The 72,089-nt window shown below is 40.3% G+C and overlaps 1 protein-coding gene and 1 pseudogene across 1 annotated transcript; one reads left to right on the top strand and one right to left on the bottom strand.

Annotated features, from left to right (window-relative positions):
- The first annotated feature begins 37,958 nt into the window (after window positions 1-37,958).
- LOC131899630 (protein SSX3-like) lies at window positions 37,959-53,574 on the top strand. The gene is made up of 5 exons (XM_059251132.1): window positions 37,959-38,027; window positions 38,462-38,576; window positions 38,897-38,995; window positions 40,650-40,769; window positions 53,366-53,574. The coding sequence occupies exons 1-5, from the start codon at window positions 37,959-37,961 to the stop codon at window positions 53,572-53,574; spliced, it is 612 nt and encodes a 203-aa protein (XP_059107115.1).
- Window positions 53,575-60,072: 6,498 nt separating this feature from the next.
- LOC131899254 (small ribosomal subunit protein uS5-like) lies at window positions 60,073-60,947 on the bottom strand (annotated as a pseudogene).
- Between the last annotated feature and the right edge of the window lie 11,142 nt (window positions 60,948-72,089).

Raw genomic sequence — 72,089 nt, 5'->3', positions numbered from 1 at the left:
ACAGCAATGGGTCTGCCACCCCTGATTTACATCAACCAATACCTAGGCTTCCTCTAGGACCTACCCTGCTTAACCACAACTCGCAGTCCCCTAGCAGAGCACATTTAACTTTTCCACCCAGCCAGATCTACCCCTAAAGGGTACACATTATACACTGGACCCCTCCATCCACCTGACTTCTTTATCAAACTTCTAAGCTCAACTCACCCACATATACCTTCTTCTGCCACAATTTGCTCCATCCATATCTGACACAGAACTAAAAACAGAATCCACATGTCCAGAGTTTATCACAAAAGTACAGACAATATGCAAGTACTAAGCCAGCATCTCCCCTCCACAACTTAACAGTCCTGTAGAAGTGTTTGCCAATGAGAATTACTCAGATGAACCTCAGGACACAGAATTTAAAAGAACAATCATAAACTTTATCATTACTTTATCAAAGAATTCTAGAAGTTTAGAGAAAATACAAATAGACAGCTCAATGAAAGTCAGCAGAAAGCATTTAAGGAAACTGAATATCAGAACTCAAAGATAAAGTAGAGAATATAGACTAAATAAACAAGGAACATGAAAAAATTAAAACCACATACACAGAGAGAAAAGTATCATACAAGAAATGTGGAACAGCATGAAAAATATCAAACTTTCAAAGCATAGGCATAGATGAGGGAAAATAATCTCAAGTCAATGATGTAGACCAGATGTTCAACAAGTTCATAGAAGAAAACTCCCCCAATGAGGAAAAGATGCAGTGTTAAGAGGGAAGTTCATAGCACTAAATGCCCACATAAAGAAGTTGGAAAAATCTCACACTAATGACTTAACAGCACACCTGAAAGCTCTAGAACAAGAAGAAGCAAAGTCACCCAGGAGGAACAGACACTAGGAAATATTCAAATTGAGAGCTGAAATCAATAAAATAGAAAAAAATAGAACAATACAAAGAATCAATGAAACAAAGAGCTGGTTCTTTGAGAAAATCAACAAGATAGACAAGCCCTTATCCAACCTAACCAAAAGGCAGAGAGAGAGAGAGAGCATCCAAATTAGCAAAATCAGAAATGAAAAGGGAGACATAACAACTAACACTGAGGAAATCCAGAGAATCATCAGGTCATACTTTCAAAACCTGTACTCCACAAAACTGGAAAATCTAAAAGAAATGAATAATTTTCTGGATAGGTACCACATACCTAAGTTAAATTAAGACCAGATAAACTATTTAAATAGTCCAATAACCCCTAAGGAAATAGAATCAGTCACTAAATTCTCCCAACCAAAAAAAAAACAAACCCAGGACCAGATGGTTTCAATGCAGAATTCTACCAGATCTTCAAAGAAGAGTTAATACCAATATTGTTCCACACAATAGAAACAGAAGGAACATTACCAAACTCCTTTTTATGAGGCTACAATTACATTGATTTCCAAGCCAAACAAAGATGCAACAAAGAAAGATAACTACTGACCAATCTCCCTCGCAAACACTGATCCAAAAATACTCAATAAAATACTGGCAAACAGACTCCAAGAACACATCAAAACAATTATCCACCATGATCAAGTAGGTTTCATCCCAGGGATGCAAGGGTGGTTTAATATATGAAAGTCTGTCAATGTAATACATCATATAAACAAACTGAAAGAAAAAAAACACATGATTATCTCACTAGATGCAGAAAAGGCCTTTGGAAAAATCCAACACCCCTTCATGATAAAGGTCTTGGAGCGATCAGGAATACAGGGAACATACCTAAACATAATAAAGGCAATTTGCAGCAAGCCAACAGCCAACATTAAATTAAATGGAGAGAAATTCAAAGCGATTCCACTAAAATCAGGAACAAGACAAGGCTGTCTGCTCTCCCCATACTTATTCAATATAATACCTGAAGTTCTAGCCAGAGCAATAAGACAATGTAAGGAGATCAATGGGATACAAATTAGAAAGGTCAAGCTTTCCCTATTTGCAGATGACATGATAGTATACATAAGTGACCCCAAAAATTCAACCAAGGAACTCATGCAGCTTATAAACACCTTCAGCAATGTAGCAGGATAGAAGATTAACTCAAAAAAATCAGTAGCCCTTCTTTATTCAATTGACAAACAGGTTGAGAAGGAAATCAGGGATACATCACCCTTTACGATAGCCACAAATGATATAAAATACCTTGGGGTAACTCTAACTAAGCAAGTGAAGGACCTGTATGACAAGAACTTTAAGTCCCTGAAAAAAGAAATTGAAGAATATGTCAGAAAATGGAAAGATCTCCCATGCTCATGGATAGGTAGGATTAACATAGTAAAAATGACAATCTTACCAAAAGCAATCTACAGATTCAATGCAATCCCCATCAAAATTCCAATACAATTCTTCACAGACCTTGAAAGAATAATATTCTTCTTCATATGGAAAAAAAATCCAGGATAGCCAAAAGAACCCTGTACAATAAAACAACCTCTGGAGGTATCACAATCCCTGACTTCAAGTGCTACATTAGAGCTACAGCTGGGTACTGGCATAAAAACTGACATGTGGGCCACTGCAATCTAACTGAAGACCCTGACAATAATCCACACACCTATGAACATATAATTTTGACAAAGAAACCAAAACTGTACAATAGAAAGAAGAAAGCATCATCAACAAATGGTGCTGGCATGACTGGATGTCAACATGTAGAAGACTACAAAGAGATCTATATCTGTCACCATGCATAAGACTTAAGTCCAAGTGGATCAAAGACCTCAACATAAATCCAGTTACTCTGAACCTGCTAGAAGAGAAAGTAGGAAGTAGTCTTGAATGCATTGTCACCCGAGATCACTTCCTAAATATATCACCAGTAGCACAGACACTGAGAGAAACAATTAATAAATGGGACCTCTTGAGACTGAGGAGCTTTTGTAGAGCAAAGGACATGGTCAACAAGACAAAGTGACAGGCTACAGAATGGGAAAAAATCTTCACCAATCCCACATCTGACAGAGGGCTGATATCCAGAATATATAAAGAACTCAAGAAATTAGACATCAAAATGCCCAACAGTCAATTTAAGAAATGGGCTATAGAGCTAAACAGAATTCTCAACAGAGGAAGCTCAAATGGCTGGGAGACCTTTAAGGAATTGCTCAACATCCCTAATCGTCAGTGAAATGCAAATCAAAATGGCTCTGAGATACCATCTTACACCTGTCAGAATGGCCAAGATCAAAAATACTAAAGATAGCTTATGCTAGAGAGGATGTGGAGCAAGGGGAACACTCCTACACTGTTGGTGGGAAACTTGTACAGCCATTTTGGAAATCAATATGGCACTTTCTTAGAAAATTGCGAATCAATCACCCCCAAGACCCAGCTATACCACTCTTGGGCATATACCCAAGGAATGTTCAATCATACCACAAGGGCACTTGCTCAGCTATGTTCATATCAGCATTGTTTGTAATAGCCAGAACCTGGAAACCACCTAGATGCCCTTCAACTGAAGAATGGATAAAGAAAATGCGTTACATAAACACAATGGAGTACTACTCAGCAGAGAAAAACGATGACATCATGAGGTTTACAGGCAAATGGATGGATCTAGAAAAAATCATCCTGAGTGAGGTAACGAGACTCAGAAAGACAAACATGGTATGTACTCACTCATAGGTGGATACTAGATGTAAAGCAAAGGATGACTAGACTGCTACTCACAACTCCAGGGAGTCTACCTAGTAAAGAGGACCCTAAGAAAGACATAAGTTTTGCCCAACGACAGAGAAATGCATGAGATCTACATGAGCCAACTGCACGTGGGGGGTGGTAATTGAAAGGTTTACACAACAAGCCCCCACGGTCAGGCATGTTTGCATATGCCTGGCGGACACTTCTGCCCAGCCAGGTCCAGGTCAGGATAACCATTTCCGGGTCAGGGCATCTCGCGTGACCAAGATCCGTGACGTTCCACTAGCCACGTAGGCATGCAACGTGGCCATGTGATCTACACGCTTGCGTGTAGTAGTGACGCTGATCTGTCCACGCCCAGCCTTTAAAATCTGGCACCATGTTCCCGGTTCCTTCTTCTCCACACACGTGTTTCCCGCAGGCCTGTTCACTCTCTGTCCCTTTACCTTTAATAAAACTCTTGTTAGCGGATTCTGTCGTGTTTCATGGCATTTCCTTGCAGGGTAAGAACACAACGCAGCCAAAAAACTAACAGTAATGAAGGGCCAGGGTCAGGGGAAAGAGAGCTTAGAGGAGTGGGAGATCCCAGCTGGATCAAGAACAGAGAGGGAGAACAAGGAAAGAGATACCATGATAAATGAAGACCCCATGGGAATAGGAAGAAGCAGAGAGCTAGAGAGGTCCCTAGAAATCCACAAAGATACCTCCACAATAGACTACTGGCAATGGTAGAGAGAAAGTCCGAGCTGACCTACAATGGTGAACGGATGGCCAAACACCCTCATTGTTGTGATAGAACTCTCATTCCATTATCCCATAATGTCTCCCTCTATCAAGACATCAATCTTAATGATTTTTTCTCAAAGAACCAACTCTTTCCTCCATTGATTCTTTCTGCTGTTTTGTTGGTGGTGGTGGCAATGGATGACTTTTATTCTATTTTATTGATTTTAGCCCTGAGTTTGGTTATTTTTTCCTCTATGTTCCTTTGGCATGTGTATTGTGGACCAAGAGAGACCAGCTCCCACAATCTGTTCAGGGTAATGGAAGGAATGCTTCAGAGTATTTAGGAATAGGAAACTTTTTTATATGAGGATAATTAGGAACAAATTTTAGTCTATCTATCACACTTTGTTCACTCTTTTCTCACCCATTCATTTCCTCACACTTCTCTCATGCTTCTTCTTCATCTCTCACCCAACACACACACACACACACACACACACACACACACACACACTTCACTGACATTCTGCAGCAGATCTTGTCATGAAGTGTCACAGCACAGGTGTGTGGGTTCACACGGATCTGTGGAAAGAAGACTCAAAGGCACCTTAAGAATGAATTTAGCCTTTGAGGCTGCAGGGGGATCCAGCCTCTAAGGACTGAAGGCTCTAAGGACTGACCTCTTTCCCTTCACCCAGTCCATTTTTATTTTCCTCAATTTACAGTTTAGCCAGTTGATTACCATATGCTCAAAACAACCTGAAAGGAGCTACCAAAACACAATGCCAAGTGAAAATTTCTTGATTTAACAGGTGCCATGATTTGCAGGTTTCCTGAACCAAGTTTTGCATAGGCCTTTATAACCTTGGGAGACTCTGAGACAAGATTCACAAAGGATGACAAAAGAAACAAAAGGTATTGGTTAAACAATCGATGTATTAGGGCTAGGTGCTACTCTCTGGAGCCAGGCCAGGTGTAGCTCAGCAGGAATGCAGCCACATCATTCTACACATCCAGTAAACAATTGTTTTAACCTTGAGCAGTCAGGGTACATGCATAAAGGGAGCTACTACTAGGACTATATCTTGATGTTACCAGCCTGGCCTTGATTTAGCAGTAAACAGCAACTGGGAATTAGTCTTTGCATCTATTCTGTAGAGGCAGCTAGTCTATATTGGACTTGTTCTAAGGTCTTTGCAAAATGTATGAAATGCTATCTTTGAGATTGAGAATACTGCTACTTTCCTTTGTCAGTAAAGAAGAATATTCAGGTAATATTTCTGTTCATCAGAATTATACAGCTTAAACAGAAATCCACTGAAAGGCACCTCCCCCACCAAAGGCCCAGACACAGTTCCCCCAGAAACCCAAAAGAGCTGAGGAAAGAGATATCTTAAAATAAACAGAACCGAGTTAGTTCCTTCTTCCTGGAGAGGGTGAAGTCAGGTGTTTTCAAAAGAAAAAAGTCAGGATGTCTGGTGGTGACTGATAATCACGAGATGCCCCTATTTGGAGATAACATGACCAGACCCTGGAGATGGGTTGTAAAACTCCTGACAGGGCAAACAGATAAGCTAAAATAAGACAAAGTCCAGGCCCGGGAAAAACTGGACCAATCAAGGATGGACCTGTACTAACCCCCTCCCCTCTAAGGAATTTTGTGTTTTTTTCCTATAAAATCTAACTTCCCCAAGAAAGAGGAACTCTCCTCCCTGCCTCGCTGTGTCAGGCAGGCATGGTGGACGAGAGTTCCTTGCTAGCTTGAACTGTGCACATGCACTGAATCAAATAAACCTTGCTATTGCATTCTGGACATCTTCAGTCTCCAGTGGTCTCTTTGGGGGTCCTAATCTGGGCAGAACATCCACAGCTAAATGTATGCCAGAGATGTAAAACACACTACCAAAGGGCTGTGGAAAGCACCCCACAGAAGTTCTTATAGGGAGGTATAATGGTGGCACATGAGAAAGTTACAGACAGAAAACAACCAGTTTCCACAGCCAGTGACCCTATGGCTTTGTGAGGTAGGGCTCCCCATCAGGGAGATATACATCTGGTTGGTCGACTTGTTAACATCAGTTGTCACCTGCTATATACTCCCACAGCCCTCAACACATGATTGTCTTCTGTTTTTCTTCTAGAATTTTCAGGTGTGCTATTAAATGACTAGTATGAAATCTCTTCAATTTTTTTATTTGCTAGTGCAATGAACTTGCCTCAGAATATCTTTCATTGTGTCCCATGAATTTGGGTATATTGTGTATTTATTTCTATTCAATTCTCAAAAGTCATTCATTTCTTAATGACTTAATTTCTTAATTTTTGTCTTGACCCATTTTTCATTCAGTAGAGTTGTTAAGTTTCTAAGAATTTGTAAGCTTTCTGTTGTTTCTGTTGTTGGTATCCACCTTTAATTTGTGGTGGTCTGAGAGGATTCAGGATATTATTTCAATATTCTTGTATATTCTTGAGACTTGCCTTATTTCTGAGTATGTGGTCAATTTTGGAGAAAGTGCTATGAGGTGCTAAGAGAAAGGTATATTCTTTTGTGTTTGGGTGAAATGTTTTGTAAATATCTGTTAGGTCCATTTGGTTTATAGTATCAGTTACTTCTAGCATCTCTCTGTTTAGTTTTTGTCTGGCGACCTACCTGTCTATTGGCAATAGTTGAGTATTTGAGTCTCCCATGATCTGTACATGAGTGTCCTCCATATGTACATTAAGCTGTAGTTGTGTTTCTTTAACAAACTTAGGTGCCCTTGCCTTTGATGCATAGATGTTAAGAATTTCTATGTCCTCTTGGTGGATTTTTTCATTGACAATTATTTAGTGTCCTAACCTATCTCTTCTGATTAGTTTTGTTTTCAGGTCTGTTTTATCAGATATTAAAATGGCTATATCAGCTTGCTTCTTAAGGCTATTTGCTTGGAATATCTTTTTCCATTCTTTTTTCCTGAAGTAGTATATATCCTTGATGTTAAGGTGTTTTTTTTGGATGCAGTAGAAGGATGGGTCCTGTTTTTGCATCCATTTTGTTGATCTGTATTGGGGAATTGAGATCATTGGTGTTGAGAGATATGAAAGAGCAGTGTTCATTGATTGCTGTAATTTTGTTGTTTGTGGGTGGGTAGGGGTGGTGTGTGTGTGTGTGTGTGTGTGTGTGTGTGTGTGTGTGTGTGCTTCCCCTCCTTTGGTATGCTGGTCTGAGGTTATTTATTCCCTGTGTTTCTAAAAGTTAAACTCCTTAGGTTAGAGTTTATTTTACTTTAGGGATAGAGTTATAGATATATATTGCTTAAATTTGGTTTTACCATGGAATGCCTTATCTTTTCTATCTATTGTGATTATAAGTTTTGCTGGGTATAGTAGTCTGGGCTGGCATCTGTGTTCTCTTAGAGTGTACATCACATCTGTCCAGATCCTTTTGGCCTTTATAGTCTCCATTGAGAAGTCAGGTACAATTTTAATAAATCTGCTTTTAAATGTTACTTGACCTTTTCCCCTTTCAGCTTTTAATATTCTCTGTTCTGTACATTTAGTAATTTGATTATTATGTGTTATGAGGGGGATTCTTTTCTGATCCAGTCTATTCAGTATTCTGTATGCTTCTTCAACGTTGACAGACATCTTCTTTAGGCTAGGGAAATTTTCTTCTATGATTTTGTCAAAAGTATTTTCTGTGCCTTTGACTTGTGTTTCTTCTCCTTCCTCTATTTATGTTACTATTAGATTTGGTCTTTTCATATTATCCCAGATTCCCTGGATGTGTTGTACCTGTTTGTTTTTCTATTGAGCATTTTCTTTGACTGAGGCATCAGTTTTTTCTATCATGCTGTCAATGTCTGAAATTCTATCTTTCATGTCTTATATTCTGTTGATTGTGCTTGCCTTTGAGCTTCCTATTCAAGTTCCTTAATTTTTCATTTCCGAGTTTCCCCTAGTTTTGATTTCCTTTATTAATTCTATTTCCACATGCAAACTTTGAACTGCTTTGTTCATTTTCTTCTACTGTCTGTCTGTATTTTCATAGATTTCTTTAAGGTATTTATTCATGTCCTCTGTAATAACCTCTATCATATTCACAAAGGCTAGTTTAAGGTCTTTTCCTTGTGCTTCAGCTATGTGGGAATACTCAGGGCCTGCTGTGGTAGGATTGCATGACTCTACTGGAGATCTATTGTCATGGCTGTTATTGTGATTTTGTACTTATGTCTTAGCACCTGGGATTGGGTGGATTGTAATTCTAAGTGCCTCTATCTGGTCTTTTTTTAGGTATGTGTTTTCTTTCTTGGTTTCTGCTTCTTCTCTATATCTTAGGAGAGTATAGTGACTGTGTGTTGCTTGGTAGGAAATTTTTCTGGAGTCCTGATAGATGTGGGTACTCAGGATTTCAGGGAAAATGTGTTTTGGGGGTGTTGGGAGCTGGCATTTAGGAATGGGGATGGACTGAAACCAGGGCTGAGAGGATAAGGAAGAATTGCCAAATTAGGGCTGTTTCAGAAGAAAAGTGTTCATCTCCATTGTATCAGAGAAGCAGAAGGCTCTTCTTACCCACATGACTATTAGCCTTCTCCATGTTCTATTGTGATATCCTGGCTTATAAAGGCTTACTTTAGAAAAGCACCAATACAGAGGCCATTTTAACTTTGAGCTTCTGCCCCACACATTGTCAGGTATATATTTGTATCTTTTCTCCTAATAGTACATTTTCCTATAAATATTCTCTTTAGCATGTTTTGTGAAGGAGCTGTTGTATGTAAGACACTAAGAAGAACAAACACATTTCAAGTTATCTTGCGAAGGTAATTATGTGAGAAACTCTCAGGTTGTGAGGCCATTTGAATTTACTGGAAATCCTTAAAGAGTTTATTAATGGTGACACTTTAATTACATCCTTTGGAGTAATGATGTGAAACTCACAGTATGTAGAAGACTTGCTCTGTACCACATGGTTTTTTGATGAAGGGCAAATTAGAATATGATTGTTAAATTTTGTTCTAACCTCGGAGATGTGCTAGTAGCTTTTTACATCCTGTGTAAAGCCTATGACGCACACTCAGATCAGAACAGAATCAGGAAAGCCAGTGGGTATTTCCCCATTGGGTTCTCTCATATGTTGCCATCTCACTGTGTCTCTGAGACACACTTGCTTTCCCTTGGGTGTGCAGCCATCTCTGAGCCCTTACTGGGTTGCATGCCTCTGGAATGCTCTTGGAAATATTTCCTTCTCATGTGCCTCCTTCCAAATATTTAAATGTTAAGGCCATGCATAAATGTTATCAATAATGTTTCTTTAATTCTTAGAGGTTACAAAGCATCTTCTCATTAATTTCCCTTTTTTCTAATTTTTAGCATATATTATTTGTACTTAATTTCCAATTTCAGTATGCCATCTTCATATGTGTATACAATATATCTTTAGCACATTCACTCTACAGTACCTCTCTTGACTGCCTCTCACTCATGGTGATGCATTTTTCCTCAAAACCAGTCTGCTTTCTACTTTCATGTTTATTTATTTTGGAATTATATAATGAGTTTTTTGTTTGTTTGTTTGTTTCTTTGTTTTATTCTTGTTTTGGTCTGTTTGTTTGCTTGCTCATTTTGTTTTGCTTTGGTTTGATTTTTTAAAGTTTTCTTTTAGGGGTTGTGCAGGGGTGAGGGGAGGATATGGGGAGACTGGGATGTGAACAGAATTGGGGTACATGATTATGAAATTCCCAAAGAATCAATAAAGAAATTATGTTTTAAAACAATGAGTTTAATTGGGGTGACTTAGAAGCATGTGGTTGAAGAGTTATTTACATTGCATGTCCAATTGCTATTAGTTACAAAGGTAAATCAAATGTGTTTTTACTCCCTGGGTAAGCCATTAAGTGACCACAGCTACTTAGAAAGGAGAAGAATATATTTTTCCTCCCTCTAGAAACTGGTAACTGACTATAAATCTTCTTGTGGGATAGAGCTAGGCAAGCCCCTCTGTTCAAAGTTGAAGGGGACATTATGTGCAGATCTTGTTTATACACTTTCTTAATGCACTTCTTCCCATCTAAAAGATTATCTCATTGTTCTTCCTAAATGAAGAAAACCCTAGAATTTAAGAAAGTCAAAGAATAGACTAAATAAATCATGTTTCCATGACTAATATATCTGTCTTTATTTTTTTTTTGAAACTGAGACTCACAAAAATTGAAAATATGTTCATGTAACTGGGAGTGTGATAAAAAAAGAAATGATGTGGTGAAGAAAAGCAGTGGAGGGATCCACAGGGTCTCTGAAGGGCAAGGATTCTATGAAAAATAAGGCTTCACACAAAGGCTTGTAGAATATTATGTAAGTAGTAAGTAAAATATTAGGGAAAGAAAATATTGCTACACCAGGATGGTGTGGAGAAGTAAATATAGGTAAAGGACAAGAAATGAACCATACTGATTTAGGCATTAAAGAATGTGATACTGGGACAGTATCACAATAAATCCTTTAGAGACCTCTGAATGGGTGATTATAGACACAGAGGCATCTGTAACACTTTTACATAGATCAAGCGGTATCATTAGCTGCTAATCTTGAGCTGTCTTTCATTAAGCCTCCTTAATCATGGATTAGAAAAATCATGAACAATTTGTTGAAAGAAAGCAGTTTCTGGCTTGTAAATACTCTTTACTCCTTTTGTTTCCTATTTGATTTTGGACTTAAGATAAGGTCTCTCTAAGTTGACCTTATAAAGGTCTCTGTGTTATGATCCTACACAGCCTTAAGAATGCAGTTATGCCCCAACAGTGGGAAATGAAAACAGGGGAAACAGTGTAATGATAAAATTGTATAATTTCCCTTCCTTCTTTGAATTGAATCCTAAATTTTTTCCTCACTCACCTCACAAACCCCAGATCCCATAAAAAGCCTCTGGGGTAGATTCAATGGTGGAAACTTCCATTTTATAAATACTCAGGTGCCTCTGAGGGTTCCTCTAGACAGGGACTGTGGATGAAAGAGTTTTCAGATATAGATTATGTCTTGGAGGAGATCACAGTGAGAGGAGGGGTCCATAATGAGAGCACTATTATTACCAGTAATGAGAGTGCTCCACTCTCAGAGCAGAGACCAACTGCTGCTTCCAGCTTGGAAAGTAGATGTCAGAATGGACCTATTAAGAATCTCTTTGGGACAATACCCAAGGGGCTCTTCAGACACCATGAAGACATAAGTATATTTCAGTAGTCTGTCCTATGGATTAGATTGACAGTGGAACTGTTGCTCTGGCCAATAAATAATTCAGCAGGTTTGTGCAGAACAGCATCATCCCCATTATTATCAGCAAACCATTAACATAAACTCATTATTATTTGAAGAAAATAGTGTACACATTTTTCTTCTATAGTTTTTTTCTCAAGGGTTAATTTCCAAGAATATTATTATGTAATGATACACACCACTGTCCTTGGTCCAGGACCTTGGTCATGCTATGCAAGCACTCTAAAACTGGACAATGACCTGGGACCTGCAAATAATATGCCAATTAATGCTGTATTGACTATGAGAGTCATTGATGAATAGTATTATCCTATATATGCTAAATCAGACATTGTGAAAAAAAAGGGCAGGAAGACTAGTGGGAAGTTTCCATAATGATAGAACACTTTATCAGGTGTGTGAAGCCCTTTGATACATTTGCTGTACAGTAAAAAAGTAAAAATAAAAATAAACAAAGAAACAACAAAGGAAGTAGTAAGGGTAAGGAACAGAGAATATAAAAGAATACAAAGAAAAGAAAAGAAAACAAAGGACTGAGCAGAGAGATGGTATGGAGGCTGGGGCATTTTAGTTATTCCGTCCTAACCAATGAGTACATGAGTGGAGATATAAATATGGTAGAGTCCTGTAGAAGTTGGAGATATTTACCTTCAGGTGTTTCTTCTCAGCCATGCCAAAAATCCCTCAGGAAGTTCATTTATAAGATGGTGACAAGTCAGATTTTACTTGTTTGTAAATATTCCCAAAGTCCAGGGTCTCACAGCTTTAGAGAATTCTAGAGGAGGGGGTATAGTGTGATTTCTCTTCTTTGATAATGATTGAGGCATCATCTACAGCTTTATTTCAGAAGTATCCTTCTGATTGTTTATGAAACACGGGCTAAGCTTCATCATTGCCCTAACCTCATCAATATCCCAGGACATGCCCTACCCCAGCATTATGCTGATTATACAAAATTGTAACAACCTGTACTTACAAATGTGTAATAAAGAAAAACAATTGACTTTGAATGTGTGAGTCTTTGGGTGTTACGTGTGTCAGGGATGGTGGATGATTTATCCCACTGTTACTAGTGTCTTTGCAGAAGGGCATTCTCCTTGAATATGAAAAAAAAAACAATGTGGAAATCCCAGAGCTAGTATTGGATTTTAAGTATAGTGCTTATGGACAGTTGTGCAATCTGGCCTGCTTTCCTGGTGATCAAAGGGAGACTTAGCACTTACAGACTACAGAGAAATTTTTGCTAAAGCAGAATAGAGACCAAACACATCTTGTCTCCTATATCCTGATTACACATGTTCCTAAAATCTGCAAGGATCTGAACTCTTAAATCTCTTATCTTTTTCCTCTATGGTGTCTATTACCTGATATATAGATGCAATATCTCTCTCTCTTCCCCCCTTACCCACCCTTCTGTGTGCATGTTTTATATTATTTCTGTGACATGTACAAATTTCAGTGTCTGCTTGTGTGTATTTGTGTACATAGGGTGGTGTGTATCAGTTTGTGTGTAGGATGGAATACAGAACAGTGTACATTATAGGTAAAGATGATTTACATTATCATTGTTTGATTGTACATAATAACGTACATTGTGTTTTAATGTTTGAGAATTATATGTGACAAGCTCTTCTCAATAATCTTCTGAATAAACTCTTTCAAACTCACACCTGACCTGAGAAAAGGAGAGATGTGTGTGACATTCCCAGGAATTTGACTAAGAAGATCCTCCACAGTCCCTCCTGCCCACTCAACTTTCACTCTGGTGCCACTACCTTTATTAGATTCCTTTACCTGGGCTTCTATGACCTGTTTCCTGCCATGAATACTAAAACTTGTTGGTTGTCTGTGATCCCTATGAGGAAAGAAAATGTCTTCTCCTTAAAAGAGAACACAGGATAAGGAATGTGAAGAGTGCCCCAGGATGCAGTCTAAAGAAGAGAAAAAGTCTGCAGAAGAGAAAAGGACATAGTGCAGGTCTGAGTCCTATGGTAGCTGGTCTCTGTCTGACCATAGGCCTGCATAAGAGAGAAATGAGCAGTATGATCAGTGACTGCCTTGCCATTTGTCCATGAAGAAAAAGAACATAGGGAAGCTACAAACTCAGAAGTCATAACATTAAAGTGACTGGGGAACCACCAAGACTATTGGAAACAAGAACTTCCTGTTATCCAAGCCCCTCATTCTGATGGAGTTTCTTTCCGTATACACATAAGCAACAAGAGCACTAGCCTCTTCCCAAGCACACTATGGTGCTCAATACTGGTTGCTAGGTCCTTTCTCCCTTGGGGCAATGGTGGCTCAGAGTTTGTGGGAGTGGCCAACCAATGACTGGTCTAACTTCTTGAGACCTATGCCATGAGAAGGAGCCTATGCCTGACACTGTCTGGATTGCCAGTATCCAGAAGTTGGATGGCTCAGAGACCTGGGGTAGAACCAAACATGAAAAAAGTCAATGAAGTGATTTCCAATGACATTCTATACTCATATACTCAATCATGATCACTGAGGCTTCCTCCGGCAGCTGATGGGGACAGATGCAGAGACCTACAGCCAAATATTAGGTGGAGCTCAGGGAACTCTGCAGAAGAGGAAAAAGGATTGTTGAAGCCAGAGGGGTGGAGGACACAAGGAGAACATAGCCCACAGAATCAACTAAGCAGGGCTCATAAGGGTTCACAGAGACAGAAGAGGCAACCACTGAGCCTGCATGGGTCTGTACAAGGCCTTCCGCATACATGCTGTAGTTATTTAGCTTGGGTTTTTGTTGGACTCCTTACAGTGAGAGTGGGGGAGTTTCTGACTCTTTTGCCTGATCGTGGGGCCTTTTTCCTCCTACTAGGTTGCCTTGTACAGCCTTGATATGACAGTTTATGCCTAGTCTTATTGCATCTTGTTTATGCTATGTTTGATCATTGGGGGGCTTTCTCTTGTCTGAAAGGAAATGGAGGAGCAGTAGATTTGGGGGAAGGGGGTACAGGGCACTGGGAGGAGGAAGGGGAGGCAGGCTTCAATCTGATGTATTATATGAAAGAATACATTTTTAAAAATTAAAATAATATAAGGGGCTAAGGGTCACAAAAGGATCTTAGTTCCAGATAACCAATATGATCTCTTCAGGATGTTATATCAGGTCATGCTGAGAGGGAATGTTTGGAGAGAGATCCTGAAACTTCTCATCTCCTATGGAGACCCTATTCCTTGGCTTCTGTGATTCTGCTCCCACTTTCCAAGGAATCTTTCTAAATTAGTGTTCTTTATTGAGCTGCCTATGCCCGAACCCTGTCATGTCACCTCACTTTGAACATTTCTATTTTATTAATATATTCCCCAAGGTTTTTGGACAGAAGCAATCAGTCTTTATGGCATGGAAAACAGTGTGATGTGGAAGATCACAACCTGACTTCAGGTATAAGACCAAATGTCCAATGGAGGAAGATAGCAAAGAGGGACAGTAACAAACATTAGGTACCTGGAATGGCATTGTGCTCCGCTTCACCCTGGTATTTCCTGTCCCACTGGAGGGCTCAAGGGTTAGGCATGAGATGGAGTCTATCACCAGCATGTATGAAGTGACTTCCTGAGATGGATTAGTAATAAGTGATTTTTAAATAACAATAGTTCTGAGTACTTCTCCCAAAGTGTATCTTAACATGAAAAGAAAAGAGCACATTGTTGGATTTGGTAGACACAGATATCACATGTGTTTATTTTAATGTGGAAAGTGAAAATTGATTTCACAGATGATAAGAATGAAACTGATGTCACTAGATGTTGGCAGTGGGAATCTCAGTAGAGGAAGGTAGAATGTTAAGTACCAAGTACATTTACAGATTAGGGATATAACTTCTAGGTGTTTTATTTAATCTTTGACTGACTAATTATTATTCATGGGAATAGTGTGTGTGTGTGTATATGTGAGAGAGAGAGAGTGTGTGTGTGTAGGTGTGTGCATGTGCACATGCATGTATACACAGGTGTGTGTGTCATAGTGCATACTGAATAAAGATGGAAAACTATGAAGTCAGTTTTCTCCTTCCACCTGCAAGAAATAAAATTTGATGTTTCATTTTCAATGTTCTCAAGTCATCTTAGATTCAGCTATAGATGAACAGAAAATAGTAACCCTGCTAATGTCTCCTAGTATACTTCTTCCCACTTGATCAAACTCTGTTAAGTATTGACCCACTCAAACTACAAGTTTAGAGTAAAAAATTAACTGCCCCTCCTCCCTTCACCCAGGCTGAGCAAACCAGGCTGAGCTGAATCCCCAGGGGAGTCCTTGCCCTGGAGGAGATAGGAATGGGGGTTGGGCTGGAGGGAGGGAGGGGGTGGGGGGGAGGGAGGAGGGAAGACAGGGGAATCTGTGGCTGATATGTAAAATTAAATTAAATTATAAAATAAAAAATAAAGTATATCAATTTAAAAAATAAGTAAACAAATAAAAATATTTACACCAAAAAAAATTAACTACCAAGCTTGTCTGCAAAGTCATATCTGATGAGCTTTAAAAGAATAATGTACAAAGCATGTAGATGAAACCACACCTTTTGTTTCTTTGTTTTTGTTTTGTTTTGTCTCTTTTTGAGAAAAAGATAACCAAGTGATAGAGGGAAGGATAAGAAGTCCTAGATTGTGTGTGACTCTACTGATTACTCCATAAGATGAAGGGGAGGAAACCTCAGGCACAGTGTTTGTAACTGTTCTCTGCAATCAGCATGCCTGCCCGCTTTTCTGGGCTGATATCCAACTTCTCAAAAGAAGCACTTTGACTACTCAGAGTCTCTACTACATTCACTATGAAATGAGAATCACTGTTTCTCACACATCTTTACTTGGGCACTGTGGACCCAACTCACATTGCCATGCTTGGCCAGAAATCACCTCTAACCAATGAGTCATTTCAATGGCTCCAGTTCTGTTCCTTCACAGTACAACTGAGAACTATAGTTTATAACAACTTGTGAAGAATTTTGTGAAGTAGTAGAAAGGATACCTAGTATAGTATTTCAAGTTTGTAATCTGAGGTAATCTTGAGGCTAAGGCAGAATCATGACAGATTAAAGGGCTGCATAGGATACATCTTGAGATCAAAGTCAGTCTAGACTTCGTAGTGAGAAAAATAAAGACAGAAAGTATGGACAAGAGAGAAAGAAAGAAAGAAAGAAAAGATCTAAGCTCTGGGTACAGTAGAGATGACACTAAGAGAAGTCAGAGTAGGAACTCAAGGTAGAAACCAGAAGGCCAGAAGTGAAGAAGAAATCACAGAGGAGTTCTGTTTACTGGCTTGCTTCCCATGACTTGCTCAGGTTCCTTTCCTACACAACCAAGGACTGTCTGCCCAAGGGTGGTTCCACTCACAGTGAGCTGGGCTCACCAAACAAAACCCCAACACAAGGCATGAAAATACCTCTTCCAAGTTGTTGGTCAAGGTTGTCCAAGCAATATTACAGGCTATTGCTGTTGTCCTTGCTTGCCTCCAAGAGATGAAAGATAAGTCTCTATTGCTGAAGGCTCCATACACTTCATACACAGGACCTAGAGTCTCCTGAACTGTAACTAACCTCAAAGCTTCCTACTGAACACTAGCTTTCATCATACCAGACAGAAGACACCATGTAAGCTTCAAAGAATGGAAGCAACCAACAGTTCTACCCAGCTCTGATACCTAATGAACCACAACAATGACCAACATGATATGATAACACTAATGGTGCAGGAGTTGCATGAATACCTTGGCATAAACCAACACCTCTTTAATTGGAATTAAGGCTCTCTTAACAAGAGAGAAACCATGCCCAGTACTGGAACCTTAGCTACCTAACCCAGGACTAGTGAAGTTATGGATCTTGGAGGAGAACCTACAATCACAGCCTTGCTAAATTTGTAATCTAAAACTACATTCTAAATATTTGTCCTTATATCCACAGATAAGTGTAGTCTTCAGATGGAGATCATTACAGAAAATACTTTAAAAGTTCAGTCTCAAAGCACTCCCTCACCTAAAGCTCATCAAACAATGTGGAACAGGGGGGAAAGATTATAATTTTAAGAGGATCAGGGAGTTTACTGTGAGATTGTGTCTCCTAGGAATTTCAGAAACTACACCCATAAAATCTCACCAACATGACTACCCTAACATGAGCTGAATAAGAATACCAAGAGACATATTAATGTAGGTAGGGAAAAGCCCATGAGGCCACAACAGTTCACAAGGTACTGTAGGCAACTCAGGAAAACTTAGAGGTGGAGAGATAGTTTTCCTTGGGGAAAAGGATGCTGTGGATATCGTTCTGTATAAATAAAATGCTGATTGGCCAGTAGCCAGGCAGGAAGTATAGGCGGGACAAGCAGAGAAGAGAATTCTGGGAACAAGAAGGCTGAGTCAGGAGGCGCTGCCAGCCGCTGCCACGAGTACCAACCTGGAAGATACTGGTAAGACACGAGCCACCTGGCAAGGTATAGATTTATAGAAATAGCTTAATTTAAGATTTAAGAACTAGATAGGTAGAAGCCTGAACCATTAGACCAAATAGTTTAAATAATATAAGAGTCCGTGTGTTTATTTTATAAGTGGGCTCCAGGACTGGCAGGGCTTGGTGGGAGCTGGAGAGAAACTCCAATGGCTCGAGTTTCCACCTTAAACCTGAGAATATTTAATAAGCAATTCAAAATGGAAATAAAAACAGCTTCCTAGTTGTCTCTTTCAAGTTAGTGGCAGCCTGAGGGTTTTGAGCTACTATGGGAGGTTCCTGGCATGTGCGTTTGACCTGCAGTATGGCAGGAATGAGGCATCTACAAGCAGCACATTATGCTGTATGGTGGATTTAGCCTTTGCTAGTACAAAATAAAAGCAGTTTCTGGGCTACATGCTGCTTTGATAGAACTGCTTCTGACAGTTGATGGTACACATGGCTCCAGACACAGAGCTGGCGGTAAACTGTACCACCGCCATGTTGGGAAGCTGACAGGGGCAGAGCCAGCAGCCACAGTGCTGTTTCAGTCTTAGAATGCTGCAGTTTAAAGCAATAGGTTCACAATAAGACAGAGTCAGATAAAATAGTTTACAATGTGTGTAAAATATACGTAGGCTTGAAAGAGAAAAAAAGTGATATATACAGTTATATAAAGAAATACATAGTTTTAAAAAATAAAGTCTTTAAAGAGACAGTAAAAGTAGTATAAAAAATAAGCCACATAAAGATGAATATCACAAAGAAAATCTGGATTGTGTTGTCTTTGGGATTTTTAACTGCAGAAAAACATTTCATTGTAAAAGCTGTTGAGGTAAACAAATATGTATATTTTAAAGGTACCTTGACTTCAAAATTTGGATCTAAGGATATGTTGCTTTGGAAAGGAGGCTCTGCTTTTGTTTCCACTGAAAATCCGAGGCTATGGATTTGTTCTAGATTAAGATACATCGGGTTTGACCAGCCGAGACCCCCTAAAAAGTCTCCAGTGACACCATGGCCCAGATGATCCAACATCCAGAACAGTTTCAAGGCAACTGGCTCAGACAATACAGCCTCACAGACTACCGCATAAGCCTAAAATTTTTCTTTGTGTCCCCATAAGATACAGTGCCCCCCTCCAGCAGGAAGTAATAAGAGAAGCTACGTCCAAATTCCCAAATATACCAAGCTGGCTTTGGAGATGGAATTGGCTCACTCCTTCTCTAAACCCAAGCATATTGATAAAAAAAAAGTTAAGAGATTCTTGTGTCCTATATCAGAAGAGACCTCTAGTGTGGGACAGAGAAAAACCAGTATTTTTATTTAAATCAGGTTGATTATAAATGTGATCTCTTTCTAAAGGAAAAAAAGGAGATATAGTATAGATATGATAGGAAAAAAGGATAGATTAATGAACTTGCATTTAACGAGCAACAACTTGTTTGAAATGTTTTACATTGCTATGGATTTTAGTTTATTGATACAAATTTAAAGTTAATTTTGTTATACTTTATGTATATTTCTATTCTCATTTGAGGTATTATGTTTATGTAACTTATTTAGATTTTAATGCATAATTAAGAAATACAGATTAATAATTAGTCTTCTATGATAGTCATACTTGTAGCCATGTTAGTCAAGTTTTCTAGGTATACATAGATAGGTAATCTTCAAATACTTCAAAGACCTACAGAATATGGCATTCAAAATGTTTTTAAAAATTTAGACTTTCTGGACAGTAAGACATGTCTGCTCCTGGCAGCACTAATTTACCTCAGAGAGGAGGATGGGCATTGAAGAAACTCTATATGGAGTTTATCTTCTTCTTGGAAAAAATAGGCATTTGGGCAAGAAACTGTTCTTGCCTGGACTGCTTGATAGACTGGACATGCAGGACCCATAGGAAGGTGACCACTGAACTTGGCTTGGCAAAATGGTCCTTCAGGTTCCTGCTTTGCAGAGGACACTGCCAGACATTCTACAGGACACAGAGAGAAGTGACTGTGAGACTCTAGGCCTGTGGGCTGAAGACAGATGTCCCAACTTTACAGAGGACCTTTAGATGACTGTGCAGGCTGCCAGCTGTCTCTGTCTACTCTTGCAATACTCTCGAAAGTTGCTTGCATTCTTCTCCCATTTCTCAGGTAATATTATATCCTTCTGAGGTCTTTGATGTAGTTGAAGACTAGATAATTATAATTTCCTTAGTTATGATAAAAGATAAGTTATATGTGAAACCTTAGACTCACAAATATAGGATAGGATATCTTCTTTAATTTTTTAATTTGCCAAATACAAATAGACTAGATATTATAACTATAATTCTTGCTTGATAACTGTTTTGTTATATATAATTTTACTATGTTAAAGTTAAAACCTTTTTTGAAAAAAAAAAGAAAGAGGAAGTTCTGGGGATGTCTTTTTGTATGCTGTGAATGTTGCTCTGATTGATTGATAAATATAACGCTGATAGGCCAATAGTCAGGCAGAGAAGTATAGTATAGGCTGGATAAGGAGAGAATTCTGGGAACAGGAAGGCTGAGTAGGGAGTTGCCAGCCAGACTCAGAGGAAGTGAGATATAAAAGTACTGGTAAGCCACAAGCCATGTTGCAACTTATAGATTAATAAAAATGGGTTAATTTAAGGTAAAAGAACTAGATATCAAGAAGTCTGAGCCAGGGCCATACAGTTTATAAATAATATAAGTCTCTGTGTGTTTACTTGGGTGAGAGCTGCTGTGGGCCCGAGCAGGACTGGAGAAAACTCCAACTACAGTGACCAGCCCATGTATATGCCATTTTATAAAATGTAAAATAGTAATTAGTGGCCCACATATATGCCATTTTATAAAATACAAATTAATATTAATTAATTAAAATGCAAATTGGTGGTAGAGCAGATTAGTGGTTTCTTGAAAGTAAGAGAACAGAGAGTAGAAAAGAGAAAATGGTGGCTGTGTTGACTATCCTGATTATCGCCACATCAATTGCATGCTATCAATATGGGAAATTATCAATTATATCTCTATAAAACTGCTTTTACCTAGTCAAAAAGTTATGGAGTTATGGCTGTGGCTGAGTAGGTCATAGACTCAATGGGTGAAACTACTGCTCCTGTTTTGCTAAATGGACATGCTCTGACCACCACCTTAATACACAACTATGTTCATGATTATACCTGTTTACTGTAGTCAGCTTTGGACAGAGAAGCTTCTTTTTGCAGTGGGCTGCAGTTTCTTCAGAGACTCAGAACTGGCCAGAGTGCTCAGAAAAAAGTGACTGTCGCATATTCGGCCATAAATGAGACATTGGTAGTACTCTCTCTAAGACTCAGGGAACATCATAATAGAAGGGAATATAAGAATGCAAGAAGTGCAGATAGGGGTGGAGTCCTGTGGAGTTTTTTTTTTTTTTGGTTGGGAAGGACTGAGATGTTGAACTCTTGAATGCTCAGGAGCTATGATTGCCTTCACGAGACCTTCTCAAGGCATGACCCATCAACATTCTATCAAAGAGTGGAGAAGAGTTCATTAAGTCCTTTCTTTCCCCAAGGATTTAGAGGTGGTTTTTTTTTCTGGGGAGGAGGGGAACATGAAGCCTGAGAACACTTTCCTGAGAATCTACAGGAAGCTAATACTTGCTGTGGGAGGGAGAGTAATTTTCCTCAGTTGTATAACTACTGGTAAGTTGTTCATGCTCCTGTAAATAACCCTAATTAATCTCATTGTTCCACCTTGGAAAAAAGGCATGGATATAGAAAGGGACTATTTGTAAGAAAAAAGTATCAGTGGGAGTGGGATGGGGATAAAGAATGGAGGAAAATAGGATTAAAATTCATTATATACATGTAGTGAAATCCATCATTACATAAGACTAATGTGTTTGTGTGTGTGTATGTGTATGTGCACCATGTACACGTGTATACAGTTGCTAACAGAGGCATTTGATCCCTTGAAGTTAGAGTTACAGGTAGTTGTAAGCTGCCTGATGTGTATGTGGTGCTGAGAACTGAAGTTGGGTCCTCTATAAGAGAATAAAGTACTATTAATTGCTGAGCCATCTCTCCAGCCCTTACATGTAAACAGACATTTTCTGTCCCGACTGCTGGTCCCAAATAACCAACTCAGAGGCTAAGTATGAATTATAAATGCTCTGCTGATAACTCAGGCTTATTACTAGCTAACTCTAACACTTAAATTAACCCATATTCCTTATTTCCACTCTGCCACATGGTGGTACCTTTATTAGCATGGCATGTTCACTTGCTCCCTCTGCATCTGTCTTGTGTGTCCTCAGACTCTGCCCTTCTTCTTCCTCAAATTCTCTCTGTGTCAGGCTGTCGTACGCAATCTCTTCCTGCCCAGTTATAGGACAATAAGCTTTTTATTAACAAGGAGAGCAATGCAAATTTACAGAGTACAAAGATTGTTCCAGAGCACTTATATGCCTTTATTAAAAATTTTTGGGCCCAAGGGCTTTGAATAATTTCCCATAGTGGAGACTAGCTTAGTGATGAAGGATCATCTAGGATAAGGCTTCAGTCCTCCTTCTAGGATTTGTTGACTGATTTTAGACAAATTAAGAACCCTTCCTTGTCCACCTGTCATATGTGATACAAAGGCCCTCAAACTATACCATGTTTCTAGGAAGAAAGTGTCATTGGAAAGGATAAGGGTGAAACTCAGTAGTACAGAGTTAGTCTAGATTCTACAAAGCCCAGGGTTTTATCTATAGAACTTCCTGAGGAGCAAAGAGTTTCCATAAAAATTAAAACAATAGAGGTATAGAAAATGACATTATTATTTTTGTCATATTTATTGCTTAACAAGACATAATAAAAGCTAACATGTGTTCATCATTTATTATGTGCTCTGGCCTTGTGCTAAGCATTTTACGAAAGTAAATTATAACAGACCTACAAGAAATGTGCACTGATTATCTTGTTTCACAGAAGAGGAAATGAAAATTCTGGGAAGCTAGAGGTCTGGCTTATGTATGGAGTATGAGGGTGTAGGGTCTGGGAAATGAACTCAAGTCTGTCTAATATCCCATATCCCCCAACCTTGTTGCACTGACTCTCACACCTATGGACTCAAATGACCCTATTTTCCCAAAACCAGTTGTCGTGGTTTGAAAGAAAATGGTCCCATAGGTTCATAGGGAGTGGCGCTATTATGAGTCATGGCCATCTTGGAGTAAGTGTGGTATTGTTGGAGGAAGTGTGTCACTGGGGGCAGGATTGGAGGTCTCAGAAGCTCAAGCTATGGCCCAGAATTGCATTCTCTCCCTGCTTCCTGCTGATCTGGATATAGACCTCTCAACTCCTCTAGCCATATGTCTGCCTGCATTTTGCCATGCTTCCTGCCATGATGATAATGGACTAAACCTCTGAAACCATAAGCCAGTCCAAGTTAAATGTTTTTCTTTATAAGAGTTGCCATGATCATGGTGTCTCTACATAGCAATAGAAACCCTAATACACTAGTAAACCCATAACTTCACACCAAGGCTTTCTATTTACCCTTCCTAGCTTAATGATCCCTAAAAATATTACTTCATAATCCGTGGAATTTGTAAATGTTAACTTTCTTGAAAAATGGGCTTTGCTGTTATAATTAAAAAGATTATAGGCATCGACCACCTAAGCCTTAACTTCAATCAGAAGTATATTTATCAGAGGGAATCAGAGATAGATTTCATAGACAAATGAGAAGAAAACGCTGTGACCATAAATGTACATACTGGAATGACTCAGCCACAGGTCAGATTATGTTGTTTTATGCTACAAAATTTATGGTAATTTGTTACGTAGAGTGAATCGGGGTGACTGCGATTATGAGAATGACATTTTGTCTTGAAGTTTTAAACTGTATTCACTGACTCAGGTGACCAACAATTGGGTGAAGCAATATAGAAGTACAACTAACAGCCAACTGTGGATTCAGTTCACCTTGAGGTTGAGATTCAGAGGAGTCACCTGCTGCCTGTGTTACTTGAAGTAACTTAATTCTCTGAACCACAATCACAGCATCTTCACAATGGGTATGATAACAATACTTAACTCAAGATATTGTGAAAATTTAAGAAGATGCACAGAAAGGTCTTTGTGCTGGGTCCAAGGGTCATGGGTCTTCTCCCTGTAGTGAGAGATTTCTCTGTCATTCTGAGAAGAGCAGTTTAGGTCAGAGCTGTGGCTGGAAAGTCCAGAGAGTATTGAGGAAGCATGGAAGACACTGGTTATGTGGACATTAGTGACTCATATAGGAAGTAATTTAGGAGCTCCCAAGGAAACATGACCAGCTTTATCTCTAGAGCAGTGGTTCTCAACCTTCCTAATGTGGTGATCCTTTAATACTAATAATAGTTCCTCAAATTGTGGTGACCCCCAAATATAAAATTATTTCTGTTGCTACTTCATAACTGTAATTTTGATACTGTCATGAATCACAATGTAAATATTTGTGTTTTCCAATGGTCTTGGTGACCCTTGTGAAGAGATCATTTGACCCCCAAGGGGACACAACCCACATGTTGCAAACCACTGATCTAGATGCTTTATAGTACCTTTTCTATAAACATTAAGTAATAAATTTGCTTCTAGTTCTTAGGTCTTTGAGGGAAATTCATATGCAGAAAATTTTGAAATCTTAATAATTGCTTTATATTTGTTTATTTATTTTGAGGGGAAAGCTATGTTCTTCCAGTTGGAAGTCACAGGACAAACTTTGGGAGGTTCTCTTCATCCACTCTGTGGGCTCTGAAGATTAAACTCAGGTTTCCAGGTGTGGTGGTGAGCACTTTTACTCACTGAGCAATCCAAATAGCCCCAAATTTTCTTTTTATAAACTTAAGGGTTTTTAAAGTTATGCTGAAGATCCTATGATGAGAAGGATTTGAGGAGGTGGTCTGCATCATATAAACTATTTCATAAAGGTGGTTACAGCTCACCAGAGGGTTGGAAGATGGGGTCAGAATTCAAAAGGAAATCCTGAAGCCCAGTGTGATGGTGCATTTCTGTCCTTAATCCAGCACTCCAGAGGCCAAATCAGGAGACAAATCCTGAGTTCAATGGCCCAAAACAATCCTGTAGCATGAATCTTAAAGAGTCTTTATTAATAAAACAAACCCGGAGCCAAGTATTGGTGTGAACATTGGAAGATCAGAGAGACAGAACAAGCCACAGCTAACCTCACCTGGCAAACTTCTCAGCTGATCTTGTTTCCTCAGACTGGAAGCCTCTGTGTCCTCATATCCGAATGGGTCTCAGCTGAACTGTGCTGCTCAAAGCCTAGAAGCTTAACCAGCCAAATGCTTCTAGTTTCTGGTCTTCATGCCTTATATATCTTTCTGCCTTTTACCATCACTCCCTGGGATGAAAGGCTCGCTTCTTAGGATTAAAGGCGTGTGTCACCATGCCTGGCTGTTTCCAATGTGGTCTTGAACTCACAGAGATCCAGAGGGATTTCTACCTCTGGAATGCTAGGATTAAAGGTGTGAGTGCTGAGTGCCCTAGCTTGCCCTGGACCCCATCCCTGGGCACCAGCCACTCTGGGGAAGACCTGCCCAACTTGGCCCCAGGTTCTGGTCCCTGGGCAGGTTCCCTTCTAGCCCCACCTGGAAGGATCCCCTTCTCCAAGACCCCTGGCAGACCCTGCAGTCTCCATGCCCTGCCCCCACGCCCATCCGCCTGAGCCCCAAGCGTCTTCCTGAGACTTAGAGGCCGGCCCCCCAGCTCCCATCTTGCCCGGACTTCCCTTCTGCCCCGGACTTCCCTTCTGAAGCACAGGTGAGTGCCCTAGCTTGCCCCGGACCCCATCCCTGGGCACCAGCCACTCCGGGGAAGACCTGCCCAACTTAGCCCCAGGTTCTGGTCCCCGGGCAGGTTCCCTTCTAGCCCCACCAGGAAGGATCCCCTTCTCCAAGACCCCTGGCAGACCCTGCAGTCTCCACGCCCTGCCCCCACGCCCATCCGCCTGAGCCCCAAGCCTCTTCCTGAGACTTAGAGGCCGGCCCCCCAGCTCCCATCTTGCCCAGGACTTCCCTTCTGAAGCACAGGTGAGTGCCCTAGCTTGCCCCGGACCCCATCCCTGGGCACCAGCCACTCTGGGGAAGACCTGCCCAACTTGGCCCCAGGTTCTGGTCCCTGGGCAGGTTCCCTTCTAGCCCCACCGGGAAGGATCCCCTTCTCCAAGACCCCTGGCAGACCCTGCAGTCTCCACGCCCTGCCCCCACGCCCATCCGCCCGAGCCCCAAGCCTCTTCTTGAGACTTAGAGGCTGGCCCCCAGCTCCCATCTTGCCCTGGATTTCCCATCTGGAGGAGAGAGAGAGAGAGAGAGAGAGAGAGAGAGAGAGAGAGAAGAGCACCCATCCTCCCCCGGACTTCCCTTCTGAACAAGAGCTCCCATCCTGCCCCGGACTTCCAATTTGGACAAGAGAGCTCCCATCTGGACAAGAGAGAGAGACTTCCTGAATCTGTCAGCTCTGTCTGAACCAAGTGTGCGGATAAGGCCAAGAACGAACCACAAGGAGATGGGCAGACGTCAAGGCAGAAACACATACAACAAAATGAATAGCAATACACCATCACCAGGACCTAGCCCTCCTCCAACACCTAGACCTGAACATCAGAAATTGGAAGAAGCAGAAGAAAATAGCCTTATGAATGTCATCATGAAGAAGCTAGAGGCTCGTGTAGAGGAAAAGACAAAAAAATGTGAAGAACACTGTAAACAACTAGAGGAAAGGGCAAACAAATTAGAAGAAATCAAAAAAGTCCTGGAAGAGAACAATAAAATACTGAAAGAAAATCAAGAAAAATCAATGAAACAAATGAAGGAAACAGTCCAAGACCTGAAAAGGGAAATAGAAAAAATGAAGAAGACACAAACAGAGGGAATGCTGGAAATAGAAAATCTGAGAAAACGATTGGGAACTTCAGATGCAAGTATAATCAACAGAATGCAAGAGATGGAAGAGAGGATCTCTAGCGTTGAAGATACAATAGAAGAAATAGATTCATCAGTCAAAGAAAACACTAAAGTCAACAAAGTCATGAACCAAAATGTCCAAGAAATTTGGAACACCATGAAAAGACCAAACCTACGAATAATAGGGGTAGAAGAAGGAGAAGAATACCAACTCAAGGGCACAGAAAACATATTCAACAAGATCATAGAAGAAAACTTTCCCAACTTAAAGAAGGAAATGCTTATGAAGATACAGGAAGCCTATAGAACACCAAACAGACTAGACCCCCCAAAAAAGTCCCCTCGCCACATAATAATTAAACAATTAAACGTACAGAATAAAGAAAGAATATTAAGAGCAGCAAAGGAAAAAGGCCAAGTGACATATAAAGGCAAACCTATCAGAATAACACCCGATTTCTCAATGGAGACTTTGAAAGCCAGAAGGTCCTGGACAGATGTAATGCAGACACTAAGAGACCATGGATGTCAGCCTAGACTAATATACCCAGCAAAACTTTCAATCATCATAGATGGAGTGAAGAAGACATTCCATGACAAAGCCAGATTTAAACAATATTTATCCACAAACCCAGCCCTACAGAAAGCACTCGAAGGAAAATTCCAACCTAAGGAAGTCAGATACAACCTCGAAAACACAGGCAATAGATAAAGCCACAGCAGTAGACCCCAACGAAGAAAAGTACACACACATCACCACCAAAAAATAACAGGAATGAACAATCACTGGACATTAATATCCCTCAATATCAATGGACTTAATTCATCTATAAAAAGACATAGGCTTACAGAATGGATATGAAAGCAGGACCCATCTTTCTGCTGCATACAAGAAACACATCTCAAATTCAAAGATAGACACTACCTAAAAATAAAAGGCTGGGAAAAGACTTTCCAATCAAACGGTCTTAAGAAACAAGTGGGTGTAGCCATCCTGATATCCAGCAAAATAGACTTCAAACTAAAATCAATCAAAAGAGATCAAGAAGGGCATTACATACTCATCACAGGAAAGATCCACCAAGATGAAGTCTCAATTCTGAACATTTATGCCCCAAACACAAGGGCACCCACATATGTAAAAGAAACATTATTAAAGCTTAAATCACATATAAAACCCCACACATTAATAGTGGGAGACCTCAACACCCCACTTTCACCACTGGACAGATCCCCCAAATCGAAACTTAACAGAGAAATAAAGGACTTAATTGATGTCATGACTCAAATGGACTTAATCAACATCTACAGAACATTCCATCCTAACAAAAAAGAATATACCTCCTTCTCAGCACCCCATGGAACCTTCTCTAAAATCGACCACATACTTGGTCACAAAACAAATCTAAACAGATACAAAACAATTGGAATAACCTCCTGTGTTCTATCAGACCACCATGGTCTAAAGTTGGATTTCAACAACAACAAAAACTATAGAAAACCTACAATCTCATGGAAACTGAACAATACCCACCTGAATCACCAATGGGTTAAGGAAGAAATAAAGAAAGAAATTAAAGACTTCCTAGAGATCAACGAAAATGAAGACACCACATATCCAAACCTATGGGACACTATGAAAGCAGTACTAAGAGGGAAATTCATAGCACTAAATGCCCACATAAATAAGCTGGAGAAATCTCACACTAGTGACTTAACAGCACACCTGAAAGTTCTAGAACAGGAAGAAGCAAAGTCTCCCAGGAAAAATAGATGCCAGGAAATTATCAAAGTGAGAGCTGAAATCAATAAAATAGAAACAAAGAGAACAATACAAAAAATTAATGAAACAAAGAGTTGGTTCTTTGAGAAAATCAACAAGATAGACAAGCCCTTATCCAAACTAACCAAAAGACAGAGAGAGAGCATCCAAATCAACAAAATCAGAAATGAAAAGGGGGACATAACAACAGACATTGTGGAAATCCAAAGAATCATCAGGTCATACTTCAAAAACCTCTGTTCCACAAAACTGGAAAACCTAAAAGAAATGGATAATTTTCTGGATAGGTACCATATACCTAAATTAAATCAAGACCAGATAAACTATTTAAATAGTCCAATAACCCCTAACGAAATAGAAACAGTCATTAAAAGTCTCCCAACCAAAAAAAGCCCAGGACCAGATGGTTTCAGTGCAGAATTCTACCAGATCTTCAAAGAAGAGTTAATACCAATACTCTCTAAATTGTTCCATACAATAGAAACAGAAGGAACATTACCAAACTCCTTCTATGAGGCTACAATTACCCTGATTCCCAAACCAAACAAGAATACAACAAAGAAAGAGAACTACAGACCGATCTCCCTCATGAACATTGATGCAAAAATACTCAATAAAATACTGGCAAACAGACTCCAAGACCACATCAAAACAATTATCCACCATGATCAAGTAGGATTCATTCCAGGAACGCAAGGATGTTTCAACATACGAAAGTCTGTCAAAGTGATACACCATATAAACAAACTCAAAGAAAAAAACCACATGATCATCTCACTAGATGCTGAAAAGGCATTTGACAAAATCCAACACCCCTTCATGATAAAGGTCTTGGAGCGATCAGGAATACAGGGAACATATCTAAACATAATAAAGGCAATTTACAGCAAGCCAACAGCCAACATCAAATTAAATGGAGAGAAACTCAAAGCAATTCCACTAAAATCAGGAACGAGGCAAGGCTGTCCTCTCTCCCCATACTTATTCAATATAGTACTTGAAGTTCTAGCCAGAGCAATAAGACAACATAAGGAGATTAAGGGGATACAAATTGGAAAGGAAGAAGTCAAGCTTTCCCTATTTGCAGATGACATGATAGTATACTTGAGCAACCCCAAAGATTCCACCAAGGAACTGATACAGCTTATAAACACCTTCAGCAACATAGCAGGATACAAGATCAACTCAAAAAAAAAATCAGTAGCCCTCCTATATACAGTGGACAAAAAAGCGGAGAAGGAAATCAGAGATACATCACCCTTTACAATAGCCACAAATGACATAAAATACCTTGGGGTAATACTAACCAAGCAATTGAAGGACCTATATGACAAGAACTTTAAGTCCCTGAAAAAAGAAATTGAAGAAGATGTCAGAAAATGGAAAGATCTCCCATGCTCATGGATAGGCAGAACTAACATAGTAAAAATGGCAATCTTACCAAAAGCAATCTACAGATTCAATGCAGTCCCCATCAAAATACCAACACAATTCTTCACAGACCTGAAAAGAATAATACTCAACTTCATATGGAAAAACAAAAAACCCAGGATAGCCAAAAGAATCCTGTACAATAAAACAACCTCTGGAAGCATCATGATCCCTGACTTCAAGCTGTACTATAGAGCTACAGTAATAAAAACAGCTTGGTACTGGCATAAAAACCGACATGTGGACCAATGGAATCGAATTGAAGACCCTGACATTAACCCGCACACCTATGAACAAATAATTTTTGACAAAGAAGCCAAAAGTGCACAATGGAAAAAAGAAAGCATCTTCAACAAATGGTGCTGGCAAAACTGGATATCAACATGTAGAAGGCTGCAAATAGATCCATATCTATCACCGTGCACAAAACTTAAGTCCAAGTGGATCAAGGACCTCAACATAAATCCAGCTACTCTGAACCTGCTAGAAGAGAAAGTAGGAAGTAGTCTTGAATGCATTGGCATAGGAGACCACTTTCTAAATAGAACACCAGTAGCACAGACACTGAGAGAAACAATCAATCAATGGGACCTCTTGAAACTGAGAAGCTTTTGTAGGGCAAAGGATACGGTCAACAAAGCAAAGCGACAGCCTACAGAATGGGAAAAGATCTTCACCAATCCCACATCTGACAGAGGACTGATATCCAGAATATATAAGGAACTCAAGAAATTAGACATCAAAATGCCCAACAGTCCAATTAAGAAATGGGCTATAGAACTAAACAGAGAATTCTCAACAGAGGAAACTCAAATGGCTGAAAGACATTTAAGGAATTGCTCAACATCCCTAATCATCAGGGAAATGCAAATCAAAACAACTCTGAGATACCACCTTACGCCTGTCAGAATGGCTAAGATCAAAAACACTGAAGACACCTTATGCTGGAGAGGACGTGGAGCTAGGGGAACTCTCCTCCACTGCTGGTGGGAATGCAAGCTTGTACAACCACTTTGGAAATCAATATGGCGCTTTCTTAGAAAATTGGGAATCCATCTCCCCCAAGATCCAGCTATACCACTCTTGGGCATATACCCAAGGAATGCTCAACCACACCACAAGAGCACTTGTTCAGCTATGTTCATATCAGCGTTGTTTGTAATAGGCAGAACATGGAAACAACCTAGATGCCCTTCAACTGAAGAATGGTAAACAAAATGTGGTACATATACACAATGGAATACTACTCAGCAGAGAAAAACAATGACATCATGAGGTTTGCAGACAAATGGATGGATCTAGAAAAAATCATCCTGAGTGAGGTATCCCAGACTCAGAAAGACAAACATGGTATGTACTCACTCATAACAGGATACTAGATGTGGAACAAGGATGACTGGACTGCTACTCACATCACCAGACAGGCTACCTGGAAAACAGGACCCCAAGAAAGACACAGGGATCGCCCAATGACAGAGAAATGGAATGAGATCTACATGAACAGCCTGGACATGAGTGGGGGTAGTGAAGGGCGAGGGTCGAGGGAAAGAGAGCTTGGGTGAGTGGGAGATCCCAGCTGGATCAACAACAGAGAGGGAGAACAAGGAATAGGAGACCATGGTAAATGAAGACCACATGAGAATAGGAAGAAACAAAGTGCTAGAGAGGCCCACAGAAATCCACAAAGATACCCCCACAACAGACTGCTGGCAATGGTCGAGAGACAGTCCGAACTGACCTACTCTGGTGATGGGATGGCCAAACACCCTAATTGTCGTGCTAGAAACCTCATCCAACTACTGAGGGATCTGGATGCAGAGATCCATGACTAGGCCCCAGGTGGATCTCTGGGAGTCCAATTAACGAGAATGAGGAGGGTTTATATGAGCGAGAATTTTTGAGACCAAGGTCGGATAAAGCACAGAGACAAATAGCCAAACAAACGGAAACACATGAACTATGAACCAATGGCTGAGGGGTCACCAACTGGATCAGGCCCTCTGAGCGGGTGAGACAGTTGATTGGCCTGATCTGTTTGGGAGGCATCCAGGCAGTGGGACCGGGTCCTGTGCTCACTGCATGAGTCGGCTGTTTGAAACCTGGGGCCTATGCAGGGTCCCTTGGCTCGGCCTGGGAGGAGGGGACTGGACCTACCTGGACTGAGTCCACCAGGTTGATCTCAGTCTGTGGGGAAGGCTTTGCCCTGGAGGAGATTGGAATGGGGGGCGGGCTGGGGGGAAGGTGAGGGAGGGGAGGGGGGAGAACAAGGGAATCTGTGGCTGATATGTAGAACTGAATTGTATTGCAAAATAAAAAAAAAAGGTGTGAGTGCCACCATTTTCTAGCCTTTGTATCTAGTGGCTGTTCTGTCTCTGACCCCAGATAAGTTTATTAAGGTGCACAATATTTTGGGGAACAAAATACCACCACAAAATCCCCTCCCACAGAAATCAAGGATGCACATAAATAGGCACCCCAGCTGATCCCAGAATAGTGGATCACTAGCAAAAAATTGCTTCTTCAGGTAGTTTTAGAAAAAATTCCTTCCAGTAGGACCAGATATAACATCACATCCTTTATTACCAACCACACACACATCCAGGCCACATCTGGTTTCCTGATGCTGATTGGATAGTTTATATTCACTTCTTGCCCTGATTGGCTGATCATCAGCCTATATTTAAATTACCACCTCTCTTTTTGGGAAGCTTCTCAGAGGCATCTGAGGTAGGTTCTCTCCAAAGAAGGCTTTGAACAAATTAAACCAGGGCAGATAGAAAACAGGAAGATGGGGTGGAGATGTATTTCAGCAGTATTGTACTTGTCTAGGATATGTGAGGCCCTAAATTCTAGTCCCTGCACCAGAAAAAAAGAAAAGAAAAGAAAATCAGGAGGACACTGTAGACAAAGGGAGTGCTTGTGACATTCTTGTGCCTTCTGAGATCCTGGATGTAGTGGGTAGCTGTTCCAGCTTTGTCCTGGAAGTACTACCCTGAGTGAGGCTTCTGGTAACTGTCAAGCCTATGAGGCGGGGCCGTGATAGGAGCACTTAAGAACTGAGATTCCAAAGTGCTGGCTCTCTTGGTTCCTGGATCCTGGACACTGAAGCGCAGTCCAGTGGTGTTCTCCAGCGCAGTCGGTAGAGCATGAGACTCTTAATCTCAGGGTCGTGGGTTCATGCCCCATGTTGGGCACCAGATATTGGTGAAATATTATGGCAACTCCACATAGTTAAAAGGAAGGTTTATTTTGTGGGGTAACTTACAAGTGAAGGGATAGGTTACAGGGCCTGGGAAAGGTAAAGTGCAGTCCAGCGGTGTTCTCGGGAGAACTCTGCTTGGTCTACCTCCAGCTTCCAGGATCCAGGAACCAAGAGAGCTGGAACTTCTGGATTTCAGGTCCTAAGCACTTCTGTCTTGGCCCTGCCTCATAGGCATGACAGTTGTGGAAGCCTCAATGTGGGTAGTACTTCCAGGAACAAGCTGGAACAGCTACCCACTACACCTGGGTATCTGTAGTTATGAGAGTTGACACAATGCCAAATGCCCCCACAAGCCCAGACAAAATTGCTATTTCAGATCTGTGAGAGTGTCATGTCACTATTTCTGAGAGAAACAAAACTATTCACAGCATAATAAATCCATGAATCAGCCTGATGCTCCTAGGTTTCCTCAGTGATAGATTAGAAAATGGCCTCTTTCCAAGGGGCTGTTTTACTACATCAGACAGGATAAAGTGCAAATTGTCTTGGTCTCCAATATCAGGGACTATAGGGGTCCAGCCCCTCGACAGTCCCCTCCCAGGGTCTGGGAAGAATCTATAACCAGCTGATAATTAATCTTTGAAGAAAAGAAATAAATCTATGTACACCAAATTCCTTAGTCCATATACTATATTATTCTGTGTCAGTTACAAGCTTATATTCTGCTCTCATATTTAGCTCCCTTCTTGCCTGATTTCTCTCTACACTTACCTGCGGTCCCCTCTAAGTTTCTATCTTAATTCTTTTATCTTAGTTCTGCCACTTCTAGGTTCTCATCCATCTTGTTCTTTCCCATATCATCTCCTCTCGCATCTCCTTCTCTCTCATCTTGTTTCTCACTCATCTTGTACTTCCCCATCTGGCTCTTCCTCATCTTCCATCTCATTCCTCTAGTGCTCTCTTCTAGCCCTTTAACATAGTTCTTCTTTATCTCAGATTGTTCCTCTCAAGTTCTTATCCATCTAGTTCTTCTGTTCTCTTTTCTCTTCTCTGTTCTTGTGACCTGGAAGTCCCAGTATATATACACTTACAAACAGTAATCCCTTGGCAGTGCAAAGCCAGGCTTCCAGGGTCAAATGGAGGGATGATCAGAATCACATAGAGGAGCAATAATTGTTAATTATTTGCAACCCAAAAGGGAAGTGACCAATGGGGAAATGAATTAACTAAAGGCTAAATTCGGGTAATATCTAAGAAGAGGGATCTTATGTGCTCCACTATAGTCTTAAACGTGATTGGTAGAAAATGTTAAGAATCTATAAGTTGCTAGGTCAATGGGAGAAAATAAAACTGCCTTCTTTTTTCCTATGGATCTTATCTGTCCAAGCTATTTGCCTTTTTTCTGCAGGGTAGGGGAAAATGTGCTTGGTCGCTAGGCAACCTGTGTACAGCTAGATGCCTCAGGTGATAGTTAAAGGGAGATCTGGAACTAGAGGTAAGATTTGGGAAAGGAGGAAGGTAAGCTTAATGGGCACATCCATCAGGCCTTCTCAAACGGATAGCCTGGATGCTTAAGTCTGTTCTTAGAGAGTACAGAGTTATCTCTGATAAGGTACTTTCCTCCATCTGGGCATGGACCTGGCTGGATGCTGCCAATGATGATAATTACAGGGAGGCCTGAACTGGGGTTCAGGCTGAGCATAGCTGTTAGCACAGAAAGTTATCTAAATATTCCTAGAAGTGGTTAGGTAAGGAGTTAGAGGTCTATAATGTTAGTAAGGCTGTAAGGAAGGAGGGTCCAAGCTAAATTGTTTAAAGCTATTACTTAATGTCCACCTGGCCTAGGCGGTGTCTCCTTGTGGAATTTACCTTAAATCATGGGACTTGCATATGGACTGTCATTACTGTTAGTCCTTGAAAATGGCTAAGGGAGACAGCTGATTCCAGAGGAATCCTTTTCTGAGGCTGTTTTCCAAATACCTTGAATATGTATGTCCAGAGAGTGATGAGACCACACTGTTAGCCCTTCTGAGGGAAGAATCAATTGGGAAAACTATGAAGGCACACATGATTTTCATAAGAGAAGACAGCTGATATATAACAAGCCAAACAACACCAAAAGCTCCTTGGAATTTGGTTTCCTCTGGAGGAATTTCTTGATCTCTCCAGGTAGTGATTTGCTATAACCAGCTGAGTTCTTGTGATATATTCCTGCGGCCTGCAGCACTCCAAGGCCAGCCTTAGGTGCTCAAATTTGAAAGGATCCATATTTCCTCATCGTGAATCATATCTGGTCCTGTTGTCTCATAGATTCTACTTGATTTCACTCAGTTAATTTTGAGATTAACCCAGCAATAGACCTTAAATTCACACACATTCCTTTCCTTATAACCAAAGTCCATCCTGTAGCAAGGTCGTATTGCTGCTGTACTCTTGGACACCACATTCAACACTACATACCAGCGGGATACACCATAGCATAAGCCTGTACCTCTAATCTGTTCAGCAGACTGAGACAGAAAGACACCTTGAATCCTGGAGCTGGGTCCAGCAAGGGCATCATAGCAAGATCCAGTCTCAAAGGCAAAATCAAAAACCTACACATGTACTGACACACATACATAGAATGAAATACCACAGTGTGTACAAATGTATGTATAGTGTGTGTGTGTGTGTGTGTGTGTGTGTGTGTGTGTGTGTGTGTTAAGATTTTGAATGGCTTGGGAAAATAACTCAGTTGATAAAGAGCTTGCCCTACAAGCATGAGGACCCGAGTTCAGTCCCTAACACTCAGGTCAAAGCCCAAAGCTGAGAAATAGGGCAGGCACTTGCCATCACTTCTCTGGAGAGGTGGAGACAGCTGGCTTTCTGAAGCTCCCTGATTAGCAAGTCATAAGTCCCAGGGAGAGACATTGTCTAAAAAAACAAGGTGAATGGCTCCTGAGGTACGACACCTGAGACTGAACCTTGGCCTCCATGCACATGTGCATAGACATGCACCTGTGTGTGCATGCACACACACTCATGTACCTTTTTTTTTCATTTTCAAATAAATAAAAGTTTAAAATGCCTGGAGAGAAAAAAAATTTCATCATCATGAAATGAAAATACATTTTTACTATAAAACCTCATACTGATAATTTTTTCTTTTTTGGCTTTAGAAAGTATATGTTTGAACCTCCAAAAATATCCTGCACATTTACTTCACTACCTTATCAAAAATTCTCTATTTTTTTGCTTGATGTTGTGTTGTAGCATAAATCTTAAAAGGTCTTCATAATACAAACAAACCCAGAACCAGGTATTGAGGTGAATGATGAAAGGTCAGAGAAACAGAACAAGCCACAGCCAACCTTACCTCACCAATTCCTCAGCTGATCTTGTTTCCTCAAGCTGGAAGCATCTGAGTCCTCATGTGAATGAATCTCAGCTGAACTGATGCTAAAAGCCTAAAAGCTTAACAAACTTAGTTCCTGGTACTCATGCCTTACATACCTTTCTGCTTCCTGCCATCACTTCCTGAGTGATGTGTGTGTCATCATGCCTGGAGGTTTCCAGTGTGGCCTTGAACTCACAGAGATCTGGATGGATCTCTGCCTCCCAAGTGATAGGATTAAAGGTGTGTGTACCACGATTTTCTGGCCTCCATGTCTGTCTAGTGGCTGTTCTGTTCTCTGACCCCAGATAAGCTTATTAGGGTGCACAATATATTGGGGGACACAATATTACCACATTGTGTTGGTGACACAATGTTTCACTTATAAAGCCAGGCTGAACTTGAGCTCCCCATTCACCTGCTTCACTACTTGGATCACTGTTGTTCAACACCAAGCCCAATTTCCTAAGAAGTATTTTTTTTTCTGATAATGTCTGTTGTTTCCTATAGATATAATATGCCTGCATGATTATCAAATACAACGTGAAAAATCCAGATGCACACAATAGGTTGTCATCAAATCAGGACAATTAACATTTCCTGTCCTTAAACATTTACCAAGTCTCTGTGTTTACAGACTTCTGACTCCCCTCTTTATAAATTAAATGATCAGTCATAAACTGTGATCATCATACTCATTACTCATCTCTCATGGCATTTGGTACTGATTATCCCTCTTCCCCAATCACCAGTGAGCACTATTTGTCTGCCAATGAAATCAACATTTTTACCTGCCCCTTATCAGTCAGAATGTGAGGTGAGTGTCCTGCTCTGCCTGACTCATCCACCAAGATCTTTCTGTATGCCCTTCAGTTCAAAACATACCCCAGTAACAGCAGTGTCTGACCTTCTCTCAGAGACTCAAAGTCATTTCAGTCATGCCACAGGAACCCTTTCATTCTTAACCCAGATACGTCTGTCCCCAGACTTTAGTCCATGGAATTCCTCAGGGACAAACAAGCCATAATGGAAAATAGTAGAATTTAATTTTAGGTGATTGGCTGATGCTGCCTTCCTTCACAGGCTGGAAATTTCAAGCTCTCTTTCAAGGTTGCATCCCTAGTGCCATGAATAGAAGAAGGCCTTGTTCAAGGAACCTCAGGAAAAGTGAGCATAAGCCAGAGAAGACATGTAAGGTGAGGTGACCTTCATGGGGCGGAGCAGTGGCCAGGAAACACCATGGAGAATTAGGTTTCTTAGTAGGTGATTGCAGAAGCACTGGGGAAGAGTAGTAATGTTACAGTAGGACATCCAAAGTCAGAGGATCTTTCTGCAGCATCTCTGAAGTCAGCAGATCTGCGACCTTGTGCTACACTGATTTGGCAACTCCTATATCCTTCTGGAAGGTGGGCGGAGAACAAGCAAGTAGAACACATCTCTATTGCATGCTAAGGAACAGGCTGGACAGTGTGTCCACAAAATTCTCTCTTTGCTCTCAATCAACCATCAGGGTTTTCTCCCAATTCCCAAGTATACCTCAGAGGTATAGAAGCAGAGGACATACTCTTGACTGAATGGCACACATGCACAGCAGATTAGCTGCCAGATTGAATTTTTCCTTCTTTTCTAGGCCTTCAAGGATATTTCCAGACACTTCTCTAAGGAAGAATGGACAAAGCTGAGTCCTTCAGAGAAAATCACCTATGTGTATATGAAAAGGAACTACACCACCATGACCAGTCTAGGTAAGAAGACGTTCTGGGTTCAGACAAGGCTGAGTGTCCTCCAGTCCCTTTCTATGCTGTGGCTTCTTCTCAGCCTCTTCCAGGTTCCTTTTTTCAAGAGAAATGTCAAGGTAACTGCTGAACCTCCTGCTCTTTTCCATCCTGTACAGGGCTGAAAGCAGAGAACAGCCACCATAGCACTCACCCCTGTAGCCGGCACTTTTCTCTCCTGCAGGCCTTTGTTCTGGTGGCCCTTATTGTCTGCCATCATCCCTGTGCCAGCACCCTGCATTCGTCTTCTCAGTTGTCCGATAAGGAAGAAACATTTTGCTTCTTTCTAGGCCTCAGAGCCCATCTCCCAGATTTCATGGATTCCAAGGAAGAGGCCTCAAAACCTGTGCTCAGTGAATCTGATGAAGGTCGTGGCCGTGAGAGTCAAGGTGAGTAGATATGGAGGGGCTTTTACAAAAAAAACGTTTTAGTCAAGATGCCAGGGAAGTTCACAGACAAATCTCCCATTCCTCAGGTCAGAGCTGAGGGAAGAGTGGTGTTGGAAAGTTACGTACTTGGGCACCACATAAAATTCTGAAACATGCAAAAGGAGGATGTATACTTTTATTGGCAGTAAGTAAATGGTAAATGTATAGATGCTGAGTGGACCTGGAAGGGGGTGAGGTTGGTGAAAGCTGAACAGACAGCTTCAGCTGTGGCTAGTTTGTTTAAAGGCATCACACAGATCTGAAGCACTTTGAGAGATAATGTTGAGCTCCAACTGAACTCAGTGTGATTCTCCATTAGTATCCGTACACTTGAAATACTTCTTTCTTAAAGTTATGATAAATACTGTTCATGAATCACAGTGTAATTACAATTTTAAATGATACATCTATCTAAACTTTCAGAATCAGCATCATAAATGCATACTCAAATCTAATAAAGATAAATATTATCCATTAGTATATCAAAATATATTAAGGAAATACAGTTTTACTCCCAACTGAATGTTATTCTGTATGTTCAGCCTGGAAAGGAATTGCCTGCTTATGTGTTCAGAAACACAGTCTATATTATTTCCATGCTGGTATTGAATTCATAGACTCGAGGAAACATCCTGCCTCATTATCCCAGGTAGGTGGGACTAGAGGCAAACAGACCATGCCTAGCAGAGAATAGCTGTTTTCCTACTCTACATACACACACACACACACACACACACACACACACACACACACACACACACACAGAGAGAGAGAGAGAGAGAGAGAGAGAGAGAGAGAGAGAGAGAGAGAGAGAGAGAGAGATGAGTGACTACACATATTTCTCACTGCTCAGGTAAGAGATAGAATATAGGTGAAAGGTGACCAGAGAAAATAGCATGGAATTTTAAAGATTGGGCTTCATGCTACAGCTCCCAGCTGGCCTCAGACTTACAGCAGCTCCCTTGCCTTAGCTTCCCAAATACTGAGATTAGAGGCTTGAGCCACCATGTGAACTTCAATCACACTTGATTAACAGACATAATTATCAACAGTGTAGCCAAATATGTTTCCTTGCTCTTCTTTCTGGCTTCTCAGCTCTAAAAAACAAACAGTCAAAACTGTCTCCAAAGAACTGTGACTCTGCAGTTAAGCAGGCTGGATTCCACAGGCTCCCACTGTAAGTATAATAGATTCAGAAATTTGGAGCTTGATATCTGCAAGGTGGTTTTGTTGTTGTCACTTTGTTGTTTCTGTTTTTACATTGAACAGTTCCCTTATACTGGAAAATTTCCAGCACCACTAAGCTAAGTCATCAACCCTTCTTCATACATTCTGTCCCACATGATAACCTAGTAAAGTATCTCATTCCAGTCATTGCTCCAGCTCTAATATGCACTCACAGGTACATGTTGGAGCAAATAGGTCACAGGGGAAGGCTCTCACTGAACTGGTCTTTATTCCAAATTGGTGAAACCCTGCTGTCTCAGTCTGTCTGTGCCAGAAGATGTTAAAAACAAGTGCTTGAAAAAAACCCATGGGTACACGTGAGTTCCAAAAGCAGACCCAGAAACCCTCTCTCCACCTGGCTCTCATGTACTACCCTTCCTTATCTCAGGGCTCAATGAAAGGGATGTGAACATTTGGAGCCATAGGCTAAGGAAAAGGAAGAAGCCAGTGATCTATGAAGAGATCAGTGACCCAGAAGAAGATGATGAAGAAGAAGAAGGCTGGACCTGTAAGTGACCCTCTGACATACTGTACACCCTAGGATATACACCTTTCTCACATAATATTGGATCCCACATGGCCAGTTGGACCTGCCAATCATCTATTTTTTGTCCTTTGTGGTGCAACATAATGGCTGAATGCAATATCCCCTGCTTCCCCACTCCCTATGAATTATGTTAGAAATCTTTCCTGCCCAGAATGTTCTAGGCTCCCAAATCCCAGGTCAGCTCTTAATGTGCAGGCCACACCTTTCTCTGATCTAGGAATTCAGAGGCCAGGTGAGGCCGACAATGAGCTCTGAGCAGAGGCTTTGCTTGAAGAGCAGAGATTCCAAGGTTGTGCAGAAGGGGGACATGTATGCTTTGCAGTGAAGGAGGGGGAGTTGAACACTAAGAACTCAGTGGGATCTCACTGATACTTGCTTTCCTTTTTTTTCTTGTCTCTGTCCCAGACAGGAGAAATAAGCCTGTGATGTGAACAAGAACATGATGAGTATCAGGATTATGAGCAAAACTGTGAAATCCTAAGCATCAAAAAGAAAAATTCTCAGCAGTGAATGTTAAGCATCATTTTACTTTTATATGGAAGGACTGTTTTGAACATTGGTCCTACTATGTGTCAGATGTTAGCATTGCTCTTGTTGTGTGTCCCTCTTATAGCACTGATCGTACTGTGTTTTTACTCTATAAGTACTGCTGTTCTGAGTGTGTTCTAGGACCTCTCTTAACATGTCTAATTGTGTTAAGCACTTTGTTGCCATTGTTCTTGTTTGTGCCAGTTCATTAGCATTCTTCTTCATATGTTCAAAGAATTCTATAAGCATCACCATTACTACATTCCCTCTATAAGCATTGTCCTTACTAAATTGTGAGCTGTAAGCATTATTCCCATTTTTCTGTGAACTACTCTCACAGAACTGCTGTTGCAAGATACCAAGAACTCTGTGATCATTTTTTTTTACTGTGATAAGCACCCTGTAAGATGTTAGTGTCCTGTTGAGAAATAAAAATTAACCATGTGTAAAAATTAACCATGTGTATTTCTGTGTGTCCCCACGCTTACCTTTTAAAGCAAGTATTGGCAGTCCCCTGTACAGAATAGCACTCCTCTTGTCTCTCATATGATCGACTGTTAAAGGAAGTCATAAGTGTTTAAGGACAGTCTTTTTTTTTCCTCTGCAGTTGCTCACACAGAGGTTAACACTGTGAGCATCTGTCACTAGCTTTGCCTTATTACAAATGAGTCTGAGATAAGTTTTTCTCAAGTTTTCTGTCTGATGCAATCCACATACTTCAAAGTCCCATATTCATGTACCCTGACACAGTCACTAACAGTGGACATTTGTACTATTGGCTGTGTTTACTCTTGTGAGGGCATGTTGGAGATGTTAAGGACAGAATTTAGAGACACAGTTGCTGTACTAAAGTTGTTATTCTTTCAACAAACACCTAATATGTGGAGTGATGTCCTAGGGCTGGAAGAGACATGGTGTTGTGGTGGGGCAGACAAATATCCCTGCCCAAATGGAGGTGGTACCTAGCATAGCTTTCATTCTACCCTAGATGAGAGCTAAGAGACCCAGATGTATCTGAGACATCTTGACACAGCTCCTAGAGCTATCTATCATCTGCAGGGGAGCTGAGTTTGGGTCTCACTGGGATGACAGGAACATTAAAAAGACGTGTGCTTGATAAGGGAAGGAGACTGAATATGTCCAGGTTATGCCCCTAATATCCAGTTTGAGGTCATTTTCCAAGGTAAGGAGTCTTCAATGAAAGGAAATGCAGGAAATGAGGGTCAAGAGTGCTGCAGTGCTCCTGGCAGTGGAGTAAGGAGGAGAAAGACCTAGGTAAAGTGTGCAGAAGGGAGCTGGCAGAGAAGCAAGCAAGAGCCAGGGAAACTGTGGGCTACCATTTTATTCTCCACAAGAATACATACAGAATACACAGAAAAGACACAATGGAGATGTGCTTTTGCTTTTCCAGGCAAACAAGGAATTCATAGATTGACACATGAGACATCTGTGGGGCATTTACCCACCAACCCCACAGTTCCCCAGAGTTTTCTTGAGTGTGAGCAGCAGGAAATATTAGATAGAAGGATTTATTGTGGAGAATCTTGCAGAGATAAACAGACAGAAAATAAAGGATAGCCTCGAGAGGGCCTGGAACCTTTCACTAATGGGCCCCAACTATCTCTGCCCCAGGGTTTTTATAGAGATGCCAAGGGGTGAAGCAAATGACCTCCTCCCCCAGCACAGCCAAGTGCAGACCATCTCAGACACCTGCACTCAGGCCCATGGTCCTAATCATCCTCTATGCGGACCTGCTGGGTAAAGCCATGAGGAACCCGAAAACGGGCTCCCACAGGTCCCCCTTTCTTAATATATAAAAATAACTATTAATGGCTTACAGCAATCTCCATAGCTGTTACACCTCCCAGTATGGGAGTAGAGGATGATAAAGATGGCATTTCTCTTTTGAATTAGGTCCAAGTTGACTACAGCAGTCTTAGCTGCCTCAAGCCCTTTCTTAACCAAAAACTCTTAAGGCAACTAACTACAAACTTAAAGAATCCCTTAGCTTCATCATTACCATTAACAGGTTAACATAAATATTACTATACATAGTCACAATTCTCCCAATCTTACAACACAAAGCAAACTCTTAACAGAACCATTTGAATTAGCATATATGGTGCTATATATAGTTAACAATTTTCTCCGTCTTACAACTTTAACTCTTAATCATTTGAATTTTCTTGCTAACAGAACATAGGAAAAACTTCTGATATATTCACATCAAACTTAAATATTTCCTTAACTCCACAAAACCAGGGTGTATTAATATCAATAGGTTAAACATAATTTCTGCAAACACAATTCAACCTTAATTCACTCATAACTCCTTCTTTTCTTGATAATTTTTTAAGCAAAATCTCAAGCCTAGTTAGAAAACACAAACTTTTCTGTTTAAACAGTTCCATTTGTAACACAAAACCAGTTCCATAAGTAATTCCATTTTTACATAAACAGTTCCATAAAACAATTCATGAATCATAAGTTAATAAAGCATATATGCATACACAAAACTGCATCTTGAATCAAGGTAGAAAACAATAAATTTCTTCATTTAAACAGTTCCATTTTTAACCCAATTCCAGAAAACAGTTCCCAGGTAATTACTATAAGTAAACTCAAGATTATCCCATTGCAATGAAATCTCTATTGTTCATTTCATTTCTTAAGTCCCAAAATTCAAATGATAAATTCTGGTACTAGCCTTCCAAATATGAAGAAATCCATAACCAAAACCTTTCTGTAGTTTTAGCTCATTTTAAGTTCAAAAGTTCAAACAAGAAATAAATTCTGGTATCAGGCTTTCACTTCCAAATATGAAGAGATGTTTTACAACCAAAACTTTTTGCAGTTAACAATTTTAGTTCAAACAAGTGTCTCTGCAACTTTTATTCTTGAGCCAGAGACCTTTTTAGTTACAGTAATATTTTAAACCGCACCGTTGATGTTAGCTCAGGTTTTTCTGTGTTGCGTTGATTTTTTATGGATCTCAGCTGTGGATTCCTTGTTGTGCTAGTTCTGGTGTCTGCCATTCTTAGCTTCTTAGTGGCTTCTGGAGCTTTTGAACCCATTCAGACTGCCTACTTTGCAGTCTACTAGGACACTACCTTCTGTGTCTCATGTTCTTTCACCATATACATTAAGCATAGATTCATACTCAATATTTACACTTTCACAAACTCACATATAACATGTGCTTAAGCATAAACTCACACTCAACATTTACACATTTTTACAAACTCATATATAACATATTAATATCTACATATTTATACTCTTTAAGGAAACTATAGAACTACTTTAGCAAATATATTTCTTATTACTTCTTATATACTTCTTATATTCATTCCATCTTCTTATTTCTTATTTAAACTTACATTTACAACTAGCATCTTACAAGCTTATTATTACATGTCTTAAGACTACCTTAGATACTTCTTGCAAGCTTATATTCTTTTTTTTTTTTTTTTTGGTTTTTTGAGACAGGGTTTCTCTGTGTAGCTTTGCGCCTTTCCTGGAACTCGCTTTGGAGACCAGGCTGGCCTCGAACTCACAGAGATCCGCCTGGCTCTGCCTCCCGAGTGCTGGGATTAAAGGCGTGCACCACCACCGCCCGGCGCAAGCTTATATTCTTAAAGGAACTCTATAGATCTATTTTACAAACTTATATAGGGCTACCATTAGCGTATATTTAACTTAGCAAACACCTAAAGATTTCTTAACACAGATCTAATAAGACAGAATAATTTGTACGAACTCACATATCTTTTCATCTTTTTCTACTTCTTACTCTTAATTATTATCACTATCTCTATTAGAAAGATTCTCTTAACTAGACAGGAAGTATGTACATCATTTCTAAAGTTTAGAGTTTATAGTCAGCTTTGCTATACAACACTGGGATTTAGTGAGTGTTGTCCTTATAGAGTTGTGATACTTGTTGCTAGGGGACTGTAACCTTCCCAGGACGAAGCCACACTCCAAAGTTGCCAGTTCTCTCACCCGTTCCAGAAACGGCAGAGATGCACTATCAGCGGTAAACCGTTTTTAACTAGAGGCTGTCCCTTCACCCAAATTCATAATAGCTCCCCTAAGTGCTTCAATTCAGATAAACGTTTCTATTACAGCAGTACTCTTGGTTTGCTCTACCAAAAAACTTCACTTCAGGCTGAGGGTGAAATTACCATATTTAGCTGCTGTAAAGCTCTTCCCAAAAATACTGCACAGCTATTAGGTGATATAAAGTATTTTTCTAAAGGAGCTAGTAAAGCCAAAAGCAGCACAGCTCCGAACTCTATTTCCTCACTGTTTGCATTAACCAGTGACAAAACCTCAGAAACACTAATTGAGCCACTTTCATTCTGGTTCCTTTATAGGAACGTCATTGGAGCTGACCCTTCCTCAGTTCCATGCTCCTTACCAGACGCTCTGGTAACCACCGAGCTTCATTCTCCTCTTGTGAAAAAACACAAACATATCCTCGACCCCATATTAAAACAGGATCGGGACCCTTCCATAATCCCAAGCAGGGATCTTTCCATTTCATTTGAGCAAAAGTCGCTTGGGTGCCACTGTGCCAAAATCTATCTGCGGCAGACTGTTCATAGACATCCATATTCAAAAAGTTCAGAACAAAAAGAGCATGATTTAATGCATTATGTGGAGATTGAGGGTAAATTTCTTCCTTTTTTATTTTTATTTTTATTTTTATTTTTTGAAGTTGTATTTTAAGACTGCTATGAGCCCTTTTACAATACCTTGTCCCTGAGGGTTATAAGGAATACCTGTTTTATGTACAATTTCCCATTGGGTACAAAATTGTTGAAATGCCTTACTACTGTATCCAGAACCATTATTAGTTTTAATAATTTTTGGTATACCCATATACGAAAAAAACTTCAAGCAGTGCATAATTACATGTTTTGTAGCTTCCCCAGATTGTGCACTAGCCATTAAAAATCCTGAATAAGTGTCAATGGTCACATGTACATATCTTAATTTGCCAAATTCTGCAATATGAGTAACATCCATTTGCCATAGATGATTAGGAAGAAGACCTTGAGGGTTTACCCCTAAGTGAGGGATAGGAAAATATTTTGGACACACCCCACATCTTTAACTATTTGATGAGCTGCTTCTTTGGCAAGATTGAATTACTTTCTCTTAAGCTTTTGCTATTTTGATGAAGAACATGTGACTGTTGAGCCATTTCCACTTGGGATAATGCTCAGCCATTGCATTACCCCTCAGCTAAAGGACCAGGAAGATTGGAGTGAGCTCTAAAATGGCCCACAAAACATGACAGCTTTCTTTTGTGGAATAGTGTTTTGAATTTGTTGAAACATTTTGACTTGATTGTTGTTAGTTCCAATATTTTCACCAAAACTGTTACTATTCAAAGGAGTCGAGAACATAGATGTTCTTTCATGAAACATATCCTTCATTAGCTTACTTTGGGAAAAAGCGTTTTCAGGATTTAGTATTTTCACTTCATTAGCTTTAACTCCTGATATTATTAGCTGTGATATTTAGTATTGATTTCTTATAAGGAACTTTCAGGTGAAACAACTATTTTTTTAAGACAGATTTCTCTGAAGTTTGTTTCCCATCTATAAAGTGTTATGCCCAGATTGTGACCCCAAAGATACCACCAAAGACCTTAGGTACAGAATGCAAAAACAAGGTTTATTTCTGTTTACAAGCCGCGGGCAGGGAAGCTCGATCCAAAGCACTCACTCGTAGTGACCGTGAGGCCAGGAGGAACTTGCTTTTTCTTTGTGTGGCTAGCTTTTTTAAAGGCAAAATCCACAAGCCCTTCAGGGGAGTTGGGGGAGTTTTGCTCGGGTGCAACTCGGATTGGTTTATTTTTATCTCTGTTCTCTTTTAATTGGGTGAGGATATGTAACCTTTGAATTTACTGGTTGGTGGTTACAATTTATCACTTTGGGGGCAGTCCAGCACAAGTCCAGGCTTAGCCCTTGAGCCACCATGGGGGCTGGCTGGCCAAGCATGTACTGCACATAACTCTAAGTTGGTGAGGGGCCCAAGAGAGTAAACATCTGGCTGAACTTTGAGCAGTCAGAGTACATGCAGAAAGGGAGCTACTGCAACGACTATGTCTTTTGTTCATGGCCCTCCCAGAAACTGCTTGTTCAAGTCTCAGGAAACTGAAATTGAGGCCTGATCTCTGAGAGAAGACTGAGCAGCCTGTTATGGCATCTGCTTGGTCCTTTCAAAAGCAGTCATTTCTTTTTTGAAGGCCTCTTTCTTATCCCCTTAATTAGATTTGCAAAGGAATTACTCATTGCAGGCAGTTTGTTCAAAAGGCAAAGAACTTCTAATTTCAACATAAGTTTCTTCATATCTAAGACAAAGTTCAGTGTATAAACTGCTTTCTCAAGGATTTTAAAGTGGCTTGTTTGCTCTTAAAGGTAGCGTTTTGTCATCCAACTACCGTAAAAACTTTGCACAGCTATTAGGGTACATAAGGCATTTTACCAAGGGAGCCCCAAACCACAAAGCACCTAGTTCTGTATCATTTCAATTTTTCATTGGAACTGACACTTAAACTCTTAGACGATTGTCCTCCTTATTCTTTTAAAAGCTTTATTTTAAGTTTACCATGAACGTATTTTCGAGCTGACAATTATTTCAGGGCAATGTTGCCATCTTTAGCGGAAAAACTACTTTTCCCAAAATGCATTTCCCTTATATCAGTCCTTTGTTGCAAGCAAGCTTATGGATTTCATTTCCCATAGTTCTTTTCGGGTCTGAGAGTCAACTGGTTCTCTTTTACCAGACTTGCTTACAAATTCTTGCCTGGGAAGTTTGAACAAAGTTTTTTGCTTTTGCAACGGGAGATTTGAACAAGCATTTTACATTTTCAGCTATGGCACATTGGGAGATTTCTGGTCTCTCCTCAGCTGGCTTTAACAGGTGTCTCTCCTTCATTTGACACTGGCCCCAGAATCAGAACTGCACCTGCTTCCTTAGCGCTCATTGAGGTGGGCAATTTCTGATAGCAACTTTCCTAGGGGCTTGTGTTTGCCTAAGCCAGTCAGTGAAAAACAAATATTTACAACAGAGCTTTTCCATAGCTCCTTCAGAGAGATTTTCTCCCACTGATTTTATTCTTATTTTGCTTATTCCTTCCCACCCCCCCCCCAGATGCAGAGCTTCAGGTATCTGTCTGCAGCTCTGTGCCTCTGCTAAGCTGCTTTTGGAGGTAGGAGCTTCTTGTCCGTTTCTGTTTTCGGGGTCTGTGTGGTTTGCATACAGACTGAAAATCTAACAAGGGAGGTTTTTGCCATTTCTAAACTCCCATTAGGACAGGTGTTTTGCCTCATCAGGCCATCACCTGGCCCAGTCCCCTAGTGGGTTGCATTTGCTTGTCTGGGTGCTCAAGGACAGAACTTATGCCAAAGGCAGTCACCCCTCAGGGCTACACTCCCTCATCTCAGGGAGTCAGTTGAAACAAAGCTTTTCTCAAAGAGGTGCTTTCTCTGACAGAAAAGAAAGCTTTTACTCCTGGATAGTTCTGTTCTGCCCTGGCTGGGCTCTTTCCCCAGACAGCATTCTGACTCAGCATCACAACTGCTTCAGACACAGTTCAGCTTTAATGTTTTCCCAGAAAGGTCCTTACTCTGATAGGAAAGCTTTTCTCAGATTTCTTTTTGCAGCTGTGGACCTATCAAACTGGGACTTGTAGGAAAGTGGACAACTGTGCTGTTCCCACTGGCTTTAGCTTTTTTTGTTCATTAGCAATCTTCCCCTGGGTCCTGCACCTTCCTGCCTCAGCTGTACGCTCCAGGAAGTTTGCCACTGCAGGAACCCTAGTATCCCTGAAATGCACTCCAACTCAGAGACACTGGCCAGTCACCTCTGGGTTGTTGCTCAGAAGAGAGGATACAATGCTAACAGAGTTTGCATTGCTTTAGGGGATCTTTGCTTAGGACAGTTAGGAGCACCTTTTCATTCTGAAATGCTCACTCAGAAACAAAACCCTTGATGCCTCAGCTGGCTGTAACTGAAAAGCTTGGCTTTTTTGCTTTTCTCAGGTAAAGTTTCCTGCCCTTTTGGGCTCTCTGTAGCTCTTTACCCACTCTCTCCCAAGCGTTTCCCTCAGGGGACTTTGACCCACTGTCTTTTACTAGCTTGAAGAGACAGAGCTTAGAAGAGGTTTTTAGGAACTTGTCCCTGCCTCCTGCATTGCAGGGAGGATTTTTAAAGCTTGAAAGAGAACTTAGAGAGGTTTTGCTGTCTTAAAAATTTTGCTGTTTTCCCTTAGAGCTAATCACAGGTGGTCCCCATACTAATATCTTCAGGTGATTCTAATTTGTCCTTCTGAGAGAGAGTTCTGAAAGGCTTTAGTTTTTAAGTTTGAGAGCTTTTGAGAAAGATTAAGGCTTTTTAGAGAGATTTTCCCCAAAAATTTTCCAAGAAAAGCTTTATAGTTTAAGAGAAAGGTTTTTCCCCCCAGGAGAGAGAAAGACCAACTTTTCCCAAAACTTTGGACTTTAAACTTTTTGACTTCTTACACCCACATTTTTGCCTCAGGGAGAAAACATTTTCTCCTGCTTGGATTTAGCATTTCAGCTGTCCCCAGGACAAACGCTTCCATAGGAAACTTTTTCTTCCCCATAAGCTCAAAGAAGAGCTTTTTTACTACCCGTAAAGCCCAAAGAAAGATTTTTTTCCCAGTTTGCGTTCATAGCCCCCAAGTTAGAAAATTGAAGACTTTTTCTGTTTAGCTGCCTTACTTAATTTTCTACACAATCTTACACTTCTAAGTTTTTCCTACACTATATTACTATCCTATACCTTATACTTATTTTTCACAGATAGAAATTGAGAAAGGGATAGAATATAGAAAATTTTGACAGAAGAGAATTTCGCTGCAGCATCGGACATCCTTCCAGTCCGTTTTCCTTTTCTCTCGAGGATAAAATTCCTGCCCCTCAATTATATATATAAAATATACTTTTTCCATAACACTAGCATGCCCTTCCACTGGTAGGGCTGGCTCAGCACTTTCACCAAAAAGTCTGTAACAAAACTATTATTTTCCTTTATCTATAGCCCCTATCACTTTGTCTTTAGTCTCTGTTCATTCGTCTTAGTCCCCCCTTTTTTTCTAGTTTCTTTAGTCCCTGCTCATGGCGCCATTCTGTGGGGGCGTTTACCCACCAACCCCACGGTTCCCCAGAGTTTTCTTGAGTGTGAGCAGCAGGAAATATTAGATAGAAGGATTTATTGTGGAGAATCTTGCAGAGATAAACAGAAAATAAAGGATAGCCTCGAGAGGGCCTGGAACCTTTTCCAATGGGCCCTGACTGTCTCTGCCCCAGGGTTTTTATAGAGAAGCCAAGGGGTGGAGCAAATGACCTCCTCCCCTAGCACAGCCAAGTGCAGAACATCTGACACCTGCACTCAGGCCCATGGTCCTAATCATCCTCTATGTGGACCTGCTGGGTAAAGCCATGAGGAACCCGAAAACCGGCTCCCACAGACATCCACAGGAAGGGTGCCTCAAAGGTACTGATTCATGATAGAAAACTCATTTTTAAACAATTTGTGGATGTCCGTGTGTGTGTGTGTGTGTGTGTGTGTGTGTGTGTGTGTGTGTGTGGTCATAAGACAACTTGGTGTGATCAGTTCACTTCTCCCACCATGTGACTTCTGGGGTTGAACACGGATTGTTAGGCTTGGTAGTGAGCATCTTTATCTACACAGTCGTCTTTGCCTTCCCTTGGAAAATATTTTCATGATGTTCTTGTTTTTTCTAATAGATCCTTGCCCCCATTCTCTCTTTCCCCTCCCTCTCCTTTATTGTCTCTTCCCAGGTGACAGATGCAAATTCTGTAATGCAGTGGATGCTGGCTTTACATGTCCCAACACCCAGCCCTGCTGCCCTTAAAGTGTGGACCAGTAAAGACAGAAATGAAGCTATGGTAGGATACTGACATTTTTCCTGGCTTAGCTTTATTTGACAATAATTTTGTGCTATGCTTCCAGGGTCTAACTGAGGATCACCAGTATGCCACAAAAGGTCTCTACCATTGAGTTACATTTCATCATTTAGTGTCCTCATCACTCTGACCAAATGCTTGGGAAAAATAATTTCAATGGGAAAGCCTCCTTTGGGGTTTACAGTTTGAGATGGTTCAGTTTAGACTTACATTTGCAATAAACTTGGGCCGAACAGAATGTGATAGGAGTATATTCTAGAGAGTTATCTTCAGTTTTTCCTGGACAGTAAGGAGAAAAAAAAAAAAAGGAGAGAACATGAAGGAGTCAGGGCAAGGTCTAGTCCCAGGTAAATCCCACAGTCGCTAACTTCCTCCAAAAAGGCCCCATCACTTGCTTTTTAACCATCTCTCAAAAATGCCTTCACTTATGAACCCATTAAGGGATTTATACATTGAGTAGGCCCAAGCCCTTAAGATCTCATTATCTCTGGGAAAACCTTTATGTATAGACACACAGGTGACCTTTACTAATCTCCTGGGCTTTTCTCAATCTAATCAAGTTTACAGTGAAAATCATATATATATATATATATATATATATATATATATGATTATCTTATATACCTATGGAGATATCATATATATCTCCATAGCCATTTTCATTTTTAAGCCTGGTGTCATTAAATTTGAGTGACATCAAATTTCCCATCTGCTTACCACAGTCTCCAGAACTGGGAATTATAGGAGAGAGAGAGAGAGAGAGAGAGAGAGAGAGACAGAGACAGAGACAGAGACAGAGACAGAGACACAGAGAGAGACAGAGAGAGAGAGAATATTTATAAATTCATGGTACTGTGTCCATCTTAGATTTTGTTTTGTTAAGTTTTGTTAGGATGGTTGGGGGATGTACTTTTGACTCAGGGTCCCACTATGTAGACCAGGCTATACTGAAACTTGTTCCATAGCCATATACTGGTCAGTTTTTCTGTTGTCAATATGACACAAGCTAGACTCAGCTGGAAAGAGAGAAATTCTGGTGAGGAATTGCCTCCATTATATTGGCAAGTCTGTGGAGGCATTTTCTTGGTAACTGATTGTTGCAGGCTGGGGAAACCTCTGGGAAGGTGGTCCTGGGTTGTATAAGAAAGCATTTTGAATAAGATATGGAGAGTAAGATCGTAAGCAGTGTTTTTCCACCACCTCTGCTTCAGTTTCTGTCCTGAGTTCCTGCGCTTCCCACCATGATGGAGCATAATCCGGAAGATCAAATAAATGCTGTCTTTCTCAAGTTGCTTATGCCCCTTGCATTTATCACAGCAATAGAAAGTAAATGAAGAACATCTCTCATTGGTCTGTAATTTATAATCTTCCTCCCTCAGCCTCCAGTGTGCTGGGGTTATAGGGTGTACCACAGCACCCTGTAGAATTTTGAAAGCAAGTATTCTAGTTGTTTTAAAACACTAATCCATGTCCTTTGTCTACAACTTGGAAAAACCATGAGCATACATACAGGGATATCAGTAGAATCACTAGAAGGAAAGAGGTCTGAGCTTCATTCATTAAAACCCACAATACTTAACACACATCCTGGACCTGGAGTATAGCTCTGTAGAAAAGTCTCTGACAAACATGCATAGGGCTCTAGGATACAACACTAGAAAAGAAAAAGTAGTGCACACATGCATGCATTCATTGCAGCTTCACTTCATGTTGGCTTCCCTGGCCTGCAGGGTCCGATGTGGCTCTGAGTGTCTGGGCTTTGGCATTAGCTCTCACTTACCTTCATTCCCATGTGTCATCATGCAGTGACTACTCTAACACCCTATGTAGTAGTCAGAGTCACCCAGGAAAGTCATGCTGAGACTCAGAGGGGCATGGGTGTGCGTGGTTTCTACACCTCCCAGCATCATTTCACCTTGTGCACAAAGGCATATCTCAGGTGCAGTCAGACCAAGGGCTGCTAAAATAGACATGCTACTAATTCTTGATGGAGAAGAGGTTAAGCACTGTATCAATCTTGTTTTCTGATATTTTCCATCTCTGTCATTTTTGTGGTAGGCAATATCTTTTTTCTAGAAGGTGCCAGCACTCTGTTTAATGCTAAAACTGCAAGAGAAAGTGACTTTTCTCACTGTGCACAGCAGGTAGAACACGATGTGCATCACTCAGAGGGTGAAAGGTCAGGTATGAGGGGCAGTATGGCAGACGAATCAACAGAAGTCCAAGATGAAGGCTCAGATATGGGGAATAACAATAGAGAAAAGTAACTCAAGATCCATTCAAGTGTGGAGAAGAGGGGATACATAATCTTTTGTGCAGGCATCATTTCTGCCAGAGCCATGTCTTGACTTTCTTGTGGAATTCAGTGGTGTACATAGTAAATTGTGTCACACAGGTGCCACCATCCTTAAGTTGAAACCTTGATGTTTCATGTGACTGTACTGGAGAGAGGGTCTTGAAGGAGCCAATGCAGGTTAGAGGAGAGCATATGGATTGGACCTAGTGCCTCATGCAAGAGGGAAGCACAGCAGAAATCTCTGTCTCTATAGCAGTGATAATGAAGTAAGATGGCAGCTGTCAGCAAGCTAGAGAAAGGGGGGCTCTCAGCAGAAACCAACCATGCTATTATTGAAGTCAGTTAAGCTGGGAGTTATACACAAGGCAGTCAAAGAAACTACAGTTGTATTTTTCTGGTGGTTTCCTGGCTAACTACAATGACCATTTCTTTCCGTCATATCAGAGACTAAGGTGCCAAGGGTCATTGCCAGTTACCCCACAAATGAACTCTGAAGGGTCTGAGTACTCAACACATCACAGCTTCATTTGCTTTGTGTTTTTGACCATCTTATCTATCCCCCACAGAGTTTTCCAGAGAATCATAGAAAGAAACTCCCAAAATGAGAGATCTGGTCTACAATTTTTGGGAGGGCAAAAGCATCACTTTAACTCCAAGAATATGGCAAGAACTTTCATAATATCAACAGTATCTCTTTTAAAGTGGAACTTCAAGACAGTCTACCATTAGCCAACCTTGTGTCAGCCCATTCCAAGCTCTCTGGAGGCTTTGCCCTTGTCTTTCCTTTGCTAAATAAATCCTTGTTTAAACTATCTGTTGGGTTAGAGATATAGCTCAGTGGTAGAGTGTTTGCTTAACAGACATGAAGGCCTAGTCATACCTCAGAACTACCAGAAACAATGACTCCATCTAGGGCTGGGGAAATGGCCCAGTGGGTAAAGTACTTGCAATATATGTACAAGGACCTAAGTTTGGATTCCCAGAACCCAAGTTTGGATCCCCAGAACACATATAAAAGCTGATGTGGCAGCATGCATCTTTAATACTAGTGTTTCTATGATGAAATGGGAGTTAGGTTCTCCTATGAGAATTCTCCCAAAAGCTCATGGGCCAGTTAGCTTGGCAAAAAGGAGACTATGTCTTCAGTAAGTTGCCTGATAAGGTGAAGACTGATATCAGAGGCCATCCTTGGCACTCCATGAGTGTCCATGAATGCTCCTAAATTTACAAACTCACACATTCTCTTTCTCTCCCTTCCTCTCTCATTCTCACACATACATAATTAAAAGATTGTGTCCCTCAGCTGAATTCTTTCCTCATATAATACAAAAATTGAAGAAAATTTTAGTCCAGAAACACAAACCTTGGGTGTTGTGGAATATTATTTTAACTATGTAAAGGTGTGTTGCATTTGTTTATGCTGTGGAATATTACTTTAACTCTGTAAAAGTGTGTTACATTTGTTTATGCTGCATTTGTTTAATTATGAAAAGATGTGTTGCTGTTTCACCTTGCCTGCCTAAGGCACCTGATTGATCTAATAAAGAGCTCAATGGCCAATAACTAGGCAGAAAAAGGATATGTGGGTGTGTCAGCCAGAGAGAATAAGTAGGAGGAGAAATCTAGGCTTGGGCAAGAGAGAAGAAGTAGACAAGAAGAGAAGGAGGAGAAAGAAAGGTCACACCCAGGGCCAGAATCCAGGCAGCTGCCAGCCAGCCAGACACTGAAGGAAGCAGAAAAGTAATATATACAGAAAGAAAGGTAAAAAATTCCAAGGCAAAGCCAGGCGGTGGTGGCGCACGCCTTTAATCCCAGCACTTGGGAGGCAGAGCCAGGCGGATCTCTGTGAGTTCGAGGCCAGCCTGGGCTACCAAGTGAGTTCCAGGAAAAGGCGCAAAGCTACACAGAGAAACCCTGTCTCGAAAAACCAAAAAAAAAAAAAAATTCCAAGGCAAAACATACATAAAGAGAAACAGATTAAAATAGGAGCTAAGACAAGGCTGATCATTCATAACTAATAATGTGTCTTTGTCAAGATTTGATAGCTGGGGCCGGGCGGTGGTGGCGCACGCCTTTAATCCCAGCACTTGGGAGGCAGAGCCAGGCGGATCTCTGTGAGTTCGAGGCCAGCCTGGGCTACCAAGTGAGTTCCAGGAAAAGGCGCAAAGCTACACAGAGAAACCCTGTCTCAAAAAACCAAAAAAAAAAATTCCAAGGCAAAACATACATAAAGAGAAACAGATTAAAATAGGAGCTAAGACAAGGCTGATCATTCATAACTAATAATGTGTCTTTGTCAAGATTTGATAGCTGGGGCCGGGCGGTGGTGGCGCACGCCTTTAATCCCAGCACTTGGGAGGCAGAGCCAGGCGGATCTCTGTGAGTTCGAGGCCAGCCTGGGCTACCAAGTGAGTTCCAGGAAAAGGCGCAAAGCTACACAGAGAAACCCTGTCTCAAAAAACCAAAAAAAAAAAATTCCAAGGCAAAACATACATAAAGAGAAACAGATTAAAATAGGAGCTAAGACAAGGCTGATCATTCATAACTAATAATGTGTCTTTGTCAAGATTTGATAGCTGGGGCCGGGCGGTGGTGGTGCACGCCTTTAATCCCAGCACTTGGGAGGCAGAGCCAGGCAGATCTCTGTGAGTTCGAGGCCAGCCTGGTCTCCAAAGCGAGTTCCAGGAAAGGCGCAAAGCTACACAGAGAAACCTTGTCTCTGAAAAAAAAAAAAAAGATTTGATAGCTGGTTTATGGGCCCAAAAGAAAGCCTGGCGTACTTGAGTTTTTTAACCCCAGTTCTGTGAGAAAATAAATTTCTGTTTTTGAAGTTACTCTTTAAGTATGGTACTTTCTATGACAACCTGAGGTGAGAGGATCATCAGAGCTCAGGAGTTTGAAGCATCCCTGAGCAGCACAGCAATACCAGCAACACAAAAATATGAAAGTGTTTTTTGGATGGGTGTGGTAGTGAAATGTCTTTAATTCAGCACTTGTAAGGCAGAGGCAGGAGGATGGCTATGAGTTTGAGGCCTGCCTGGCCTATATAGAGGGTTTTAGATCAGCTTGGGCTACATAGTGAGATACTACCTTGTAAATAAATAATTCATAGTAATAATTCATTGTAAATAAACTATTCATAGTGTCTCCACTGTGCCTCTTACAGGACAAACATGTGTTAGGAAAAATCCCTGAAGAGTACCACCAAGGCAAATGCCAAGAAGTGAAGGCTGATGCCTTCTGATCTCCTAATTAGATGATATTGACTCTGTTGTGTGGTTACTAGTAATAATTATATACATATCTACAGTGAAAAAGAGCAAGCAAGGCAAAAAGAAATACAAAATGTATAATTTAAAGAGAAAAAGAACACCATGAAATTTTATGTTGGTTTTAAGTCTTGTGCTGAAAGAGGTAAAGAAAGTGAAAACCTACTCAAAAATGAAATACAGGGAGAGATACCCTTAGGGCAAGACAAATCAGTGAAAGAAAAAGCTCTAAGGAATTCTCTGCTCCTCAAAAGCAACAAATCAAAGGTGCTACAAATGTGATTCAAGAGTGCCAGGTTTCACTCTAAGTTGGTATTAAGATTTGGCATTGTTGTTCACATGGTTCTAACTTTGGAGTCAAGTAAAACGGATGTAGAATTTTCCTCCTTTGAGGTCAGGCATGTGGCAGGGGAGTTTCTGCATAGAAGCCTTGAGCTTCCATGACCATAAAACTGTGAAAAGAAACCCTAGATTTCTTTGGAGACATCGAGATGTTAGAGGTTCCAGAGGTGTGGGATATCTGCCAAGGATTGCTACATACAAGGAGTGGAACCATTCCAAGAGATATTTCAGGCTGCAAAGCTGTAAGGGGAGAGCCAGCTAAGATCTCTGACATCAGACATGGAGTCCCAGGATTTAGAGTTTCAGTCTGTCTTTGGGCAGTATTAACACTATGCCCTGATTGCTTCCTTTTGAAATGGTAATATGTATTTTGTGCCATTGTAAATTGGAGGTACATAATCTGCTTTTTGATCTTACAAAGGTTTACAATTAAAAGATTTCCTTGAGTCTCAGAATTAACTTTGAATATTGGGCTTTTAAACAGAGTTGAGACTGAAAGACTATGGAGACTTTTGAAGTTGAACTAAATGCATTTTGCATTATGAAATTGCCACAGCCTAAAAGGGCAGTGAGTAGAATGTGATGGTTTGAATGACAATAGACCTCATAGACATATGTTTGAATATTTGGACCTCAGATGGTGGAACTGTTTGGGAAGAATTGGGAGGGGTGGCCTTGTTGGAGGATGTGTGTCACTGGGGGTAGGTTTTGAGATTTCTCTGCATCTGTTTCCATCACTTTCTGGAAGAAGCCTCTCTGATGACAATTGGGCCAGGTACCAATCCCAGCACATCCTGCAGGGAAGGCAGCAAAGACTGTAGGTTGAAGGTTTTATGGCTGGGTTGGTGTCCCAGGCCGTCCACTGGAAGTCTTGCCTGGTAACAGGAGATTACCAGTTCAGATTGCATATCCCTATTGCTAGAAGTCTTAGCAGGGGTCACCCTTGTAGATTCCTGGGAGATCCCCTTGTACTAGGTTTCTTCCTCACCCCAAAATGTCCCCCTCTTCCAGTCATCTTTTTTTGGTACTATTCCTCTCCACCCCACCCCACCTAATCCCTCATGTTCCCATCACTACCTGACCCCAGTCTACCCACAAAATCTATTCTATTTTCCCTTTCTAGGGAGATAAAAACATCCCCCACTTGTTATCTAGCCTCTCTGTTTCTGTGGATTGTAGTAGAACGGTTATCCTTTACTTTACAGCTAATATCCACTTATAAGTGAATAATAACATGTTTGTCTTTCTGAGTCTGGGTTACGTCACTCTGGATAATTTTTTTCTAGTTCCATCCATTTTCCTGAAAATTTCATAATGCCATTGTTTTTAGTAGCTGAGTAATACTGCATTGTGTGAATGTACCACATTTTTCATTATTGATTGTTCAGCTGAGTGACATCTAGGTTGTTTCCAGGTTCTGGCTATTATGAATGAAGTAGTTATGAAAATAGTTGAGAAAGTGTCCTCGTAGTATGATTGAGAACCCTTTGCATATATGCCCAAGAGAGGTGTAGCCATGTCTTGAGGTAGATAAATTCCCAAATCTCTGAGAATCTACCATATTGATTTCCCAAGTGGCTGTACAAGTTGACACTCCAATCAGCAATGGAGGCATGTTCCCCTTGCTCCATATCCTCTTCAGCTTGAGGTGGCACTTGTGTTTTTATCTTAGCCATTCTTACAGGCTAGATAGAATCTCAGAGTTCTTTTGTTATGTGTGTCTCTGATGATTAAGGATATTGAACATTTCTTTAAGTGTTTCTTGGCCATTTGAGATTCTTTTCTTGAGAATTCTGTTTTGATCTGTACCCAAGTTATAAATTGCATTATTTAGTTTTTTGATGTCTAGTTTCTTGAGTTCTTTATATATTTTAGATATTAGCCTATTGTCAGATGTGGGGTTGGTTAAGATCTTTTCCCATTCTATAGGCTGCCTTTTTGTCCTATTGATGATATCCTTAGAAGCTTTTCAGTTTCATAACGTACAACTTATTGTCAATCTTAGTGCCTGTGCTGTTGGTGTTTTGTTCAGGAAGTTATCTCCTGTGCCAATGCATTCAAGACTATTTCTCACTTTGTCTTTTTAAGGTTCAGTGTATTTGGTTTTATGTTGTGGTTTTGATCCACTTGGACTTGAGTTTTGTGCAGGGTGATAGATATGGATCTATTTGCATTCTTCTACATGCTGATATCCAGTTACATCAGCAAAATTTGTTGAAGATACTTTCCTTTTTGCATTGTGTAATTTTGGCTTCTTTGTCAAAATCAGTTGTCCATAGGTGTGTGGACGTGTGCCTGGGTCTTTGATTAAATTCTATTGATTCATCTGTCTGTTTTTATGTCAATGTCATGTGTTTTTTATTACTGTAGCTCTGTAGTAGAGCTTGAAAACAGGGCTGGTGATACCCATGGAAGTTCTTTTATTGTACAGCATTGTTTTAGCTATCCTGTTTTTTGTTTGTTTGTTTGTTTTGTTTTTTTTCCATATGAAATTAAGTATTGTTCTTTCAAGGTCTATAAAGAATTGTTTTGGGATTTTAATGGGATTGCATTGACTCTGTAGATTGCTTTTGGTAAGGATGGCCATTTTTAATATGTTAATCCTACTGATCTATGACCATGGGAGATCTTTTCATTTTTCATCTTCTTCAATTTGTTTCTTCAAAGATTTGAAGTTCTTTTCATACAGATGTTCCACTTGTTTAGTTAGAGTTACACCAAAATATTTTATATTATTTGTGGCTATTTTCAAGAGTGTTGTTTCCCTGAATTCTTTCTCTGCCCATTTTGCCATTTGTGTACAGGAGGACTAGTGTTGTTTTTTTTTTTTTTTTAACAGGTTTAATTCACTTTATTTTCCTTGTATAAAAACCCTTATGTGGTGGCCACAGCTGGAGCCTGGGTCCTCTGAACAGACACTCTGGTGTGGGTTTTCACAAGATGGTCAGTGAATTCCTGATAAGGAAATTTGGTGAACATAATCTCTTTCCAGAGGTTGGTGGTCAGGTAGCTGTAGGTCTTGGAGATGGCATCAAAGGTGGTCTTGGCAAAGATGCCCAGGGTGGCAGTGCAGCCTCTGGCTGATGTGCAGCAGTCATCAATACTGGTCATCATCAGTAACTTCTTAGGCACAGGAGCAGAGACTTTGCCAGTGCCTCTGGGGGCAGGGATGAGACGCACCAACACAGAGCCACAGCGGTCTGTCACTTTGCACGGAACCGTGTGGGGCTTGCCAATCTTGTTCCCCCAGTAGCCTCTCCGCACAGGGACAATGGACAGCTTGGCCAAGATGATGGCCCCTCGGATGGCAGTGGCTACTTCCTTGGAGCACTTAACACCAAGACCAACGTGACCATTGTAGTCCCCAGTAGCGACAAAAGCCTTGAACCTGGTCCGCTGGCGAGCCGGAGTCTGCTTCTGCACTGGCATGATCTTTAGAACCTCATCCTTTAGGGATGTGCCCAGGAAAAAGTCAATGATCTCAGATTCCTTAACGGGAAGGGAGAACAGGTAGATCTCCTCCAGGGACTTGATCTTCATGTCCTTAACCAGGCGGCCCAGCTTGCTGACGGGGATCCATTCCTTGTCTTCAGCTTTACCTCCACGAGCCCGTGGCCTCGACCACCGCGGCTCCTAAGACCACTGCTAAATCCTCCACAGAAGCCGCCGTGGCCTCCTAGTCCTGGGCTCCCGGATCTCCGGACCCTCCCGCTGCACCAGTGTCGGCCGCCATTTGGTGTTTTCACGAAGAAGAAGAAGAAGAAAAAGAAGAAGAAGAAGAAGGAGGAGGAGGAGGAGGAGGAGGAGGAGGAGGAGGAGGAGAAGAAGAAGAAGAAGAAGAAGAAGAAGAAGAAGAAGAAGAAGAAGAAGAAGAAGATGCAATTTTTTGAGTTAATCTTGTATCCAGCCACTTTACTGAAGGTGTTTATCAGCTGTAGGAGTTCCCTGGTAGAATTTTTGTGGTCTCTTATATATACTATCATGTCATCTGCAAGTAGTGATACTTTGACTTCTTCCTTTTCAATTTGTATCCCCATGATCCCCTTTAATTTTCTTATTGCTCTAGCTAGAACCTCCAGTACTATATTGAATAGATAAGGAGGCAGTGGACAGCCTTGTCTTGTTCTTGATTTTAGTGGATTGTTTTGAATTTCCCTCTATTTAATTTGATGTTGTTTATTGGCATGCTGTAAAATGCCTTTATTGTTTTTAGGTATGTCTCTTGTATCGCTGATGTCTCCAAGAGTTATATCATGAAGAAGTGTCAAAGGCTTTTTCAGCATCTAATGAGATGATCATGTGTTTTTTTTTTCTTTTGGTTTATATGGTAGATTACATCGACAGATTTTTGTATGATGAACCATCCCTGAATCTCTAGAATGAACCCTACTTGATCATGGTTGATGAACTTTTGATGTCTTCTTGGATTTGGTTTGCAAGTATTTTATTGAGTATTTTTGCATCAAAATTCTTCAAAGATATTGGTCTATAATTCTCTTTCTTTGTTGAGTCTTTGTGTGGTTTCCATATCAGAGTGACTGTGGCATCATAGAAAGAATTTGGCAATATTCCTTCTGTTTCTATTTTGTGGAATAATTTGAGGAGTATTGCTGGCTTATATTTCTTTGTATAGAGGTAAGGCCTCATGAGATTTTCCCCAACCACTTTGGGATGTCTTTTGGTATTGTCCTTGTTCAGGTCATGTTTAGGCAGTTTTTGGTCACCATGACCAAAAAGCAAGTTGGGGAAGAAAGGGTTTATATTTCAACATTCTAGTCCATCATTGAAGGAAGTCACAACAAGAATTCAAACAGGGCAGGAACCTATAGGCAGAAGCTGATACAGAGGCCTTGGATTGAGTATTGCTTACTGGCTTGCTTCCTATGGCTTTCTATCTTGCTTTCTTATAGAACCCAGAACCACAATCCCAGGGGTGGCACCATCCCCTATAGACTGAGCCTTCCCCCATCAATCATTAATTAAGAAAATGCCTTACAGCTGGATCTTATAGAGGTATTTTCTCAATTGAGGTTCCCTCTTTTCAGATAATTCTAGTTTGTATGTCACATTGACATAAGACTAGCCAGCACAAATGACCTCTTGTCAGCTTGACACACAAATATTTAGCCACACAAATTAAGCCACAGATCTTCCTTTCTTATTCATCCCCAATATCTCACATTAAAAACATACATAAATTTAAAAAGTTCCCCAGTCTTCACAAATTCAAACACACTAAAATTTCAGTCTCTTTAAAATATCCAAACTCTAAAAATCTAAAATCTCTTTTAAAAGTTTGAAGTATTTCAGCTTTGAACTCCTGTGGTGATTTATTGTGTACCCTAATAAAATTTGCCTAAAGATCAGAGAATAGAACAAGCCACTAGATTAAACATAGAGGCCAAGCAGAGGTGGCACACACCTTTAATCCTAGCACTTGGGAGGCAGAGATCCATTTGGATCTCTGTGAGTTCAAAGCCACCCTGGACTACATGAGATTGATTCAGTCTAGGATAGAAACAGAACCAGGCAATGGTGGCACACAATTTAATCCCAGCACTAGGAATGAACTAGTATGATTGGGCAGAGAAAGGTATATAAGGCATGAAGAGACAGGAAATAAGAGTTCCTTCAGCTGAGGATGCAAAGGCAAACAGTCAGAGGATTCATAGAGTTGATGAGTTGAGATGTGGCAGTGGTTTGTTCTTATGTCTCTCTGATCTCTCAGCATTTACTCCAATATCTGGTTCCAGGTTTTTATTCTAAGACCTTTAGAGATTCAAACAACATCTGGCATCCAACTTTTGGGGCATGAATTCACAAAAAAAAACTGCTTGCATGTGGCCTTGTAGTCCCCAGCTCAGGCCTGAGCTACATGGGTCCTGAATCTCCACCCAGCCTTGGCTGGAGTGAGTTCCTACCCTGCTGGCTAAGTTTTTGTTGCAGCCTCTCTGCTGCCAACTCTGTATGTTTTGGGGCTTCAAAAACCACAAGAGTTAGCCACTTTCACACACTTCCCTCATGCAGATGGCTGGATCTTTTGCTTCTTTCCTCTCCTGGTGGGTTTTGCCTTTCTCTGGGTCCCCTCCTCAGGCTGCTGCCTCACTGTCATCTGAATTGTCATTGTCAGCAGATTTGGTGAGTCAACTGGGATTTCTTAAAGGAAAATAATAGTTAAAAAGAATTTTTCCCACATTAAAAAATGGGAAACATTTTTACAATGGAGGGAGTTTTGTCTCTGATAATACAATTGATGGCTTAAAAATAGAACAATAGAATGAGAGGATAATTAATGTTAATGGGACTTACATAATGTCAATTATAAATATTATTTGTTCAATCATTTCTTTTTTATCATTAAAAAATTGGTTAATATGAATGCCAAGATAAAAGCTTTAGAAAAACCTGTTAAAACAGATCTTAGAGATATTCAAACCCAGACATAAGAATTTAAAGGAGAACAAATTTCATTATTGCATTATAATGTTACAGAGAAACAGCCTAAGGCTTTCAAACAGCCAACCTTAATCTATCCAGTAATCTTAGAGGAACTACCCAGTGATAGATATGCTCAAAGCTATTTAAGAGCTGACTGAACGCCTGTGCAAATGTTAGATCTGGGCAGATTCAAAGAAGCAATAGTCTCATATGACATCCACTTATCTTATGTGAGGCAGATGTTAAACTCATACTCAACTTGTAATAGAATTATCCCTCAAGACTGGAGAGATTTGGTTGCAACAGTCTTAGAGGGTAGTTCCCAATTATAATGGAGGACCTGGTAGAAAGATGAGGCTAAGACCATTAGACAACAAAGTAGAGCTAGAGGTATTGAAATTTGCCAAGATCAACTTCTTGGAGAAGGTGATTATGTTAATATACAAAGACAATCTTTATATGATGGCCACACCCTGGCTTTATGCCACATGGCAGCCTTGAATGCTTGGGATAGAATTGAAATAGGAAAAAATTTGTATCATTTACAAAAGTTATGCATGGCCCAAAATAAACCTTCACTGATTTCTTACAAATACTGATTTCAGCAGTAAATAGAGTGATACCAAATTCAGAAGCTAGAGAGATAATAATTCAATCTCTGTCTTTTGAAAATGCTAATGCACAATGTAAAAAGGTAATTAGGCTATTAAAGGAAAGATCAGCACCCTTGGAGGAATGGATCTGAGATACAATTAATATTGAATCTCATCACCAAGATGAAGCTTGGATAGGAGAGGTGATTTCCAGAGGTTTGAAGAAAATAGTAATTTCAAATGTTTTTATTTTGGTAAACAAGGTCACCCAAAAAGGGACTGTAAACAGGGCACTCCTGGAAATAATGTTATTTCAAGAAATACTCCCAACAGAGTGCCCCTCCCTTCTGGATTATGCAGAAGGTATGGCAAAGGCAGATATTGGACTAATGAATGTAGGTCAACAAGAAACAAACAAGGTAATCCTTTGCCTTTGCCATTGGGAAAGTCTCTGAGAGGCCTCTCAAAGGTCCCCATGTCAAATTCCATTCAGTCCTTTGCTGTAATCATGGAGGAAACTCCTTCACAGAGCAATTAAAGAACTTAATGCCTATTGTAAAAAACCATACTGCTCTGGATGATAGAACAGCTTTAGAAAATAAAACAAAAATTTAAAGAGAAACCATAAATCAAAATTGATTAAAAAAATTATATTTGGAACCTCTCCAAAGTTAGAATTGGGAAAGGGTTTTGTTTTTGTCTTTCAAGAGAGTGAAGGCTACGGAATCTGAGAACACTGGACAAATGAGACATCTGAAGGAAAAGAACAAATCATCCAGAAAAAATATCCCACAAAAAGATTTTCTGCAGTGAACCATGACCATGCCTAACAGTGACGTTGAAGTCTCCAAAAAGATGATGAGACCCCTCAATGATGATTCCATCAGGACTATGATAACACCATCAAGCTGACAAATACCACACAAAGATTGGGTTTGGACTACAAACTGCTCAGAACAATATCAAGATGGCCAACTGAGATGATACAGCCTCACAGACTACTACAATTAGGACTTGACTATAATCTTAAATTTTGTTTGTGTCCCCATAAGACTACCAGCACCCTAAATCAGCAGGAAGTAGCCAAGAAAACTATGCCCATATTCCCAAAAATGGATTATGGATATTTGTCTTTGTTTTGGGGTTGGTTAAAAATTGTTATTGGTCATAGTCAACCTCTTTCTAAAAGAAGAAAGGAGGATATGATATAGAAATACATTACATAGAAACAATAGAATAAAAGGGTAGATTATTGAATTTACTCTGAAAAAAAAGAGATATAGAAATAATAGGATAAAGGGGTAGATTATTGAATCTACTCTGAAAAGAAAAGGGGGAGAATATAGATATGATAAGATAAAAAGGTAGATTATTGAATTTACTTCTAAAATGCAACTACTAGTTTTAAGTATTTTGCATTGGATTGCTTTTTTGTATATTGTATACAAATTTTGTATATTGATACAAAGTTCAGATTACTTTTGTTAGAACATACTGTACAGATATTTCTCATCTTGTTTAAGATGTTGTACCTGTACAAGTCATTTAACAATGTAATGCAGATTAATAGTCCTTGAAAGTTATTATTACCAACTAATTATGATATAAAGAAATGCATGTTAGTTGATAGTCACCTATTACAATGGAACTTGTCAGGTATGTTTTCAAGGTCAAACATATATTTTACATAGACAGGTCATTGTCAGATATTTCAGAGATCTGCAGAATACGGCATTTATGATGTTTTAATAACATAGATTCTTTTTTTTAATGACAATGAGACATGTCTGCTCCTTGCAGCAACAATCTACTTCAGAGAAGATGATGGACACTGAAGAAACTCCATATGGAATGTACTTTCTTTGTGGCAAGAGTTAGCCACTGGGGAAGAAAGTGCCCTTGCCTCAACGGCTGACAGTATGCTGTCCAAAATGGACAAGCAGGACACAAAAGAAAAGACTGCCAAACCTTGCCAAGACAAGGTAGGAAGGCCCTTCAGAAAATTCTGTTTCAGAGAAAAGTCTGTCAGGTATTCTCAGCCTATAGGCCAAAGATGGATGCCCCAATGTTGCAGAGGAACTTTGAGTGCCTGTCCAGGCAGCCAGCTGTTTCTGTCATTTCTCACAGTTTTTGGAAGTCACACATTTGCACTTGCTGCTTACTCAGTTAATATTATTTTCCTCTCAGGTCTCTGAGGGAGTTGAAGACTAGACAGTTATAATTATAATTTTCCTTGTTAAGAAATTCAGAACAAACTCACTAAAGAGGTGTAAAGTGTACAAGTTTGAAAAACATCAAAAGACAGTTTTCAGTTGGTAATACAAGTTCAGATAGAACATGAATTAGGTACAACATTTTGGACTCACCAAAATAGCATAAATAATGGAGTATTTTCTCTGAATTTGTCAAATGTTAATGGACTGGACATTGTTAATGTAATTCTTGATTATATATATATATTGTGTATACTTATTGTACTTATTGTATATAGTTTTTCTTATGTTATAACCTTTTACTATTTTAGACAAAAAAGGGGAAATGGGGTGACATATTGCATACCTTTGTTGCTTGGATTTTAATGGCTCCCTCAGGGGAAGGGATGAGAAGGTGCAGCATCAACAACACAGACACCGGGAGTCCATTGAAAGCAAATAACAAAGTCCTTTATTCAATAACAGGGAAGGCCTTATATACCATCCTCCCAGCACCCAGTCTGTGTGGTCATCCCTCATTGGCTGGGCATGATCAGGAACTCTGACAACAACTGTTGCTAGGTCCTCAGGCAGACTCTGCAACTCAGGAACTCTGACTTTGACTAGGAACTATGACAGCTCCTGTTGCTAGGCCCTCAGGAAGACTACAGGGTGGCTTTTAAGGAGTATGTAATGTATATGCCCTGGCTACTGGTCTGAGCCAATTTCCTTGACCATATGGGCCTGTTCTACTATATACCCTAATAAAATTTGCCTGAAGATCAGAGAACAGAACAAGCCACTAGATTAAATATAGAGGCCAGACAGTGGTGGCACACAATTTTAATCCTTGCACTCAGGAGGCAGAGATCCATTTGGATCTCTGTGAGTTCAAAGCCACCCTGGACTACATGAGATTGTTTCAGTCTAGGAGAGAAACAGAGCCAGGCAGTGGTGGTACATGCCTTTAATCCCAGTAAGAGGAATGAACTAATATGGCTGGGCAGAGAAAGGTATATAAGGCATGAGGAGACAGGAACTAAGAGTTCTTCAGCTGAGGACACAGAGGCAAACAGTCAGAGGATTTGTGGAGTTGGCGAGTTGAGATGTGGCAGTGGCTCATTCCTTTGTCTCTCTGATCTCTCAGCATTTACGCCAATATCTGGCTCTGGGTGTTTTATTGTAACACCATTTAGAATCTGAACAACATGCTTCTGTAGAAATTGAATACCTTCTTCAAGAGTGAAGAACCAGGGCATGGTCACAATCTGAAACAAGCAAACCCAAATTCCAACAGTATATTATGTCCAATATTTATGTCCAACTCAATGTCCAGTTATCTGGGATTAACTCACAATCTTCTGGACTCCTCCAAAGAGCTTGGGTCACTTCTCCAGCTCTACCCTCTGCAGCACACACAGTGTGTCTTCTAGGTTCCAGATGGCTCCACTCCACTGCTTCTGCTGTTCTTGGCAGTCATCCCATGGTACTAAGATCTCCAAAATACTGGGGTCTTCTGCTGCAACTAGGCTGCACTTTCACCAATAGCCTTTTATAGGCTCTCTTCATGGTGACAAGGTTCAAATTTTCTTCATGACCCCATCAATCCTGGGTCTTCAACTGCTGTTCTGGCTGCACCTTCACCAATGGCCCCTCCTGGCCTCTCACAGTGCTGTCTCAACTGATGCTGGGTCTCTTCTCAATCATCACTAATTTGTTAGCTTCAGCTGAGCTACATCAATTGTCCCAGTAATGCAAAGGTTTCACTTCAATTTTGCCAGTCTCTTGTTAATTACAGATGAGTCTTCACCCCCAGCTCACCAGAATGACAGAATCTCAATTCAAAATAGCAAAGGAACCTAATAGTCTTTAAACTTCCATCTGAAAATTCACAAAGCAGGCCTCTATCTTCTGGGCTGCTCTCAATATTCTTATCTTCCAAGCTCTTACAGAGCAGTTCAGTGAGCTCTCAATACTCAATGGCTTTTCCAGCCCACAGTTCCAAAGTCCTTCCACAATTCACTGAAAACCATGGTCAGGTTTGTCACAGCAATATGTCACTTCTGGTACCAATTTGTCTTATTTAGGGTTTTTGCTCCATGACCAAAAGCAAGCGGGGTGAGGTGGGGATTTTATTTGGCTTACACATCCATATCACTGTTCATCATTGAAGGAAGTCAAGATAGGAACTCAAACAGGCTAATAATCTGGAAGCAGGAATTGATGCAGAGGCCATGGAAGGGTGCTGCATACTGGCTTGCTTCCCATGGCTTTCTCAGCCTGCTTTCTTATAGAAGCCAGGACCACCAGCCCAAGGATGGAACCACCTACAATGGGCTGTTCACTCCCCCATCAATCACTAGTTAAGAAAATGCCTTACAGCCAGATTTTATGGAGGCCTTTTCTCAATTGAGGGTCCCTCCTTTCAGATAACTCTCCTTTGTGTGTCAGATTGACATATGACTAGCCAGCACACACATGCATATATGTATATAAATATAACCTGTTCTGTCTGTATAATGTAACTTGTATGTATATTTTCAGGGATGATCATTTGGCACTGGACAACCATTTGGTATACTATTATCTGGGGAAGACCATATCTCCTGCTCCCAGCTTTTGTGAGTCATTTATATTTCTTTGTGTAGGGTTGGGGCCTTGCCAGCTTTTCCTCATTCACTTTGATGTGTCTATTAGTGTTGTCCTTGTTCATCTCATGTTTGGGCAGTCATGCTGGTAAGACCTTATGGTTTTAACTTCTGGTATTAATAGGAGACATAATTTTATAGAAAACTCCATGATCCTTCACCTCTAACAATTTTTTCATCCCTTCTTCATTAATGTTCTTCGAGCCTGAGTTGCAAGTGTGTTGAAGGTGTATCCTTTAAGACTGGGCTCCAAAACTCTGCATTTTGATTGGTTGCAAATTCCTATAATGATCTCTGTTGCAAAGATAAGTTATCTTGATGAGGAGTGGAGACTACATTTATATATGAGTATAAGGAAAAATGTTTATAAATTGTAGTTAGGGATTATGCTGGATTACTAAAGTAGTGGTTATAGATTCTCCTCCAATAACCATGACATACTACCACTGAGAGTTTAGCTAGGTGTCTAGAACCAGGCATGATTTCTTTCTGGATATGTCTTCAGTCCATTAGAGAGCTGTTGGTTACTGCCAATATTAGCATGCTACTACTGCACCCTTTGGCTTATTGTGCCATGATGTTCAGTGTGGTTCATAGGCATCATACCTGGGTAGAACTTTTGGTTGCTTCCCTCCTTTGGAAGTTTTCATTGTACCTTTTGTTACCATGAAACTAGTCCCATATGAAGAGGCATTCAGGTAAGTTCTAGTTCAGGGGCCTGTAGGTGCTGTTTCTAAAGTGTTTGGAGCCTTTATCAATAGTCACTTACCTTCTACCATTTTTTTTTGAGACAGGGTTTCTCTGTGTAGCTTTGCGCCTTTCCTGGAACTCACTTGGTAGCCCAGGCTGGCCTCGAACTCACAGAGATCCACCTGCTTCTGCCTCCTGAGTGCTGGGATTAAAGGCGTGCACCACCACCGCCTGGCCTTCTACTTCTTTAGGGCAACCAAGGACATCAACAATAGATCATATATGTCTTGGGTGTTTCTTAGACAGCCCTGACCAACAACTCAAAAAAGAGCTTCACAAGTCTGGTATTGGATTGGTGGTCTTTGGCTCTTTTCTCATCAGCACAGCTAATAAAATGTTTGTTAAAAACTATGTATGTATAAATATACACTGAATTACAAGTTTTATAGTTTTTTTGTCTTAAGTAAATAGCTAATAGTATAATTGATTCCTTGTGGATTTTCCAGACATCCTTATTGTGATCTTACCCTCTTCCCACATTATTCTGTGTTTACTCTCCCTGTCCCTAAAGAGCCGCTCCCCCACTTTCCCATTTCTGCCATCTGTTCCCTTTATCATCCTCCCACATTCTTCTGAATTTACTCTGGCACCAAAGAGCCCTTCCTTCCTTTGTCCCTGATCATGTCACTTGTACCTTAATTCCCTTCTCTATTGTTCCCCTACTAAACTCCCTAACTTTTACCCTTCTGTAGTTACTACTGGATATGTACTCACATATGAAGATTCATTGAAGCCTCCAATGAGAGAGAACATGCAAGGTTTGTCTTTTTGGGTCAGGGTTACCCAACATAATATAATCATTTCTAGTTCCATCAATTTGCCTGCAAAGTTCATGATTTCATTTTTCTTTACAGCTGAATATTATTCCTCATGTACATGTATCACATTTTCATTATCCATTTGCCACCTGAAGGACACTTACGTAGTTTCTATTTTGTAGGTATTGTGGACAAAACAGCAATGGCCATGCCCACACTAATATCTATGAAGTAGGAAGTTGAGTTCTTCAGGCATATGCCAAGGAGTAGTTTACCTGGGTCGTATGATCGATATATTTTAGCTTATTGAGCATTCTCCACACTGATTTCCATAGTGACTGCTCCGGTTTGCTATCCCACCAACAGTGGATGAGGGTTCCTTTCCCCCACACCCCCTCCAGCTTTCGTTATTAGTTCATCAGTTGATCTTTGGCATTCTGACTAGGATAAGATGAAATCTCAAAGTTGTTTCAATTTACATTTCCCTAGTTACTAGGCTTGATGAGCATTTTTTGAGATATTTCTTAGCCATTGATTTCTTCTTTGGAGAATTCTCTATTCAAGTCCAAGACCATTTTTCAAATGGGTCATTTGTTTTTTTTGATACTCTTGGTTTTTGAGTTCTTTGTATAATCTGAATATTAATCCTCTGTCAGATGAATAGCTGGCAAAGATTCTTTCCCATTCTGTGAGCTATCTCTTCACCTGGTTGATTGTTTCTTCAGCTGTGGAGAAGCATTTAGTTTTTTAAAGTTCTACCTGTCAATTGTTGGCCTTGATTGTTGGGCTTCAACTTTTCTCCATTTAAGATGATGTTGCATATGAGTTTCCTATATATATACTTTTATGATGTTGAGGTATGTTTCCTCTAACCCTACATTCTCTAGGACTTTTATCATGAAGGCATATTGGATTTTGTCTAAGACTTTTTTCTGCATCTATTGAGATGATCATGTGATTTTTGTCTCTAAGTCCATTTATGTAGTTTATTACATTTATTGACATTCTTTTATTGAACTGTCCCTGCATTTCAGGGATAAAGCCAACTTGGTCATGGTGGATAATATTTATGATGTCTGTCTTCTATTTACAAGAATTTTATTGAGTATTTTTGAGTCTATGTTCATGTGGGATATTAGCCTATACTTTTCTTTTTGTTTTTTTTTTTAACATGGTTTGTGTATTAGAGTGATACTGGCTTCTTATAAGGAGTTTGGGAGTTCTCCTTCTGATTCTATTTTTGGAACAGTTTAAGAAAGACTGTCTTAGAACTTATTTGCATGCCTGATAATGTTCTGTGATGAATTCATCTGGTCCTGTACTTGTTTATCTGGATAGCCTTTTACTAGTATTTCATTTTCTTCATTTGTTATGGGTTTGCTTAGATTGTTGACTTCTTCTTCTTGGTTTAATTTTGTTGCTTTGGATGAGTCTAGTAATTCATTCATTTCTTTCAGGTTTTCCAGCTTTAGTGGAATACAGGTTTTTAAAAATAT

This window comes from Peromyscus eremicus, chromosome X, assembly GCF_949786415.1.
Source record: "Peromyscus eremicus chromosome X, PerEre_H2_v1, whole genome shotgun sequence".
NCBI classification, from domain to species: domain Eukaryota; kingdom Metazoa; phylum Chordata; class Mammalia; order Rodentia; family Cricetidae; genus Peromyscus; species Peromyscus eremicus.
This window is presented reverse-complemented; position numbering and strand designations above follow the sequence as displayed.

Excerpts from the sequence above, each read along its gene's own strand:
- LOC131899630 (XM_059251132.1), top strand. The coding sequence starts at position 37,959 with ATGAATAGAAGAAGGCCTTGTTCAAGGAACCTCAGGAAAAGTGAGCAT. Across the intron at positions 38,028-38,461 it reads AGCCAGAGAAGACATGTAAG|GCCTTCAAGGATATTTCCAG; the intron begins GTGAGGTGACCT and ends CTTCTTTTCTAG. Across the intron at positions 38,996-40,649 it reads TCGTGGCCGTGAGAGTCAAG|GGCTCAATGAAAGGGATGTG; the intron begins GTGAGTAGATAT and ends TCCTTATCTCAG.